General features: G+C 39.7%; 2 protein-coding genes across 3 annotated transcripts in view; one reads left to right on the top strand and one right to left on the bottom strand.

The window, feature by feature from the left end:
* The window catches only part of SRPX (sushi repeat containing protein X-linked), a 20,720-nt gene extending 13,891 nt beyond the window's left edge, over window positions 1–6,829 (top strand). For both annotated transcript variants that reach the window (XM_079326793.1, XM_079326794.1), the window contains 5 exons: window positions 773–894; window positions 1,553–1,732; window positions 2,147–2,280; window positions 3,581–3,702; window positions 5,783–6,829. In XM_079326793.1, coding sequence (XP_079182919.1) covers window positions 773–894; window positions 1,553–1,732; window positions 2,147–2,280; window positions 3,581–3,702; window positions 5,783–5,963 — 739 coding nt within the window. In that variant the 3' untranslated portion in view covers window positions 5,964–6,829. The remainder of the gene's footprint in view (window positions 1–772; window positions 895–1,552; window positions 1,733–2,146; window positions 2,281–3,580; window positions 3,703–5,782) is intronic.
* Window positions 6,830–14,307: 7,478 nt separating this feature from the next.
* SYTL5 (synaptotagmin like 5) lies at window positions 14,308–70,031 on the bottom strand. Its single transcript, XM_079327809.1, has 18 exons — window positions 69,922–70,031; window positions 64,344–64,842; window positions 55,112–55,327; window positions 45,048–45,160; window positions 43,778–43,910; window positions 41,838–41,957; window positions 38,989–39,127; window positions 37,211–37,340; window positions 35,481–35,587; window positions 31,554–31,646; window positions 27,556–27,621; window positions 26,367–26,545; window positions 25,501–25,603; window positions 23,256–23,417; window positions 20,146–20,254; window positions 18,580–18,715; window positions 17,514–17,722; window positions 14,308–16,912 (listed from the first exon to the last, which is right to left on the bottom strand). Exons 2-18 carry the CDS (start codon window positions 64,460–64,462, stop codon window positions 16,770–16,772), a joined length of 2,277 nt encoding a protein of 758 aa, XP_079183935.1. The 5' UTR covers window positions 64,463–64,842; window positions 69,922–70,031; the 3' UTR covers window positions 14,308–16,769.
* Between the last annotated feature and the right edge of the window lie 2,058 nt (window positions 70,032–72,089).

The following is a 72,089-nucleotide window of genomic DNA, read 5'->3' as shown; positions in this document are numbered from 1 at the left end:
ATAAGTGTTGTCAGCTCAAAAGAGCCAAGCTCTTGACTCAGTGGAAGCTTTTCCATAAATTACATCTCTGTTTTTATAAAATATTGCTAAGCTGTGCTGTTTTATAGAGTGTGCTTTTCTTAAATGTATAGTCCTTCAGTTTCAGGAGTACAAAAGCTTTTCCATTACATGAAAGCCTCTTTGCTTAGATGCTCTCTGCTTCAATACTGAGATTGTGTTTTATTCTTCTGAATTCTCTCACCTTGTTTGCAGGACAGGGGCAAATTCCAAGTGAAAATGCTGCTGTGGATCACTACACTCTTCTGCTGTGACACTGAATCTCACTTTCTGTTCCATTTCTGTACATATTAGCAGTCACAAATGACAATCATAGGAGCAGTTCAGAGCAGCCAGATGGGAATACATCCCCACTGTAAGAGGCTGGAAGTTTTTATTCTTAATGTTGATTTTTTTCTTATGTAAGTAGAAGGAAGTTGAGTTCCTCTGGGGATGATGGGCTTGGCTACACTATGAATTGTTTCATAGGAAGGGAGCAGACTCTGCCCACTCTAACCCCCTTGTCTCAGCAGGGTGGTCTATAGGCAGCAAATTTAAATACTCTGGTTGCTGCTGCCCAGCTTCTTTCTTTGCTTATTCTCAAGTCTTCAGTCCTGCAGGCAGCCAGACAATCCTGGCATGCCACAAACATCCCTCTTCAGGCTTTTACAGCATTGTGAGTAAATAAATACTGGTGAATTTATGAATGTCTGTCCTGTTTTATCTCTTGGTTTAGTGTTATTTTGAAAGGCCTGCCACCAGGGTCACATTTTCCAGAAGGCGACCACAAAATCCAATATACTGTGTACGACAGAGCTGAAAACAAAGGCACTTGCAAATTTCTTGTTAAAGTCAGAGGTAAGGATGATGTTTTACCCTGGTAGTACAGACACTGATTTGCACCTGGCTTAGTAGGCAATTTGAAAATGTCCTCATTTCTGTATTTATCTGTATATGTCTGTGTATATAAATTCCTGTGGTGATTGTGGAAGGGAGAACATAGTCTTGCTGAGGATCCTGGGGGCCAAGTCTGCAGCTTTCCTGCACATCCAGGAGAAGCTGCTTTGTTCAGCCCTGCCTCCAGCTCCACACCCCTTCCCTCTTGCTAGCTTCTCCATGATGCATAGCCTGTGAGCTGCTGAAACAAGGAGGTGAAGGCATTTTTTTCAGCTGAGGCTCACATCTCTCAAGCAGGGCTGCCTTTCCACAGGACCAGGTGTTAACCTCTGGAGTTGAATATACAGAAGTGACCTATTGTTTTCAGCTTCAGGCCTTTGTGCTCCATGACCTTTTGTCACAGGCATACACCTACACATCTGTTTCATTTTATGTAAGAGTGAGGGGTGGGGGAGTTCAGGTTGGTTGTTTGGGGTTTTTAAGTGCATGACTAATAATACAGAAAGCAAACAGAAAAATGTCTTTGGTGCTGGTATTCAACTGACCTGTGCTACCTTAGTAACCAGTGGTGATTCATGTTGAGCCTTTCATTTTGTTTTTTTTTTTCTCTTGCTCAAAGTCAGGCGCTGTGTGAAGCTAAATGCCCCTGATAATGGCTACATCAAGTGCTCAGGTGATGGAAATAACTATGGGGCCACCTGTGAGTTCTCCTGCATTGGTGGCTATGAGCTGCAGGGAAGCCCAGCTCGAGTCTGCCAGTACAATTTGGGGTGGTCAGGAGTGGAGCCAACCTGTGCACGTACGTGAGTATTTCACCACTCTGCCAGGAGGAATCCAGCAAAATGGTTCTTAGGGCAGGGAGAATTTGGGAAGGGGGTGTGGGGTGGAATACAGCTGTAGTGTCCCAGAGACAGGAAATTTAACATCATCTTTGTCTCCCCTGCCAGTTTGCACTTATGACTGAAGCCTTTGCCACCTTTGACTGCTCTTTTCTAGAGTTTGTTTTAGCTCAAAGCTTTCCACAAAATGTCACATTCTGGAGTCACCCCATTTTGCAGGCTAGTACAGTCTACAGTAAAATTGTTGGCTTCAGTGAGGCCAGCATTTCACCCATGTCTTCTTCATTATTTTTTGTTTTTGTGTTTCTGCTAACTCTGCCTCTAGAAATCTGTTTTCAGTATGCTCCATAATTTTTGCTTTCATTTTATTCCAGCCATGAATATTAATGTGAATGTGAGGACTGCAGCTGCACTTCTGGATCAGTTTTATGAGAAGCGGAGACTGCTAATTATTTCAACTCCTACTGCAGCTAACTTCTTCTACAGGATGCAGCTGGGGATGCTGCAGGTAAAACATGTTTAAGGGGGATGTGCAACTTTTTTTTTTCTTTAAACAAAGACACAAGAGAACATGCTCCACTGTGTTATATAAATCCACAAACTTAAGTTGTTAAGTTGTAGCCACTGGAAGATCTGGCTCAAGTAGTCATGATTCTAGATTAATCCTTTTCACAGAGGTTTGGGTTGAAATATCCCCCCAATTTCTAACTCATCACCATTCTGGATTGTGCTGCCTGTTACTGAATCCCAGGCAATTCTGGCCCTTCCATCCTTCCCAAATTAGTTTGACTCGTGCTCAATACTAATTCCCTATCTCAGCTGCTAAAGAAGTTTAAAAAAAACCCAAACCCAACCCTCCAGCTCTTAAGCAGCTAATGCAGACCAGGTTTACAGAATTTGCAACTACAAAGCAACGAAGTGAGAATAACTTCAGAAATAAAAAGTGCACCAGAACCACAAAAGACAGAAATCGTCACAGCATAGAAATCATCCAGAGTGCTGGAGATAACACTGGGGTGATTTGTTCCAAAAACCTCAAAACTTGGTAATTTTTCTTCTTATGTGTTGCAGGTATGATGCCCATGTTGGCTTTTTGCTAGACTTAGGGATAGATCTCCAAAATGTATCTGTGTCCTCTGGGAAAGGAAGTAAAGAAACCACTCTTGTATTCTTTGGCAGCTACAAGTGTTTCTACTTTTTTTTTTCTTCTCACAAGTTGTAACAAAATGCAGTGCAAATAATCACTGAAATATGAATGTTACAATGTTTCTTAACTGCTGGCTTAAATTACAGTTGTATTTAAGAAAAAAGAACAAAACCAGCTCCTTTTCCCTATTAGATAAACTTGGCAAGAAAATGCAATATATTGATCAAACTGAATGTAATGGCTATAGTACATTTTCCACCTCTTGACAGTGGGCAAATGAGTTGGCATGAAAGAAAACTTTCTGCAGTCAACTTCCATGTCACATAATTTGCTTTGATTTCCAAATTAGATTGTTGGTACAATGCTTAATACCCTGGCATCTTTTCATATAACTGCAGACACAGGTTGGTATTTCTCCTAGGTGGTCCCTGTGTGTTGGTTTTCATAGAGTATCTGAGAATCTGTTACTTAACCTCCCCTTGAGTGAAGCTCCAATTCTTTGCCATGAGAATCTGAGTGTTTGCAAAATACGCTCTCAAATCAGTTTAAAACATCCAGCTAAGAAGAGGGGACTCTGTGAGCACCTGCTGCACCCTCCAAACATCCCCTGTCCTCTCAGGGATGTAACCAGCACCCCTGTTTCTGCTCTGAACCCTGGCAGCCGGCACAGTGCGGGTTGGACCTGCGACACGTCACCGTGGTGGAGCTGGTTGGTGTCTTCCCAGCACAGATAGGAAGGATTGGAGTGAAGCTGCTGCCCCCATCACTTGCCCTGCAGCTCAGGTAAAGGAAGCTCTCACTGCTGTTGTGTTTGCACCTTATCCTGCAAGATGCATTGCTTTTGATCCCTGCATCTTACTGTCCAAATGAATGTATTCTACTCTAATGTACACAGCTAGACGCTGGAAAGTAGCTATTGGAGAGCACACTTTAGGGTTAATTTGCTCTCTGTGTAATAGAGGTTTTAAATTAATGTTAATACAATTAAAATACAATCATTTATTAATAATGTATTTAATATGTCTATGTTCGTATTTTTGGGTGCTGCCACTGAAAACACTTCAGAGTCTGTCTGTGTTTGTATTGGACTTGCTCCTTTGCAAGGACAGCCCCAAGTGGCAGAGACAGCCAATCTTCTGCACCAGGGCTGGTCCTGGTTGTGGCCAGGCCTAAAGGGGAAGCAGTGAAAGGGGAAACTCTTTGTAGTCCCACATGTGGGAAAGAGATGGGCAGTATTTTAAAGAGGAAATCATCTCAGCCCCCCCAGCCTGACTGCAGCATCAGCAGTTTTACTGAGGTGCCTAAACTGTTTTGACTTGGGTTTAGACTGGCAGAGGTTTGGTTTCCACTTGAAAGGGAGACTTCAAGTGCCAGCATTCCCTAGGGACTGGAAGTGAAAAAAAGCTAAAAGTGAAGGCCTCGTTGGCAGGAAAATAAAGAGCTGTTTAGAAAAAAGTCAAGGAGCATTTTAGGCAACATAATCTGTGATATGCCTGAGGAAAGGGAGAAGTTTTAATTGTAGGCAATATATTGCTGACACAGCAGAGAGGGGATTTTTTAAAAAATTATTTTGAAAAACCTATTCTCAGTAAAAGAAAACGGAAAACACAAAACCGTTTTTTTTTTGTTTGTTTTTTTTTTAATAAAGACACTTTTATTAAAGTTGAAATGGTTTTCTCACAGCTCTGTAGAAAATAAGTTTTCTTAACACCTCATTCCCTGATCTCCTACAACCTTTAATGAAGCTACATTTCAGAAATTGGTATAGTATGACCTGCCCTGCACTCAGTGAAAGTTAGTTTTCCATTGATTTTTTCTTTTTTGTTGCTTAGTGTGTGAATTACAGCTTTCCAGTTCTGCAAGGTGCTCAGATCAATAGGAAATGCACTTGTAAGAATCAAAGTGTTGTCCTGAATTTCAGTAAGCTAATGAGCACAGGTACCCCAGTTAAAACTTTGGAAAGCACTTAAGTTTAGCATTTGGATTTTTAGAAGCACTTTTTCTTAGGTGATATATGGCACAAGCTAAATGTAGTTTTCTATTATTGTTGCTTAGCCTTAATCTTTATTTTAGTTTGAATTGAATGGCCAGGCTCCCTAATTGTGACAAAACTATGCCTAGAGCATGCAGACTTGTTAGGAGGCTGAGGAAAGCCAATTTTGGTGCTTCACACCTTTCCAAAATCCCCCCCAGACTGTTCTTCATGGCAGCTTTCTCTCATTGTCTCATGGCTGCCTGAATTTATTTACTCCACACTAATGATGTTGACTGCATATGTAAAGATCTTTTAGTACATTCCTTCTTCAAGCAAAAGATGAAAAGAGCACCACAGATAAATTTTTGTTGTATATGTAGCTTTTGCTGCTTGAGGAGCTTAAATGACCACTTCCACCATTTTGGAAGAAGGACTCCTCCATGATTAGGAGTGGCTTTTATTCCTCTAAAATTAGTCACAGATGATTGTTGTTATTAGGTAGCAGTGAAAGCAGATTCCAATAATTTTGTCCTGCTTTTTCTTACTGTGATTTTTATACCAAGGAAAGCCAGGAAAGGGAATCGTCTTACTTATAACTCAAGCATCATCAGAAGGGTTTTCTTTAGGCAATGTTCGTACTACCATTTTTGTCTAACCTTGTTTCACTCTTGTGACAGCAGTGGGTAATGTCAGAGAACAGAGCTGTGTGCAGTCACCTTCACACTCCCCTAATGCAGAGGCAGAGCCTGCAGCTCGTGCAGGGACCTGCTCTTTCTCTGGCACCTTGTTAATGCTGAAACACAGCCCCTGTGGCCATCCCCACCTTTCTCTGCTCAGGCTCAAGAGGCTGGTGGTGCCCTTTAACAAAACCAGTTCCTTACTTTGCAGGCTGCTGCTGAGGATCCCCCATTACAATTTCAACATCGTGGTGATGGACAAGCACGGCATGGACAAGGAGCGCTACCCTTTCCCTGCAACACCAGCTGAGCTCTTTGCCCTTATTGACAAATTCCCCTTGAGAAAAGATGAGATGAAATTGCAAGCAGAAATTGGTCAGTCATGTCCCTAATTCAGCATTTCAGGGCCTGCAGTTGTCGGTGAATTTTTTTTTAACCAACATAATTCTCCCCTTGGTGCTACACAAAGCATGGCATTTTTAATCACTGATGTGATTTTGTGTGTATTGGTAAATCTGTCCAGCCATGTAGCTGCTCTGCATAGAAGGGTGCACGATACTCTTTTGTACTTTCAGTCATCTTTAGATTGTAGAATGGCCTGGGTTGGAAGTGACTTTAAATGTCATCAAGTTCTGACCCTGCTGCTGTGGGCAGGGATATCTTGCACTATTCCAGGTTCCTCAGAGCCCCATCCAGTCTGGCCTTGAACACAGCCAGGGATGGGGCATCCACAGCTTCTCTGGGCAGCTTGTACCAGTCCAGTGCCTTAACCCTGCACAGTGAAGAATTTTTCCTTAATATCTAATCTGAACCTGTTCTCTTACAAGTTGAAGCCATTCCCCCTTGTCTGTTACTCCTGACTCTTGTAAAAAATCCCTCTCCAACTTTTCTGTAGGCTCTGTTCAGGGACTGGAAGCCTGCAATTAGGTCACCCCTAAGCCTTTTCTTTTCCAGGCTGAACAATCCCCATTCTCTCAGCTTTTCCTCACAGGAGAGGTGCTCTGTCCCTCTGACCACCTCAGTGGCCTTCTCTGGACTTGCTCTGACAGGTTCATGTCCTTCCTCCTGCTGGGCACCCCATAGCTGGATGAATGTGGATGTAGGATTTACTACCTAATGGAATTTCTTGTACAGAGAGTGAAGAACAGAGGCATGTTTCTGGGAGTTTATTTTGGATTTTTCATTCAGTGTAAAACTGGGGTTTCTTTCTTACTGTTTATAATTCTTTTTATTAATAAAATATTGTTTTGCAAACAGATAGTTGTCTAAAATTCCTCTTGTGGGTTAAAGTTGGTTGACTGATACAGAAGTTGGTTCAAAATATATTTCTGTGAACCAAAGTGTACAAGGAACCCACTGCTACCTTTTAGTTCCACTAAAAATGTGTCAATGACAGACAAAAAGCATAAGCCAAAGGCAACACAAGCATGGATTTTCAGCAGCAGCAAGGGGAAAATTGGTGATAGCAGGAGCAGGGAAGTCCTTGCCACAGGGAATATGATGAGGGATCAGTGATCAGTGTGGAAGACAGGCAGTAATTACTAAAGTCCATGTCCTGCAGTTCTTCTTAGGAATGTATACTCTTACCTGCTACACTTCCCCTTCTGGCTTTTAATGTCCAACAGTCTTGGAGTAGCAACTTTTTTCACCTTGGAGATAGACCAGGCTGTGGCTTGATGGCAGAGAAACATTACTCCAGGGAAATGAATGTCATCAAGGATTTGTCACTTCCAGAGCTGTGAAAATACTTGTTTGAAAGTCATCACTTTGAAATTAACAAAAAAAGTTCCCTATTTAACAAAAAAATACCAGGAGGCAATCAAAACAGGAAAAAATTTTCCTATTTCAGCCCACAGTCATGACAATCCACTGCAAAGAATACACATCATGCATGAATAATACAAGTGTCAGAGGAGGGAAACTGTGAGTTAGTTTGGATGCCTGTTCACAGGGTGTGATGCATGATTTGACTGTCTGAACTAGCACTCCAGCATCTGTGCTGTTCATTCTTGCCCCTCATTTTTTCAGCCAAATGCTTGTTTGACTTTGACCATAAGGTAGAGTTTTAAATTTTACAATGATGTCAGCAGAACAGTTTTACCAGCATCTCTAAAGCAATCCTTACCAGAATTTGGTTTCTCACATCCTCTGAAATGACACCAAAAAAAAAAAAAAAAAAAAAAAAAGGGAAATAAAAAAACTCTTTAAAAAAGATTGGTTCTGCAAGTGAATTAAGAAAGAGTGGATATGAAAAGAGGTAAGTCAGCTGAACACCCAAGAGCAGCTATGACAGCCTGGCATGGCCCTGCAGTGCTGGTGCCAAAGGCCAAGAAGATCAGGATGCACCCTGAGCTCTGCAGGTGGTGGTGCCAAGTTTGCCAGGATGAGCAGCTGAGGGGAAAGGAAGCCCTTGGCTTTCCAAGTGTTGCTGTTAGATAAAAGGGGTAAGGGTGGCAAAAATCAGAGAAATACCATTTCTCTTCCAGACCTGACCAGACAAACAATAAGGTAAATTCTGAACCCGCTTTAAAGGAGCAAGGAGGGTAAGAGCCCGTGGGGTGGTGGACACAGCTGTAGCCCAGGCTTCCTTCTCTCTGCTGCCTAACAGCAATCAGTGGTTAAGGAAATCAGAGCTGGGCACACCAAGGGCATGGAGCTGTGCAAGGAGACCAGAGAAAAGCCACTGAGGTGGCCCCAGGGCTGGAGCACCTCTCCTATGGAGACAGGCTGAGAGCACTGGGGCTGCTCAGCCTGGGGAAAAGAAGGCTCCAGGGAGATCTTAGAGCAGCCTAAAGGGCTACAAGAGAGCTGAACAGTGATTTTTAGAAGGGCATGCAGTAATAGAAAAGACCTTAAGCTAAAGGAGGACAGGCTTAGTTAGGAAGAAATTCTGAGGGTGATGGAGGCCAGGAATCTGGAGGTGTTCAGGGCCAGGTTGGATGGGGCTCTCTGCAGCAAGGAGATTGGAACAAGATGATCTCAAAGGTCCCTTCCAACTCAAACCATTGTGTGGTTCTGTGCCTGTGGAACAGAAGCAGTCCCAGGACACATCCATACACAGACTGCTGTGACCCCAGTTCTCTGCTCAGGTTCTCCACATGCTTAGAACATGAATCACAGGTGGACAGTTTGAAGGCTTTTTTCACCCTCACTTTCCTCACTAAAAAAGGAGAGCAACTGATTTATAATGATTTAAATCATATTACAAAAATAAAAATCTCAAATGGGTCTGATTTTTGTCCTGTATTGCTGCAATTCCAAAATGCTGCTGCTCCATTTGGATTTAGATACAGAGTCAGTGCATCCAGTCATCCTTCACAACTGGATGAACAGGAGCAGGGCTGTACAATTGCTACAATCAGGGAAGTGATTGCAATCACTAGGCTGTTAGAGGAAATTGAATTAAGTAGAGCAGAGTCCATGAGTGATTGGATTACTAGTTATATTCTGCACAGAACATCTGTTAAAATCCTGTGATAAAGAAAAGCTGTTCTTGATTAGTAATACAAGGTTTCTGGCATTTTCTGTTGTACATTTTTGTGAGGAGCAGTGAAAAATACCATGTGCCATCTCCGTTTTGGAGAATCAGCCTGCATGTATGGTATGCAGGGATTTAGTAGAAATGGCCTTTTGGGAGTGTTTGAACAAGGGATTTAGCATTTCTGGCTTTAGCCCAGCATTTATATATGCAAATACATTCCAGTAAACTCATCCTGTACACTTCTAGTCCCAGAAAAACAACACTGCACAAGCAAGGTTCAGTATCTACACAGTGCACTTTTTTTATTGAAGGTTTCACAGAAAATTCTGCTCTCTCAAAGTTACTGGCTGGAGTCTCTTTAGTACTACCAACACAGCTCCTCTTGCCATAGCTCTAATCCTACCACTGCTGTCAAAATGCAAATCTGATTGAAAACATGAATATTAGACCTGCCATAAGTCTTATCCTTTCCATCCCACCTCCAGGCTCTTCATTGCAGGAGATGTGACACATCACTGTGTGTGGATACAGTCATGGGCTGGAGGTTCTGAGTATGAACCAGAAGATTTCAGTTATTTCAGATGAGAAAAGAATTATTGTTTCTGACAGGCATCTTTTGCAAAAAAAAAAAAAAAAAAAAAAAAAAAAAAAAAAAAAAAAAAAAAGGCAACAAACTTACTGAGATCAATTGTGGGAGGCAGCGGTTTCTCAGCAAAAAAAAATTTTGTAAACAGCCCTATTTTGCCCAGATTCTACCCAATAATCCACCCAATTAGATGAGAACAGCCCTTGCTGTCACACCCCTCCTCTGCAGCTTCAAAAGAGAGACAAAATTTGAAGTTGCCTGTCCCTATTCTTGAAGTGCAGAGCCCTCTGGGACAGAAAGTGCTGTGTTTAAATGAAAACACCAGTGATCTTTTATAGCTCTGCACTAAACAACCACAACATGGGACTTCATTACAGCTCAGTACTTACATAAGAGCATGAGTCAGACTGCATCACATAATTAATGAAAATGCAGAGGCTAAAGAGTAACCTGGAGTATATTTGAATACTCTTATGATCACAACCCACTTTTTAAATCGAGGTGGGGGAATAATAGAGCTCAGGCTGTGCAGTCTCAGTACTTGATCACTTGCAGCCACTCACCAGAGCCTCTGTTCCTGCTGTGCATCCCCAGGAAGCAAAAAGGGAGAGAGTGCTTCACACTGTCAGGAGTGGCACAGCTCCTCTTGGCCAGTAGCTGCTGCCCATTTCTCTCTCTCCATTTTTGGCTGGAGGATATTTTTATGGCAACTTGGTGAAGGGAAGAGTGGGAAAGCACCTGCAGATGCTGGAAGGCAGAGAGCAGAGAGCTGCCTGGGCTAGAGGAGCCAGTGAGGACATGGGGCAGCTGAGGAGAGCACATGTATTTTTTCCTCTGGCCTCTTTGAAGCAGTGAGCAGCTGCTGCATGCTCTGTGAACACAGAGGGAGCAAATGGGAATGCCAGTGTCCATGCACAATGTGCTAGTGCAAATGTAGTTAGCAAAATGTCTCCCATTGCCACTCACACAGCCAGAAAGTAACCAAAATCTGAATTTCAATAATTAGGATGGCACATACTTCAGAATTTACAAGGATAATTTGTGATCTGTCACCTCAAAGAGAAGGGGAGGAGGAACTATATTTGTACAGGAGTGAGGTGTCTTCCAGACCCTCAAGCAGTCCTTGAGTACAGTCCTGAGCAAAGGTGCAGACAGCACAGAAATGGCAGGAGGGCTTTTCCCCTACCTGCAGCTGCCTTCCAGTTTTTGGGTGTCTGACCTGCCCATAAAGGTCAGAACCAGCACAGGGAGGAGACAAGAGTGGTGTGAGGGCAGAAGAGACCAAACCACACCAAGAGACCAGCAAGCCCTGCTGAACTGGTCTTAACCTGGGCAGGGGAACTGAGCCAGGCTTTCAGACTGCCCCAGAGTGAGCAGAGGCAGCACGAGCCCAGAGCCCAAGCACAGGGTTTGTCTCCTTTCTCACTGGGAAGGCAAGACACAAAAGCCCAGGGAACTGGAGAACCACAAGAAGAAGTAAGAGAACCCCAAGAAGAAGTAAAAGAACCCTCAGCTCTGAGGTAAGTTGAAGTGAACATGACTCTGCTGGAAGTGTAAATTGAGGGGTTGAATGCTTGTTGATTTTTTCTTATAATGGTAATTAAAAAAAAGAAAACAGGACCAGAAATCACAAAAAAGATGCATTTTGAACATACCTGGATTTTCAGGTGGGCAGGACCTTCAACTAGGGAAGAGGCAGGAGATTCAGAGATGGAGGGGAGGACCTGGTGAACAGGCAGAGTTAATATACATGTAGAATAATTTCATAGCATGGAGGAAGAGAACACTATATTTCCCTTTTCTTAGAATTCCATATTTAAAAGAAATCAGATTAAATGCTTATGAAATAAAAAAAGCTTAATTTCTACATTTTAAGTGCTTTTAAGACAAAAAAAAATTAAAAAAAAAAAAAAAAAAAGGGAGAGACAGAGATAACATCAATGGAGTCCCACCTCTGAAGACATGCCAGGCCCCTTGAATTCGTAATCACATTTAAATTATGTCTTTATCAGTGAGATAATATGGGATATTCCTGGGGGACATAGTTTCCTATCATTCATTTTAGGAGAGACAAAGACACAGCAACATTTCAGTGTTTTAATTTAAAAGACATAACAGGAATCTTGACAACAGCTGCAAATGTCTTACCAGCCATCTTTGTCCACAAAACAATGTACAATGCACAGTACAAAAATGTTCTCAGAAGAAAGCATTGCTTTGTCTCAATTTGGGCAGAGCTTAACATACTGCAGTGCCATTTACTGCTAGTACTAGAATAATTAAACAAATTGGTAGCAACAGATTTTAAGCAGAGCAAAGGCAGCACGAGGGATATGTGACATTCTCTAATTGCTGCAACTAATGACTATGCTTGGCTTTAGACAAACCTCAACAATTAGAATTATTCTCAAAAATACACAGAGAGCTGTCAGGAGCAGTAGCACACAGCCATGTAAACATTACTGCCACAAAGTAGAATTGTTGAAATAAATAATCTAAATAAAAGGTCAAGATGTAGCCAGGATGAGTTTCAACAACAACTTAAAAAGTCACCTAAAAAGCAAGCTGAGATTCAGTTCCCAGTGTCAATATACACAGTATAACTAACACTGTATTATTATCACTTATTAAACAGCATTTGCAGACATGAAATCATCAGGGAGGAAATTCATGGGCACAGTGGCAAGGTGCTGTTTGTGTGCTTCTCAGCACCTCCTGCTGAGCTATGGTAAAGAGCATCACTGCAAATAAAAGTCTGCATCCTCTTCTGGAATTCACCATCATTTCTCTAGGGTTCTCAAATTTCTGGGGGTAGAAAAAACAACAACTAATTAGTTTTTTTAAAAGTTTATAAAGTGCATGGGTCAGCTCTCAGAAGATACTTGTTTCTGTCATGGTGGTGAAGTGCTGAAAATCAATACTGTGTGTTAACAAAGGAAAATTTCTTCTGTCCTCATAGAGAAGAAAATAAGTGGAGCTCTCCCATCACTCTGCATGCTGCCTCCTCCAAACTACTGGGGATCAGTGTCCAGGGAAACCTTCTGCTGAACCAAAGGGAGAGGTGAAGGGAAAGAGACCCTTGCAGAGATTCAGGAACAACTCTTATTATCTTGTGTGAGCCCACAAACCAGACAGCTGTAAAAACAGGACTCTGATCTCTTCTCCAAAGGTGTAAGACACCCAAGCAATTTTCTCTTCATTGCTCTACTGAGCAAACTGTGAATTTTCCATTCCTGAAACTGGGCAATGTGCAGAGCCATCAAGAAGTCAAAATTACTCCTGACTAAAATGCAACCCTGCTGTTAGTTCTCCTTATCAATTAGGACCAATGGATGCCTGAAAGGCTGCTCTGCTGTTATAGTTGAGTTGATATTTTCCAGAATGCAACTTATAATAATTGCATTTAGCAGGGCTTAACCAGTCAGGAAAAAAAAAAATAAATAAAAAATCATGATGTAAAAATGCTTCATTCATGCTGCCTCAGCATATCTGCTTTGGAAGAGGCACAGAAGAAAAAGCTTCCAGTCTAATGTACCATGATCAAGACATGCTCACCATAGAGAAAGCTACCAGAGAGTAGGGCCTGGAAGGCCCTGGGCATCAGCTCATTTTGATAGTTATTGGTGCTGTTTATACATGTGTTTACTGGCCCAACTTCACCTTTTACGGCAAAAGTTGCACTTTCATTCTTCTTTAATGGGTTGAACCCTCAAATTTAATCACAAACCTTGCTAGAAAAATATGTAGCAGAGTAAAATGTGTTTTATAACATGTTTTCTACACCCACCACAGAGCAAGTTTCTTCACTGTTGCAGCTTCAATTATTCAGGTCCATGTAGAAAAAGCCTTCAGAAAAGTCAGCTCTGCTGTATCTGTTTACTCAGACCAGGAGTTTATGAATCAGTGTTAAAATTGTGGCTATTTCCTCCTAAAAATTAGCTTTGAATAAACCATTCATGCACCTTCAATACCAATAAACACAGATAGAAAAGAAAAGCTTTGGTCTAATTCCTGGCTTTCTGTCTTTTTTGTTCAGCCTGGTAACACACAGTACATGATGACACACAATTATGGGCAATTAATTCAAATATCCGGGAAACAAGAAATCACATCTGCAGTTAATCATCTTGTGCTTTTTCCAAACCATAAACCATCCTTACAGGAGAAGAGAACAAAGAGATGAGAGACATAATTAAATGTGACATTTTCTATAAATCAGATGATTCCTACAAATGAGCTGATAACATCTGAGAACGGAAAACTTTCCAATTTGCTCCAGTGTTTATCTGATGCTCATCATCTCTCCGAGGCTCTGGTGAGTGTGACACCTTTTATCCTGACACTGTGCTGCAGAGGGGTGATTTCACTGTTCTGCCCCAAACCCACCAACAGCAAACATCACCCCCTTGGCCAGAATTCCTTCCAGGTGAAACTGCTCCTTCCAGAGACTGAACTCAGGCTGTTCATAGTCCAGCCTGTAATTCCAGGTGTGGGCTCAGAGTGACATTTTGGCCCTTTGGAAGGAAAAGGCAGAGCTTAAAGCCTATGTGTGTGCAGGGTGACACTTCCCAGATGAGAGCATTCATCACAAACTCTGCCTTTGGACCAAAATGGGCAGCAGTTGAAGCAGTAAAATACAATTTTTTTTTTTTTTTTTTTTTTCTGTTTCAAAGCAATATGTGGTTTTGCTAAAATCTTCTTGCTTAGGAGGTTAGGAAGTACCATTCAAAAATTAGGCGAACACTTATGCTCCATGCAAAAGTAAATTCAATTTAAAATTATTTAAAGTATTTTCAGTTTGGCAAATGAAAGCTTGCCCATTCCAAGGTGCAACTTGGAGGAGTTTTTTGTTATTATTTTTTGCCATTTTCACCATCAAAATTAATCAAAACAAACCATTCAACAGACCAGTGTTCCTCTACAACTTGAGCTGTAATTTTACCTTGAAAAACCATTTTCTTTAGGTTCAACAAGTTCAGATGTTTGAAACAACTTCTAGCAAAAGGGAAAAAAACCAAATTTTGTGCCTACACATCAGTGTAATATTATTCCCAAAATAAGTTCAGGATTCTAGTACAAACAACCAAGACAACTCAAAGCAATTCTGTTAGAGAGGTAGTTTAGGTGCCAAAAGCTAGGTTTGGTTTCACTTTGCAAGATACTGATAAAAAAGTAAACTAATACTTAAGGATAGACTATTGTGATAAGAACAAGATCATAAAATTTTGTGTGCTTGATATTTGTGCTCTAATTTATCAGCTCACAGCATCTGCAGCACAGAATTGTAGAATGATGGAATAATTTTGGCTGGAAAAATTCCCTCACTGCACAATTTGACTTGAACTTCAGAAGGAAATGAAGAAAAGATAAAGAAGGAAAATTAAGTCAGTTTTCTTGAGTAAACACTGATGTTTGATTCCCAATCTGAGATTTTGTAGGAGAATTTTTATTTTCAAAGATGACTCAGTAATTTCTGAAAATGGTGAGTCTCCAACTGGGCAAGCAGTACCTCCAGTGACTTTTGAAAGTCATATCAGAATTCATATCAGAATTTTGAAATAACTTATGCATAAGGAAGCAATTTTATTAAAACCACTGTTTTCAACACAAATAAATACTTTTTTATCCAATAATATTATGATTTTAGAAGACTGACTGTAAACTTCCCTGCAGTTTACAGCCACTCCAACAAAAAACAGCATAAAACACCTTAAAAATAAAGGAATTAATGTTACATTTTAAGGTTTTCAATTCAGCTCTAAATACATGCAGGTAATTTTCCACTAGGACAACAACAGATGTCAAAATCTCCAGCCATAGTTGCTTGGCCATCAGCTCATATTCTGTTATTCAATCTAGACTTCTGGCAATAAACTTCGGGGTAAAAATCAAAATGTAGGAATTTACCAGTATTATGTATTTACCAGTGCAAATAGAAAGCTGTGTTCTAATTGTGGAAAATTCAGGATAAATGTTGTTCACTCAGTGTCCTGATCTTCCTTGGTCTTATATGTTGAGGAATCACAAAATTACCGTGGAACAATTGTCACAGTTAATAAGAATAATGATTGTATTGGCCAAGACCCACTCATCACTGAATCCACTGGGGGATGTTCAGGAGAAATGTCCTCCTTGGATTATAAATAATGTGCATGGGCCTGAATGGGACCCCATTCAGAGAAGATTTTACAGTGATGCAAATCATTTTGGCATGTGCTTTAATCCCATTCTATTCTATACAATCTGTTGAATCAAGTTTTAGCTAACTCTGTCCATGTGTCTCATATCAGTGACACATCAGATGGGGACTGGCATGTGGACATTTTCCCTCTGTTCAATGACATCAGGTCTTGGCTAGAGCTGTCAACTCAATGAAAAGCACAGTAGCATCATGTAGTTCTGGAAACTGAGGATTTGCTATGATTAATTTTCATTAGAGGCTCTTTGGTTACATTGAACCAAGTCTGCCTTTTATACACGTGCATTAAAATACCCAGAGGAGGCCAGGACACCAGCACTGCCCACCAGCTCACTGCTGCCTGTTTCTGGGGTGGAACACACTGCACTGGCCCTGCTTGGTTGGGTTTTGGTCCCAAGCCCCTTGTGCTGCACCTCTGCACAGCCCAACAAGCAAACACAATAAAGAAACACTGTTTGTTGTCATCACAACATTATGGCTTCTTAACTTACACACACCAAAGCACAGACTCACTCTGAATCTGCTTGTGCTGTGCCACTGCTGCCTTCTGGCCCATCTCTGAGCCAGAAGAGTTTCATCAACCTGGCATTACTCAAGAAAAGTCCAGCAGGAGAATTTGCTCACTCTGAGCAGTGCTCAGGCAGAATGTTCGTCAGCTGCATTCAGCCACCAGGAGGGACAGAGGAAGCCAGTCTGATCTCTGTAACAGGTCCAGTTCCACTGGCTTCAGGAGAAACCATTCACACAAGAAGCCTGGGTAAAGAATGTGCATGAAAGTGCAGAATGCATTAAAATCTCACTCAGAGCCTTAATATCCAAGGCAAAGGGTATACAACCCTTCTGATGCTGAAATGCCAAATGGGCAAAGTGACAAGAGCCTGGACACCACTGGAGCCAGGAGTACCTGTGGCACTCCCAGTAGTTAAAGTCTTTCAGAGCCTGCGTTTCCCCATGCTGGATCTCAGCATTAACACTCCTTCCACTGCAACTCCCGGGCTCTCAATCATCTTCTGCCAGAGGTGCTGCTCTTCCCCCTGAGAGTCCATCCAGTCAACCTCCTTGCCATTGCTCACACCTGGAAATTGTAAAAACAGGAGGGAATTTGCCATTTTAGGAAGCAGTTGGATAACATTGCTGCTCATTTACTGCAACAGTGTACAAGAGAATGACAAGCACTTTACACTTCGACCTGTACAGGGAGTTGTACTGAAAGCAGGCAGCTCCTGGAGAGCACCAGTTTGTCACTGAACTCCTTCAGGCACACAGGTTCATCCACCTCCCCACACTGCACCAAATACTTTTTCCCAATATAGGAAGAATGGATTCACACCTCTTCCAGCTCACACCATCAGCAGCAGAAAGGCTGCTGCTGGGCAGAACTAGTAGATTCCTCACTGGGATACTAAGGAATGCTTTCTAAGGTATTCACAGTTCTTTTAGACTGTGCAGAAATACAAATGGGCATATGATTTTTGTGTCTCATTCAGTGGAGGAGAGAATTAAATAATCTACAGATTATCTACGTGTTGCCTTTTCTCCATTTCCAAATTCCACAACTTCCCGTATATTTTCAAAACGCTCTGTAACATTTGTGTCCTTCATACACATGAATCACATGGGGTAGGGAAACAGCAGAGCAGAATAAGAAAAGCAACAAGAATCAGATGGGGCCTTACCATTCCCAGTGCTCAAACGGACACCTCCCAGAAAAATGTTACTGGAGAGTGACTCCTTGTCCCACACGGTCAGTTCCAGGCAGACATTCCGAATGTCCCTGGAATTCAAGCCACTGAAGGCAAAGGTGTGATTCCACTGGGGGTTCACACTCTTTTTGACTATGGGAGTTTTGTGTTTTGTAGCTTTGCTGTCATCTGGGAGCAGGTATCTGGGAGATAATGAAAAGGAAAATGAACATGGAAATGGATTTTCACTAGTGTTCATAATATATAACAATCATGTAGAGGCTCAAATGGGATCAGGACCCCATGTCCCCACTGTTATTAAGTTAAGCATCAACCAGAAGTGCTTATTTTCTATTTGTGCTCCATTTGTTCTCATACCTACAATATCAGTTGTAGCAGAAACTGGAATTAGGTCCCCTTGCCCCAAATCTTAACCACAGACTTTTTGTTTCAGTGAGGCTAAAAACAGAAATAATCATAAAAACACTGGCTAGAATGTCATCTTGTCCAGTGTTCCTCTCAAGGCACAACAAGAGATTGTCGAGAAAGAAATGAAAATTACTTTTTCTACTTGAAATGCATGTGCTGAGTGATAATTTTAAGCACACCAGAAGATCATGATAAATTGTAAGCTGCATCATGGAATTAAACACAGGATGCTTTCTGCAGACCCCATTTATCAACAACACTCAACTCATTACTATGAATTGGAATATATCTAAAAATCAGCAGGCCTGAAAAATAGCATTCAGAGCAAAAACTGGCAAAGAAAAATATTTTAAGATATCTATTATTTCCTAAATGTAACTTTTATAATGCATAGCCTATATTTATGAGAAATCCCTTATAATGAGAAATGCAGGATTAATTTTTTCAAACACAAGCATTCTGTGTAGTTTGAATTTTGAGTATCCAACACAAAATGCTGCATATCTAAAAAAATACACATCATATCATGTAAATTTTTTGTGTACTCACATGCTTAGAGGCATGTGACACAAATCTTAAATTAGATCCAGTGCAGTCATTACAAAAAGGAGAGGAAAAAAACCCCACAAACCCTTTCACAAAAGTATCAGATGTGCCTCCTGATTTCACTGCTGTTAAATTCTTTGCTTCTTTGATAAGTACTTCTAATATGCCTCCAGATGGCAGATGAGAATCTCCTTTTTTTCCTTTTTTGAAGCCTCTCTTTCCTAAGCATAGAACAAAGTTGTAAAGTTACAATCAGAAACTATATTTACACTGTAAGACTGATTTGGATCTGTAAATTGTCTTGGCTAGATTTTAAAAAGTAATTTATTGCAATGGGATTAAAGCATTCCTTATTAAGGCAGAAAATTCCTCCATATTTGATAAAGAACTTGACCAAGCACTTACTAGCTGGTCCTTGCAGGACACACCAACATGCTCTATCTGAAGTCCTGTCCCAATATAACTATTTGTGGATTGCTATGATGAACACAAAAAATTGCATGCCATATATTAAAGCAGCCCTGGACCACAAAGGAAGCTATAAAACCTCTGTCCCAAATGCTAAAGTCCAGAAATAAGCCAGGTGCATCCTTGTGTGGGATGCACTGCTCCTCAGAGCCCAGGGTGCTCCCAACACTGCCAGCACCAGGACACAGGCACCTGCAGCAAGGGCAGAGATTGTGCACACTGATTCAGGCTGAAAACAGCAGGGAAAGGAAATCAGGAGTGGTGCTAAAATGCACTGATTTTTAAAAATGCAGACTGATAACAATCAGTTTTTGAGAGAGAAAACCTTGAGTAAACCTTACTGCTACAGAGGGAATATCATCTGTCATAAAAGAGGAAAGGAAAAGAAGGAAATCAAAGCTATCAAATGCAAATTTCTACAAGCAATACTGTCACCAGGGCAGTGATTTACCTGCATCTGGCATATCCACGTGCACTCAGGTGCTACCCAGGGAAGCATACTCACTTCAAAGCATTGCTGTTCTTCATGCTAATACAATGTAAAGAGATTGTAACTCTATTCCCTTGTTCATTGCAAGTGAAAATAATGGCTCACCCTAAAGAACTCAGATAAGATTTTACAGGACTACATTGCTGCAGTAATACAGTAAGACTGAGCAGAGGGAAAGTGAGGAAAAAAAGGCTGGAAATGAGGTGGCAGATTAAGGTGAATGGAGCATGAAGAACTAAGTGAAGTCTATTACTTGATCAGCTAAACACTGTACATAACTAGCTGAAAAAAGAACTCTCAGACTACAATGCAGACAATTTATTTTCTCTGTGGCTTCCCTTGATTATATTACCTAATGTCCAGATTCTTTTTCTAAATTTAGTCAGAGCCATGCATCAACATTGAGTGCATATTCCTCTTCCTTTCTTTTCCTTCCTTAAGTTCAGTGTAAGAGAAAAAGATGAAGGAAAAAAAACCATTCACATGGCTCAGGATTTCCACACATAACTATTGAAACCACATTGGATCAAGGGGCTGGGACTTGATGGTCTTTCAGGTCCATTCCAACCCATTAACATTCTGTGATTCTACGAATGAGCATATTAAAGTATGATTTCAATCTTCGTCTTAAGTGAGGATTTTTAATGCATCATCATCACATGATTTTTAAAATCACTATTATTTATGTTTTACCTTGAAACTGCCCCAGAGGAAGCATTAGGTTTCTGTCTGGGGGAATATAGCGTAAAACCACTGTCAGTTCTCCTTTGTATTGAAGCCCAAAATCTGTCACAACCTCCACCTGAAGAGAAAATAAACAACCAAATCCAGCCAAGGTTACTCATTCACCCTCTTCTTTTGATTTTAATTCTGTCAAAATGGAGTAATATATCCATATAGTGGTTTAAACAGTTAAACACATCAAGATATACCAGACCACTTTCAGAGAATTAGACATTCCAAATTGGAGGCAGTCACATTTTAGAAAACTTTGAGCTAGGGAATTCAATCTCTCAGAAAAATAAACTCATGTAGCATTAGACACTGTTCAGTGAGCACATGGAGGAGTTATCTAGCATGAGTAAATGATAAAAACCAGCAGCAAAAAAACCCTCAAACTTATTTCTGAGTATATAAACTGCAACTGCTTTCAGCTGATGGACAGCCCTTATTTCCACCAGTCAGGGTTTAAAATGTAATTAGTTTCATTTTAGAGCAGTCACTCCTGAGTCACTCTTTGAATAGATGTGTGGAGAACAAAGGTGAAGGACAACAGAGTGCAACTTCTATGCACAAAAACTTCTTTAAAAGTGTTATTCCCAGTGCCCTTTTCTTTTTTTACACTGCTACTATTTCTGCATTTCTACATCTTTCTTTAGAAATGCTTAAATCTTACCCAGAAGAATGCAAGCAATGCTCTTCAGCCCATCCTTCTTAAAATAGCATTAGGCCTTCACAGGCAGGGCACTGAATTTCATGTTGTCAGAAGTTGGAAATTACATTTTGGAAATATTGGATGACCCTTCAAACCCAAACCATCCTGTGACTCTGTGATGTGATTCCTGTGCAAGCTGCAGTGCTTAGGTTTGGGTACAAATGAGCAAATCTTCTGATTTTTTTAGAGGGACAAAGGGCATGGATAGAGCACTGCTGGAGGCACCACAGAAGCCTTTAAAGAACTGCTTAGAGAGGAATGTCTGACCTGGGAATGTATTTCTATGAGATGTATTCTGCTTGTTTCCTGGCACCCCACAAAGGTCAAGATTCTATTACCAAGAGAAAACAAGCAAATAAACCCCACCAGGAATCCATTTGGTGGATGCAGGGAGTCAGCATTGCCTTCACTCCAGGCTGAGGCACTGGCCACGTTCACTGGGGCCAAGACTGACCCAAGGATGGGACAGAGAACAAAACAATTTTAGTCGTAGCAGCAGGGCCCTTTTGTGACTTTGAGGCATTTTTAGAGCAACACAGGCAGTGCTGCTGCAGAGGAAAACAGTCCAGTCTCACAGCAGTGTCCAGTGCCAGCTGCTACAACAAAGGACTAAAGAGAACCTGTAGAAAACAGCTGTGGAATAATTTGCACATCTACATTTTGCCAGTCAGGCAGCTCATTTATGGCCTAAACTAAGCAAGTTTCAGATCAAGTTTCCCATAAGGGTATCAAAGGTTATTTTTAATTTAGTTCTATTAGTGGACAAGCAATGGTGTAAGTCCTAATGTCTGAAAAATTTTGTCAGCCTCTCTCCCAAACCCACATCAAACATGACTCTATACTCTGTCCCCTCTTTAGCCACAGAAATCTACTTTTTTTCCTCCACTTTTTCTGACTTAACCACACTCCTCTGAAAAACAGATCTCTCAATGCTCATAGAAGAAACAAGCCTTCAAGTCTCCAACCTTTTCACCAAAGCAGCTAAATGATTCATGATAAAACAAACAAAGCTCTGTCATAAATCCCAGAAAATGTTTGGTTTCCATTTCTTCACTCCTGTCTCTATCAGACAGTTCATAGAGGAGAGCTGTGTGTATTTTGTGTGGATATTGACCAGTGCCTCATTTTTTGTTAATTCAAAAAGCAATAATTGATTTTTAAAATATCATACTTGCTGATCAAAACTTTTAGCAGTGTTTTAAATTTAGAAACATTATTGGCAACAACTTAGGAGGCAGACGAGACCAGTTCTGTGTTTGCTTTCTTTGACAGTAAAAGAAGAAATTTTAAAATCATTTTAATGTGTTTGGAAATAATCAGATACCAGCTTCCAGCTGGACTGGCTGAAATGCTTAGTGCCTCATTGCTTATTTTCTAGGAGAACTTCATTACTTTTTTGGTTATTTTCCCACTAGGATTAAAAGAAATTACCTAGAAATTAATTACAGAGCAAAGAGATTCATCTCCCACCTGACAGAAAGGCAAAAAATTAAACACACTCTCCTGAAACCCAAAAGACACTATTTCCTTAAATGTAATGAACATAGAAAAACCAAAACATCCAGATTTCTTGACAGTATTACATGCACATTTAATATTTTTTTTTTGTAATTAGAAAAGTAAACTTTTTAAATGCCAGTCTAAACCCCTGGGATTCCTGGGGATTATGGCTGCTGCAGGAGCAAGCAAGGCAGAAACCTCTGATCCTCCAGTTTACAACAGCTCTTTGAATTTCTTCAAAAATAAACCCCTTTGCCAAAGCAGGGGAGCCCTGGGCACAGGAATCACCCTGTCCTTCACTAAGTCCAGGGCAGGCTCTGTTTCACAGCCCAGTTAATTTGCTGGCTGAGATTTGTGCCTTATCTTGTGCCTTTCTAGTTAAAGTGAATGAGAGATTAAGAAGTTGTTTTGACACATCTGAAAGCTGTAAAGCACTTTGAACTGAAAAAAAATAAAGCTTTTTTCTTTAATAACCTATTAAAAGTTGGGAATGGTAGGAAAGTTTTTTGGTTTATTTTATTTTATTTGGTTTGGTGCTATTTTAAATATTAATGTATTTAGTATGTAATTTTTTTAATTGAAATTTATTACAAGATGAACTTGAGGTTTGTTTAAAAGCTTTTTCTTTGTTATTGTTTTTAAGTCATCATATGTGGATATTTTTTGTGAATTTCACAATCATATGTGAAATTTTCATGTAGACTTTTAAACCAGTAATCTTTTACTGAATTATGAATAATTAATTTTTTTTAATGTCATAACAGACACTTATAAAGTCCTGCTTTTTAAACAAGTTCCAAAGGATAAAAACAACTAACTCTTGCTAAATTTTCTTCCCAGTACTTTCACCAGTCCTGGAAATCCTTACCTTGGGCTGGAGCACAAACCACTCATCGCCCTGATTTTCAAAGTTCCAGGAGTCAAAGGGAATTTCCACTTCCCCAAGGAAGCTGTTGTGCCCAAACCTGTCATAGTGCCAGACAGAAAGCTGTAGGGTCCTGGTTTCCAGCTGTGAGTGGCTGATGACATACTACCAACAGAAAAAGAGAAAAAGAAACTCCCAGAATAAGCAGAAATAACATTTTCCACTGAGCCTTTTATGGCTCGAGCTCAGTTTTCCCCAAGCCCACAGCAGTTAACAAATGGAGCATGAAAGAGATTTGTTTTCCTTGCAAACAAGATTGATCTAGCCAGAAAGCTCAGAATGTTAATGTGAAATCTTTCTTTGATGTATTCATCCAGTGATAATTTATGTTACTATCACTATTGTAGCTTTTTTTTTTTTCATTATTTACTGGGTATGTATGACTATGAAGTAAATTTTGATGCTTAAAAATATGATCCTGTAAATTCCCTACAAGTTTATGTAAAAGAAGCAGATCAACCTCTAGCTTGACAAAAAGAAGAAACCCAACTGCTTCTTTCATCCCTAAAGAGAGTCTGCTGGACACTGTTTTCCAGATTTCCTCATTTCCAATTTTTAATTTGTAGCTTACAAAAATTTGTTCTGAAAACATGTACAGCAGCATCTGCAAGGCATGCACAGTCTATCAGAAACCATTGTTGGATTTCAAAGCTAAAAAACCTCATTTCTAGCTATTAATATATCAAAACTATTAAAAAACTCATATCATAGTGTAACAAATGCACAGAAAATTATAAACATCTGGAATTCTGGCTATTCACATTCTACTTTTAGCAAAATGCCCATTATTTCCCTGCCATTCACCCTTTTAGTGTTAGCTGAACACACCCAGATGTCTTATTTTTGCATCAGGAACAATATTTAATGTGAACAAATACTCTCCAAAAGCTGAAACAGTCAGGTCAGTTGGGTAGTCATGTACACATATACCTACAGTGCCTGAGCCTGGATGCCAACTGTGAGAAACCTCATATTCTGCAACAATGGAGGAAAAGTCAAAGAGAGAAGAAACAAGACAGATTTAATTCTTTCTGTTTTCATTTTTTTTTTTTTTAAACAGGATTTCCAGTTGGGATGAACACCTCTTCCTTACCTGTGCACACTTCAAGTAACCCCCTTTTGGTTTTTGAGAAACTTCTATATCCTGTCTTCACCCAGCAAATATGTTTAGTGCTATATTACTCAATAAATAAAGTCTAATACTTTACTTTTTTCCCAGTTCAACCTTAGATTTACTCTGTGCCATTTAAAAATGAGGCTGTAAAAAGGCTCTCCCTGGCAAGCAGCATGGCCAGACTGAGTGTGTGCCTGCAAAATGGTTTTGTAGCCAGGCTAAGCCAAGCACACCAGCAGGGAACATTATTTTCTTCTATTATAGGAAACTTATTTAAAACTTAACTAATATATATATATATATATTTCAGGAGAAGCTAAAAAGGGTTTCTGGTTCCATGACCTGCTGGATAACTTGTCAATTGGTAGGGAAGGGAGTCAGCAGGAGCCTTGGGGTGAAGATGCCAGAGAGGCAGGGATGGGGCAGGAACCCCAGCATTGCCACCTGCCCCACAGGCCAGGGAGGGGAACTGTGAACTCAGAAGAGTTCAGCCTCTCTGGTAGGGGAGGGTACAGGGCAAGGAAGGAGAGAGCTGTGGGCACTGAGACCTCAGCACATCAACTCCATTGCAACAGAAAATGAACTTCACCAGAGGTTTTTAAAAAGACAAATAGTGAAGCAGTTGCTGGCATTGTCTTATCATAGTTCTGCTTTAGAAATAAGTTAAAGCTTCCAAAAGGACTCAGATCTTACTGCAAAATGTTATTTCTCTTCAAAATCAGTTAGACAGGAAGTTCTAATCCAGCTTTATTTCAGCATCAGGCATATAAAATCTTAAAGGTGCTCCTATTAACTCTAAACTCAGCTAGATGGAAACATCAAGAGTTTTGAAACAGATCTATGGAAACTAATAAAATTTTTAACTGGAAAGGGGGAAACCAAACAAAACTTTAACCTTCCTTAATGCTGAAAGCCAGAAATTGCAACTCGGGTTTACTAGATGCTTTTCCTTAAACACCTTCCCTTTTGAGGCAGCTCTTCCAAGTTCTAATCCCTGTGCTGGAACCCATCTAGAAAACACCCGTGAGCATAAGTGAAACATTCATCAGAGCCTGAGAGGGAGCCTGTTCTCACCTTCAGTGTCTCATTAAATTCTGGGTTGGTGCTGTTACTTTTAATTTTGGTCTTGCGCTTGCTTTGGCGGGATTTATCAGGCAGGAGGTAAGCTTTGACATACCTGCAGGGCAAGGAGCAAAGTATCAGCAAGGAAAAGAAAATGACCAGTTTGAGCAAAAACCTGGCACTGCTGCATCAGTAACATAGGAGGAAATTAATTTTGCAGTGTAAAGAATATAAACACATAATAGAGAATATGCAAACATGGAGAGGTGTGGCCTTTATCTAAACACAGTGGTGTTAATCAGGTAAGATCAGAATTTAAAAAGGCAGAGTTAAATTAATTTATGCTCAGAAATGCAACAAGCTTTCCTAACAATTTCCATTTTACCATATGATTACCAACTGGTCATACGTGACAAACTACACACTGCAAATACAAGATAATTAAAAACTTCATCGTTTATATACCAAAGATTAATCATGATTAGAGACACTAATTTTTACTTTCTGATGAGGCAATTTATATGTTATACTGAAAACTAGAATGAGAAATTCAGAAAACATGGTGCTTGCAAAGCACATCTATGGGCACAGGAAAGCAAAGTTATTTCCATTAATCCTTGTTCCCTTGATAAGAACATCACTCATCTCATATACTTCAGTTTTGATAATAGAAGTAAAAAGAAATTCAATGCTGCTTGCCTATTCCTTCCATTTTTTTTTTTTTTTTCTTAATATCAAACAGGACACAGGAAATGCCCTTCCCACAGGGAACCCAAACCCAGGCAGCACCAAAATGCTGCTGTAGCAGCTGGTTCCTGTGAATTCCACCTGGATCCCAGCCCCTGGTTCCAGAGCTGGAGGGAATTCTCTGTGCTTACGGGTCAGTCCTTTGCTTCCTCTCGTCTGCAATGGCCAGGTTCCTGCAGCTCCTCACCAGGATGTTGAGGGCACCAGTTTTGTAGATGTAGCTGATGCTGAGGAGGATTTCTCCACTGACCTTCACGCTGCCATAGTCACCAGTTTCACTGTACACACTCATCATGCTGGTAATGCTCGTCTGGAGGGGAGCACAAAAAGGGCTCAGGGGCTGAAACACTTTCCTCTTCTCCAAATAGCCTTTTTTTTTTTTTTTTTTTTTTTTTTTTTTTTTTTTTGTTTGTTTGGTTTTTTTTGTTTGTTTCATAAAGCTGCAGCCTTGCAATATTGTCACACTTTTTAGGACTTGCTATGGAAACAGATACATCATAGAGTAGAATTGCCATGATTTGATGTAAAGGGAATAAAAACCATAGTTAATAGTAGTTTAAATGTCTAGACAGATGTTTTTCCATGCAAGACTCAAACCTATTTATAAACATGACTAAATCTAAATTGCCACCTTTTAATTAATGTAAGAACTGAAGAGCAGACAGGCTACATAAATTTTAAGCTCATTTAAGTTCCAAGCAGGGAAAAAAAAAAAAAAAAAATTCTCTGGCTCAGCTGGTCACCTCATTTTTACTTCGTCTCATAAGTCAACTGCTGACAGAGCCCTCAGGAAAAGTTACAAGGATGCTTCCCATAATGGATATAGTATGAAAATATATTTATTTAAAGTGGCACCTGTCTCTTATTAACAATTCTAAAAGAAGGAGCAAAATTCAACCCTCACCCCATTGCTGCCAATTTTGTAAAGTCAAACAATTTTATCAATATTACCACAATTTTTTTCCTCTACAGCATAATATATCATCCCTCAATCCCTCTTCCTTCACACTCATAAAATGCAGAATATTGCCATGAGGATTCCCTCTTCCTAAAATTTACAATTAGGAAAAAACTGAATATTTTTAAAAGAAAACTGGAGAAATGCACACACTGCCAGAACCAAAAGCATTTGAGAAATCTGGAGCACATTTTCTTTTGACTCATTGAACAGGATTGCTCCAAAACCAAAATATATGTAACCACCTAAATTCTGACACATAGGAACCTTGCAAGACACACAGGTACAGTCTTCAACAAATAGGGAGAAAGCAGAAAGAAACCTTAAAAGTAAGCTAGAGCAGAGGATTCAGGAGAACTCACAGTATCACCATCTGCTTCAGGAACATTTAAATATGTCCATTTTCTGTCAGAGCCTTCTGGGGAGTTCTTTAAGGAAAACAGTGCAAAAGATCAAGAGATAAGAGCATTAGACTGCTGCAATAAGAAAGAATAAGTGCAGTGAGAAATCTTTATCCATATGGAAAGATAAAGGAAGTTTGTATTGCAAAGCCATAGTGAGAAAGAAAGAAAAAAGTATCACCAAATCAGAGAAATGCTGTGTTTTCCATACACTTCAAGTATTGGAGGATTCATGGTTCAAAGTAATTACATAGAAATGAGGTAACCTCTGTATCAAAATTAAAAAAAATATAATTTAGAACAGTAGCTCAGCAGGTTTGGATTCATATTGGATTACATCTGGATTTATTTTCATTTACATGTCCATGTGCATGTCAGTCCTCCCTGAAGCCAGTCAAAGTCTAAGCATTCCTGTATTTGCAGCATCAGTGCCTTTGTAAGAAAGGGCAGTTTCCCTGTGGAGCTCATAAGAATAGATGACAATTTCACTAAAATGTTGAAACATGTCACTCCCTGGGAAAAAAAACACCACATCAATTCATTATTGGGGGACACATTTTCCCTCCTCTCCTTGCTGGAGCAGGATCTCACCAACTGTGTCCTGATCCATCTCCTTCCCTGCCAGCTGCAGGGAAGAGCTCAGTCCAGGGAAAGGGCACAGAAAGAATTGGTTTGTGACAAAACTCAACTCTCCAAGGGCCCTGCAGCACAGGAGGCTCAAGGGATAAACAGCTCTGTGTCAATGTGGCAAACTACAGCAGATAGGAAAAGTGTTATTTATACAAGCAATTGTTACCCATGAATTTAATTTTATAACCAATGCAGGAAAAATAAACAGTAAAAAAAAAGTGCTTTTGATGTATTTCTGCTGGCTGGCTTTATCCTTAATTAAGAGAAAAAAAAGGAAAGAAAAATAAATGGTTATCCTTTTAATCCTTTTTATAATTGTCTGAAATTCCATTAACTTTACTGGTTAAAATTACTGGAGAATTATAAACACATAACAACTAATGTGACATATTTCCCCCAATTTCTAACATGCCTTGAGGTAAATTCCAGCCTTTACCATTTATATATTTCCACCTCTAAAATAAATGAAAATATCCTTTAACACTTAAGAACTTAGGAGCTCATATAGAACTTAACCAGTCCAGCATATGCTAGAAAATGCCCAAATTATCCCTGCAATGGTTTGTATGCCCACTTCAGAAAAAAACCCAAAAACCCTCAATGTTATACCAATACCAGGAGGTGGATGAGTTGTTTTCTGCTCCAAACACTTCTCTCTCTCTAATCTAAATATTTTTTTCCTCAATCTTTATGTAAGAAGGCAGCACGGGATAAATGGCTGGGGGAAAAAAAACATGACAGAAGGTCTGAAACAAATAGATGGTCCCTGACCCTTGAATTTATGCAAACACGATTTCTGAACTGCTTGCAAACCACAAAGAAAATTAAATAAATGTTGTAGAATTTGATATAATTCACTTTTTGCCCCCCACACCCAGACTCTGTTCTGTAGCATTTACAGTGGACATTGCATACACTAAATGTAAAATCTTAAAGACAAATACTCCTATTCCTGTTTAGAAAGTAGTAAAAAAATATATGAGGGATGCATCTCACTTTGATAATCTCACTTTGATAATCTCACTCAAATTATATTTGTTTTGCACCATATCTTAGTGCTGCAGTAAAGCCCTGGAATATTTTAGTCTCACTGATGTGGTGGATCTTGACAGCACCACATAAATATGTGGAGGATGAAGGATGAAGAGGAAACTAAACTCACAATTCATGCAATAACACTGGGAAAACACAAAATAAAAGACTAACACTGAGATACAATTTCTCTTCAATGTCACTTTCCACTTCCATTTTTGCTCATTCATGTTGCAGACAGATTTCAAGTGTTTTTATCCTTTGTGATATTTCTTTCTTTTTATATTAATTGTTAGATGAGCCATACTTATTTGAAATTCAATAAAGAAAAAAAATGGAAAAGGAAAAAGGAAAAAGGGAAAGGGGAAGGGCAAGGGCAAGGGCAAGGGAAAAGGGAAAAAGGAAAAGGAAAAAGGAAAAGGAAAAAGGAAATGGAAAGAGAAAAGGAAACAGAAAAGGAAACAGAAAAGGAAAAAGAAAAGGAAAATGAAAAGGAAAATGAAAAAGGAGTAATGAGTCTACTGTTCATTAACAATATTGTTTCAATATGACTTAAGAGTTAACAGTCATTTGACATTACAGGATAAAAGAACATACTGGGCAAGAAGGCTCAAAGGCTTAAAACAATCCAAATGAAGGTAAAATAAGATGGGAAAATGTCAGTAAGACACTTAAAGGGAATAATGAAATGAACCTGTAAAATTTCCCTGCTCTTGCAGGGAGAAGCAGCTGGCCATTCACAAATTTGCCATAACATTGCATGCAGTGACATTAAAAATCATGTCATGGTGAATAAGGAGAAATGGGAGCATTGAGATGTGAGATTATCTCAAACCTACAGCACTGGAAAAGCTGCACTTTGCTTAAAAGAAAGGTCAGAGGGAAACCTACAGCAAAGGACAAAAGCCAACACATGCCTGAAGCACAGAGGGAAGGATCCCTAAATGCAGATCATTAATTAGTGACCTGGCAGAGAAAACACTTAAAAAAACAGAGAAAACCCTGCAACCCTCCTATCAATATCCAGAGGAAATGAAAATTATTCTGTCTATAAAATCCCTGGGACCAGCAAGCACTGGAGGCTGTGGTGGAATTAGCCCAGGGTCCACAGGCTACACTGCTGGAGTCTGATGGGGGTGAAGGGCTGCACTCTCTGCTGAGTCTGAGCTACAAAAAACACAGGGGAAAATGGTCTGACATGGCCAGATCTAAGACACCAAAATGCTCTGTGATGTTAATATTCTGAGCCCTGTCTCCTCCCTGTGTAAGCCAAGCTTGAATTCAGCCAGCTCCATTGGGATCAAGGATTTCACTGGGGATTCCTTGGCCTTGCTTGCACAGACACTGATGGGGGTGCAACCTAGAAGGGACAGTTCTTTGGTTATTGTCATAGACCTTAATTTCTCCTCCCTTTTAGTATTAAGACATCTTTCTTCATCCTCTTCAGCACTCACACACTCTACATGGAGTTTGTTGCAGCTTTGTGCAGAGCTATTCTTAGACACAGCCATAAAGAAGAGTGGCCAGAGAGCATCTCTGAAGATATTAGCAGTTGACCACAGATCCCAAAAATGAGGAACACAGCAGATAGTAATAAACTGGACATGTTAAAGGCTGCTTTTATTATCAATTTTCTTTCCCAGTGAATAACAGGCTGCATAATGAACAACAGAAGGCTTTTTAAACCAGTTTTGTTGCTACCATCAGGTGCAGCTATCCCTTTATTGTCACCAGCCTAATCCCCAAGCACCTCTAAAGGAAAATGCTTTCCAGATATGGGTGGCATAGCAATCATGCCATAAAGAATGAGAAGCTGAGCTGGGGGTGAACGATGATTCCATTGAAGTGGAATGTATTCAAACACACAGACAAATGTTTGTGTCCCAAGAACCTAAAAAATCAGAAAGCAGTTTGAGAAGGAAAATCACCCCCACAGTCTTTTTCTCTTTGTCTCAATTTGATAAAGATCAAGTGCTCCTTTGCAAAGCTGAGCAGTCACACACTGCAAACACCTCTGCTTTGCCTTCTCCATGTGTAAAGTTGATAATAACCCAAGTATATGAGGAAGTCTGCTAATGAGTATGCAAAATATAGTTTTCTCTTTCCATGCCCTGCAGAGAACAGCATTTTTAGCTTTGAACAGCATTAATAATATAATAGAAAGTCTAGCTGAAGATGTTTAAAAGATGTTTCTCAAGTGTAGAATGAAAGATGAATGTGATATGAAATAAATTCCCTTCTAGAGGAAATACGGCCTTTGTGGATGGACAATGGATATTTTCTACTCAAGAGCTTACTGTTGATAATCCACTTGTCATATGTTCATGTTTTCTTGGATAGCAAGAGGCCACTATGTCATCAATATCTTCTTCTGTTTCATCCAGATAGCCCTAAATGACAAACAGGCATTTTAGTTGTTGTGTTCTGCACTGTATTTGGTCAGCCTCTGTCACTTAATTTGGGTTCACAAGTTTTCACTTTAGGAAGATGGTGCTGAATGCATTCACTTTCTGTTCTGTAGAGGAATTTTGTTCAGATTTTCCACATCTCTGCACAAACACAGAATGTAAGGGGAAGAGACAGCTGTGCTTTCAGGAACCTTTACACATATACTTCATGGTATCATTTAAATGCTTACACTATCAAGGTAAACATTTAAAAAATAATTAAATTTCTGTATTGCATTAATAATAAAAAGGTGTAAAATGAGTAATTGCACAGCTTCATGTAGGTGCTTGAGTTTTAATAACCAAGACTGAAGTTTAGCATCTTTAATCTATATACAGAAAAAAACCCTCATCGTTTAAACACAGCAGTGAAGTAAAATCTAAACCAAATCTTTAGATGTGATTGATGGTCCTAATGGGACTCTTAACTCTTACTTAAAATAACAGGAAAAAGGCCAGAATACAATTATAATCCTATTAGGCATATCTTGGAAATCTCAGTGTTTCCCTAAACCTTATGATAATGTATTTTGAAAGACTTTGTTTTTAATTTTAATGGAAGTCATATTTTCAACTTCCTTATATCTGCTTTGCAGCTATAAAAACCTAGCCTTTTGACCTACCTCATTCTCTATTGCTTAGTTGCTCTCACTCTTTGAGACTAAACAGAGAAATACTATATTCAAATTCAGGAGTCTCAAAGACTTCAGTGCTAATCAGCAAAAACAGAGCAGGGAGAAATGCTGCTGGAGAGTTGAATTCACAGTTAACAGAAAAAAAATTGCAGCACATTTGCCATACTTTACAAAAAACTGACTGTTACATGCCCTCTCCTTTGCTCCACTGACTGAACTGATATAAAGCACCTAAAAGTGATTTTCTATTACTGCTTTCCAATTGTCACTGCATATGTAATATTGAGCAGAGGGAAATCAGAACAAGCTATCACCAGAATTTACATACTGAGGAGAACCTTTAGTTTCATGTACCATGAGTTTGCTCTGCTGGTCTCTTATTTTTCTAATCTGTTGAAGGTGCTGTTAGCACCCCATAGGGGAGAGGAGAAAAAAAAAAAAAAAAAAAAGTAATATATACCTTCTACTAAATGAAAGAAAAATCCTTGAAGACTTAGGCACAACAGAGTAAACTATTTCAGGGAGACAGACAGCTGAATGACTCAAAAGTAACACCTCCCCAAAACCTGAAATAAAACAAAAACCAAAAAAAATCCCCACCACTCCACCTGTAATTTCTCTTCCCCATTGAGATCAGATGTCAGGTGATGCAGTCTAGTTTTAAATTTGGAACAAGAATACAGTTTTCTTACTTGCCCATGGAACTGAAAGAAGCAATTCTATACATTAAAAACTCTTTGCTTTAGACTGTTGTATGCATACCAGTGAGCTTGAAAATAAGCAGTGCTACATTTTTACTGCAAAATAATTAAACACAGGGGAAAAAAATAAGGCAACATCTTCAGATTGGGGTGCTTCAGACACTCAAACACAAACATTGCTTCACAGAGTCCTAACAACTGCTGAATACCAATTTCTGTCTGCAAGCAGCAATCTAAAACTTAAAAAAAAGTTTAAAATTTAACTTGCACTCTTAATTCATTTTGCACCACAACGATTTTTAGTTCTCAGGAGGTGTTACAGAATTGCAACTATGTAATTGGTTGGTGTTATTAGCTCATTAAAGTCAGAGCTAGTAGGACATTAATCTCATGCTCTCCAGTGGGGGCTATAAAAGGCACATCATCCAATTGCTCCTAAGAAAGCAGCTGAGCATGCAATGAGCACTGCTTGGCCAGGAATTCATCACAGCTCTCTGGAAAAGGTGCTCACACTGGAACACAGCACTGAGTTTAGCTGGTACATGCTGCTTGGTACATCTGTACACCATGTGGGGTTTGGGGCTTGTCCCTTTTCATTTTCAAAAATAATACTAAGTTAGAGAAGAAAATATCCACTCAATTTTCCAGCTGATTTCTCTGTATGTACCCATGGGTTTCCCTGATAAAAGTGGGAGCAAAGAAGCTAAAAGCCTTTTCCATCCTTTCAGCTGATAAATTCCAGCAATCTGCATATCCTATTGACAAGTGGCATCTCCCCCACCACTCCCATCACCCAGGAACAAGAGACTGAAGGACCTCATGGAAGAAAAGCAAATGTAACTCCAGCCTTGCTGAGGCTGCAGGAGCTGCTGTTACCATCATCAGATACCTTTCTTTTTGTCTCTTACATGCAAGCATCAAATAAACTAAATTCCAGCAGGGATACAGCTTTTATCTCAAATCACTGCATCCATAATGAACCTCAAGGACTCCTATGAGACAAACTACCCTAAATGAATATGGTAACATAAAAGCTGATAATGCAATCAGTTTATTTCATAAGGCAGAGAAAGTGAGGATATGGGTAAAATCAGAGATCTGTGACTCCTGTTATGAATGAATTTTAAAGGGGAATTAGCACCAAACCCCAGAACAGCTAAATCAAGGTTATGCCAAAAGAGAGGTCTCCTGTGCTAGCAAAAGAGCTACAGAGTTGCAGAGATGCAATCTGAAATTTCATTCAGTCAGCAAGAAAGAAATATAAACCAAAATCTCTGATTCAGAAGAAAGAAATCAAAGAACAGAGAACCTCTCTGGATTTGTCATCTCTGGCAGCTGCCTCAGAGAAATATCTAAATTGTAACTGCCAATTAGAACAGAGAACAGATATGAAGAAATATAGAGTCTGCATTTTTTATTTTGTGCTTTTCTTCTGCATTATTTTCCAGCTTCTTAATAAAGAGCACATCCTTTTCCTTTATTACAATTTAAAAATAAATCACTTATTTTTGAAGTTGTTCTTCCACCAATTCCTGACACACAGGAAAATGTTTTGCTAATTCCTCAAGATTACCAAGCAATGCTGCAGGCACATTCTCTGACTGCTGCTAATCCAAGAAAAGATGGAAATCCCAACACATGGCTTTCCACCAAGACTAAAATTTCAATTCTACAGAAAGGAGACTTCTGTCATGGCCAGTGCCCTTCTGGGAAGAGCAGATGGAAGGGAGAGACTATGACAACAGGAAAAATGCATAAACTACAGGCACACATTTGGAAACTTAAGAGCACACTGAGATTAAAGAAAAAATTGTTTAAATAACTTCCCTCCCATGCATATTTAATAAGCTTGGATGCTCTTTTATAGCATTGGAGCACATCTGCAAATTGCCTGTCTTGGGTGTGCATAGGAGATGGAAGTTGTGAACCACTTCAGGAAAAGCAGTCCACAGGATGCACAAAAAAAGGCCATGGAGATGTGTGGAAGAGTCAGCAGAAAGATGGAGGAAGCAACTTTGCCAGAACAGAAAGTTTGGTCTTCCTGCTAAAAATACAGATAAGTGGAAAACCAAACCAGACAAAGATTCCAACCTTTAAACTATGAACTTTCTCAGCGTCAAAATTAAAACTTACGAAAATATGAATTAATAGATTTTTGGAGCATGTGCAATTTAGTGCCTGGAATTTATTTTCAGGCTAGGTTTCTTTCATCTGTGAACTCAAACACCCAGCAAATTAACAACAAACTGGAACCATGATTATTCATTGAAATTACTCTATAGCAAACATAGTCAGAAGATGACACTATTAAAAAACTCATTAAATATCCCTGCAAGAATGTCTTGCCTTACCCATATTTTATTTAGATACACGTACAGTCCTAATTTCTTTGGTCCAAACAGAATTTCCACCAAGTGAAGATTTACATATTTATAACTCACCAATTCCTGATCTAAGGCACTAGGTACAGATTTGCTTCTTATGCTCAGGGTCTCCTCATTTCCTTCAGAGAAAGATTCACTCAAATCTATCTCAGATCTGCTGCGGTCTGGGAAACAAAAACAATTGCAATTTGTGCTACAGTTTGTACAGAAATATCCCATTTCCTCTCCCATACAAGTACTGTCCCAACCCCAATGTTTTTTTAACAAAAAAAATTAAACCATTATTTTAGTTATCTGCCAAAAATATGGCAATTGAACATCACTATGACAAAATGTGCTTTCTGGTGCTGCTCAGCCTTCTGGGCAATAATTTTACCCCTGTACTATTTATTTATCTTCTGTGATTTTCTTCTGTGGATTATACCACAGATCACCAAGATTTTGACTTTCTCTGGTGAGCCTGCCAGCCTGGAATGTTGCAAAACTCACTCATTGTCCAAGTGTTCACAGTGACTCACATCTACCACCATCACCAAAATCTCCCCAGAATCTGCATCAGAACCAGGCAACTGGGGATACAGATGGATGCAGAAAGTACTTCTGTCATTAGCAGTGTGCAGACATTAGGAGGAAACAAAGTCTCAAGAGCTCCAGCAGTTTTTCTCATCCACTCCATAGCATAAGACATAGAAAAAAAAAAAATAAATCTTTCTCCAAGGCCTCTCAGTCCTCCCCATATAAATCTTTTGTGTGACAGTTTCAATGTATTTAGAAAGAAAAGAGGGGGAAGAGAGTATTTTGGATCCTGCAGGTAGGAATCTGAAAGGTTTTTAACACGAGCTCAGTCCTTATCTACCAGGACACTTTTATTTTGTAAGGTAGCAGGAACAGGGGAATCTTTATTTCCTAAGTAGCCATCTGTAACACCTCTGCCTGGAGCTGAACAACATTCTCGAGGAAACTCTGACACTTGCAAGCTGAAATGTCTGAGGTAAGGAGCATTCCCTCCTTGGATTAACTCTGTGGGATGCATCTCTAGGTTTCTGCTTTGGGCTAAAAGCAGCTGCAATGAAGGGAGCCCTGCTGTGCTCCAGAGAGAAGCCTGCAGACCCAAGCCCTCCACCAGCCCTGCAGGATCCCAGCTGAGTGCCTGGGGAACAGGAGAGTGCAGGATGCTCCTGCCCCCTGTGTCAGACAGGAAAATGAGCATCTCCATCCACTGCTGCAAAGTGGCTGTGGCAGCACCTTGCTGTGCAAGCCCTTGGCACTCCCCAGCCTCCAATGAAAGGAGGTGAATTACAGATGGACTGACTGGCTCAGAGCATCACATACAAAAATGAACACATGAGAAGTCTGTGAGGGGCTTGTTGTCTGACCACTCATGGTTTCCCAAATTTGCTTCTGGGCAAAGTGAGTGTTAAATTTATTGACAGCAGCAGAGTAATTTTTTATACATGTATTGTTCCACACAGGGGGGCACAGAGAGTGATTGAACAACAAGCAGCTGGGAATGAAATCTTGTAACAACTCTAAGAGCATGTGACTAACCTAACAATAACTTTGTACCAATGTTTCTGGGGTAAGGATTACCATTCTTTAGTGCAAATCTTGTGAAGGGGTGTGAACTTGATTAGTGAAAGGGAAGTGATTTAAGAATGAATGAATATATGGAATTTACATTTGGTCTTTCAACGTGTTTTAAGAACAAAGGGAGCAGAGCCACAAGAATGGGCATAATCCTCTGATAATAAAGGTTGTCAGAAAGAAGAAAAAGGCTTAACACTTGCCTGATGACAAAGATACCCTAGAAACTGCAATGGAAGGTGTTCCAGATGGTTTCCTGCAGTGCTTCTTTACTAAATCTTCAGGTACACTTTCACTTGCTGGGATAATCATGCCATTTTCCAAGCCAATGTCCTGCCCAAGAGGAAAAATGCACATGCCATAAATACAAAACCCAAGATAATTAATATCAGTTTATAAAAGCATAATCTCTATTAGATTTAGAACTCCAAAGCTCCTTTAACATCCAGTCTATTACTGAATATATTTAGATTCCAGTCTAATCTGCTTTGCTTAGCATTGATGATGCATAAAATTTGCACAAAGATGCAATTCTTGCTTACATTCTGAGTTTACAGCTGAAGAATCAGAGTAAAGTATCAGGGAAAAAGAAACACTTTAATCTATTAGAAGCTCACTCAGCTCAGAAATCAGAAAAAAAAAAAAAAAAGACAAAAAAAAAAAAAAAAAAAGACAAAACCTATGGGTTTTTTTACTAGCATAATGATTTCAGCCAGGCAAAACCAAATGCACTTGGACTAATTAAATTATGCCAGTACACCCCCTTAAATAAAGCAAATATCCTTGATAACATTGTGATTTTCTGCCTGCCTGTAAAAGTTAATAACACAACTCCATCTAAATTAAACGGATTTTTCAAAACAATCTAATGCATTTGAAAAAAGTCAGTCTATGTACCAACAAGAATATAAATAAAACAACCATTTATTTACAACTCCCAAAACTTCTCTTCATATACACTAACATTTTTATTAGGAAAGACAACATGTTAGACCAAGTATCTGGAAGTTAGAAAAAAAATTGATGCATTCAACAGAGCTCTGATCTGAACACTCATCTACCTTTTTTCCAAATATTAATGGTAATAAGTATCTCCCAGGATGCCTAAGAGCATGTGAGAGGAATTGTCCTGATAACATGCTTATCACACATTTTGTGGTATGGAATAATTTATGCAGAGCCCAGTGTCCAAATTCAGAAAAAACTAAAATCAGTTTGGCCTGATTGTCTGCAAGTGCTGGACTTGCAAAGTTCCCCTTAGGAGTCAGTGGGAGAGTGCTGGACTGTGCATGTTTGAAAGGCATGTCCTTATTTCACAGCACTTACTCGAGGCTCTGAAGTGCCAAGAAATTGCTTATCCCCATCCCTTGTGCCTCCCAGTCCAGAATCTGTAACTCATTATTTAATGCTGGACATCCACAGTGATTTTTAGACAAAAGAGGAACGTGTTCCAAACTAAACCCCCATTGCTGAGAGGAGCTGTGCTCCAGCAGAGATCTCCACAGGCCCCAGCAGAGCTGGGGAGGAAATCAGGTTTTCCTGTCAGGCTGATCCTGGCTGTGCTCCAGGCAGGGCAGAGAGCAGCCCAGTGGCCCTGTGGGTGCCCTGTCCCTGTGTGTGCCCTGTCCCTGTGTGTGCCCTGTCCCTGGAGTGCAGTGTCCCTTATCCCCCTGCCCTGTCCTTTACCCCCCTGCCCTGTCCCTTACCCCCCTGCCCTGTCCCTGGGGTGCAGTGTCCCTTACCCCCCTGCAGTGTCCCTTACCCCCCTGCCCTGTCCCTTACCCCCTGCCCTGTCCCTTACCCCCCTGCAGTGTCCCTTACCCCCCTGCAGTGTCCCTTACCCCCCTGCCCTGTCCCTTACCCCCCTGCCGTGTCCCTTACCCCCCTGCCCTGTCCCTTACCCCCCTGCCCTGTCCCTTACCCCCCTGCCCTGTCCCTTACCCCCCTGCCCTGTCCCTTATCCCCCTACAGTGTCCCTTACCCCGCTGCAGTCCATGGTCACGCTGCGCGCTCCCAGCGCTGGAGAACGTGCCAGGGGAGCCTGGGGAGTGCTGCCTCTGCCCCTGGCAGGTCCTGCTGCTCCCCCTGCACTGCTGCTGCCCAGGGAAAGCGTGCTGCCCCTGCAGGGAGACAGCAGGAGAGGAGGGTTATTGCTCTGAGCAAAGCAAGGCAGCTCCTTTAGCAAACAGCTGCAAGAAAAGTGCTGCGCTAAGTTGATGAGAATATCAGAGCCCTGGTGGGCTGGGGGGATCACCTGGAAAGAAAAAGCACAGGCAAGGATGAATTAAATTGCTTTATACATACAAATCATGCAAGTATTAGTGCTTCAACCAGAGGTGCAGATGGCCTCTTGTCCAGGCTGCAGAAGCTGTGTTTGCCCCTGTTCAATCCACACTGCATTCACACCCAGCAGGAGGAGGGACAGCTCAACCTGCCAGGCTGCTCCATTGTGTAAAGGGACACTACAGGAACATGGCACTTCTGGACACTTTACAGCCAATTTAATGCCAGCACTATCTCCAGAAACTAAAATCCTTGTTTATCTGTCTCCATCCGTCCATCCATCCATCCATCCATCCATCCATCCATCCATCCATCCATCCATCCATCCATCCATCCATCCATCCCCAGAAAAACACCAACTTGCTCACAGTCCTGTTTATGTAGCAGCTATGACTCTATACCCAAACCAGTTGATTCTTTCAACCACTGTAAAAATTTGGAAAGGTTGGACAGGCCTTCTTGAAGGTTTCATGTTAGTAAAAGTGACAAAAAAATCATCTGTGACCAGCAGACTTCACTTGCTGTCTAACATCAAAACAGGTGAAAAATTTTCCATGGAACATTTTCTGTTAGAAGATACTGGTGAACCCATGTGAACACTGAGGGTTAGAAAGGGTAATGTGATGCACTTTTAAACAATGAAAATTATCTTTAAATGTGTTCCTAGTTCCTATTTCAGTCTGCTATTAGAGACAGATTTGACACATTTTAAACATAAAAATGATGTTGTGACTATGCCAGGCTTCTCCTCGAGGTAGACCTGAGTGCAGTGGGGTGGAGTGCCTGTGTAAATGAGCCTGAAATTCCCACACTATTTCTCCTGAAAGGTTCATGACCTGATGCAGCCTCCCAGTTCATTCAGCAGCAAAAATATGTACAGCATTCAGCAGCTAAATATTTTAAATATTTTTGCTGGAGTAGAAATAAACCAGTAAAAGAGATGAATTCACGGCCTGTTCCCAGCTCAGTACACTTTCCCTTAAACATAAATGTTTAAAAATAATAAGAATTCTCTCTTGGCTTCCCTACTGGTAGGCAAAATGCTACCAGTTTTGACAATGCTACTGTGGAATTGGCAGGACACCAATTTCACCATGTAGAATGAAATAACAAGTAGAGAAGAAGTTGTCATAATGACTCAGTACCCCTAATTTAACAAGTCTTGAACTCTGTCTCTGGGAAACAGCTGGAAAATGATGATTTATGTTAAGGTGAAGCAAGGCAATCAAACATAAAAGCTGCCTTTACAGACTGCTTCACTCCAAATTCTGTACAGAGTTTATGAGGTGCTGAATTCCCCACCCAAACAAAATTATTTTGCTTCAATAATGGTTAACTGCATGATAACTTTCTTGTAGTTTGCCACACAAAAAGAGCTGCACAGACCTTTCACAAGCATCCCTTTGTTCTTATGCTGGTAAACTCTCAGAGAAAGCTACTAATATTGCATAACCTCAGTATTAAGCAGCACAGACACCAGATTCCTGAGGTTTTGTCACTTAGATCCTTCAATCATCTCTATTCAATGAAAATGCAAAAAAAAGCAGCAAAAATTCTACTTCTGGTCACATAGAAGTCAGGTATGACTCTGGTGAGATATAGAAGGCCTAATAAACTTAGAGGAAAAAATAGTAAACTTGATGGATTAAAGAAAACAGCTAGCTTGGAAGCTGGATTGGCTGGTAGATGCTGCAGCACTCAGTGGGAAAAAAAAAAAAAATCCAAGTATCAACTGTCAAGAAGATTGCCACCATCAGCTTTAGGCATATTGCAGAACATCTGGAAATTGGGATTTGAAATGCAGGTAATAAAGAGAAGCAAGCTCTTGCTTGAACAAATAGGTTTATGTGCATACTAAACTCCATGATGTTCCTTTTACATGTTATCCTTTGCTCCTGCGTATCTTTTTGGAGTCCCCCAGAAACAATAGTTTAGAGACAGGAAATTTCTATTTATTTAGAACTTACAGCAAATTGTTATTATTTTTTCAATCCAAATTTTATAATTTCTAGGAGTGTGCACCTGAGCAAAGAATGTGTGTCCATATCTAGTGTAGGCTACCCAACTGAACAAGGGGAAAGTGAGAAGTGAGAAGTCTTTTGGCTTCATTTTGAAGGTAAGATGTGACAGGAATGATGCTCTTGGAGTTTTATAATGTCATCAGTGGCACTAGCAGAGATCTCTTAAGCCCAGAAGAATGATAAAATAGCTGGGACAATAATCATGGAAAGAGAAGAGCAAGCAGTCTTTGAGGAAGAAAATGTAAATTATAATCAATTAACATTTCATTAGTAAAGAAAAACAAAGAGCCTGAGTTCTGTAACATGAACACAACCCATCAATTAAAAACCAGAAAACAAAACCAATGTACTGACATCAGTCACCAGCTGAACATGAGGAGACTAAAATAAAATGAGTAGAGATAGCTTTTTTGATGTTTTTAAGCTGTGTGTCTCAGACAGCATTTATGCTGAGCATCCAGAGGGACAGGGCAGCCCAGGGCACTGGCTCACACCCCAGGCTGGACCTGTCCCAGCCTCCTCTCACCTCTCAGAGCATGGAGCTGATTTGCCACCACGCAGATTTTCAGCCTCTGAGCCTCTGCTCCTTTCACCTTCATCTTTTCCATATGGAATTTCTCCTTTGGTGACTGCCCTGATAACCCTCCTGTTGAAAATAGGGAATGAAAGATTTTCAAAGTCGTGATGTGTAAAGTGCCTTAATTTAATCTCTCTAGCCTATGGACAGCTCTGGATATAAAGGTCAACAGAGCACGAAATGTGGTTATGAAACTGGTACCTGGGGGGAAAAACATTGTATTTACTACAAACTGCATTTTAAGACACCAAAACACTGAAACATTCCTTCTATTCAAGCTTAGAACCAGAAATGCCTTTTGTGAAAGGCCATCTCTTTTTTGGGGGAGGGTTTGTAGTTAGCAAAGTATTTTTGACTAAGTATGTGTATTTTCCTCTAGAAAATTACACTATATGTATTTTCTCTTCAGATATTTCTAGAATTATATGCATCAAATGCCCCAAACATGCCATTTCTAAAAAAACATAGCATCACCTCCTTACCCTGCAAAGCATGGCCTACTGGGACAGAAATGAATGAAATGAAATTTTGCAAAGTAATAGCATCCCTCATGACCTTACAAACCACAATAGACTGATAAGTTATTCCATTGCACTGTCAGTACCAGCTGGCCCCTAAAGAGCCTTGCTAAAACAAATCCACTCATGAGATATATTAATGTGAAATGTGAGGTGGGAAGAAGCATGCAAGGAAGAGGAACAATAATGAAATATTTTTTTAAAAGAGGCCAGCAAATATACTAGGAAAAGCCAAATTTTTGTCAGATCAAATTTCTGTTATGGGGAATGTCACCACAGAAAAAGCACCACAGAAATAAATAACAATTATTTAAGAAATGTGTTTCTTCAAAGGAAATATGACTATTTGGTTTACTTGAAGAATTTTAATGGAAGGAGGATTAGAAAAGTAAGTTTTATTGCCCCCTTACTATAGTTACCACTTGGCATGACTCAGAGCAAAATCTAGGTTTGTTGTAGAGGATTCTCTATGCTGGTTCTTTCTTCACTGTAATTTGAGAGGCCAGAGGTGTTTTGATGATCTTTCTCCCTTTATTAAAGAGAGATAAATCACTGGTGGTAATTTCTGGAGTGTCTGGAGCAGGTAATTCCATTCTCATCTCTCCCAGAAGTAAAAAAGCCATGGAAAGCATCCACCTGCCCTATCTTTAGGATCCTGATAAAAATGTGTTCTTCCTTTCAGCAGAAACAAAGTTTTCCAGCTACCATGGAGGCTCCAGCCATGACATGAGCTTCATCCAGGTTTTGTTCCCATGCACTCAGCAGCCTCGAGCCAGGTCCAGACATCACCTGTGCAACCCCACAGTCAATGCACCTGCCTGTGTCCCCTGGGAGTCAGTGCCCCTCCAAGGGCTCAGCAAAACTGAGGTTAAGCCCTGCCAGATGAGCAGCAGCTGCTCTGTCTGTTCATTGTCACACACACACTCTTAGGCTGCACTTGCACAGCTGGAAGCTCAAAGGAAAAATTGTCTTGTGAGCCAAACTGACCAGTATACATAAAAAAACAGGTCCTACAAATACTGATTTTTGCCTTTGTTTCTCTGGCAAGCCTGCCTTTAAGGACACTCTGTTACTTCTGAGTAGAAACAAGAAAAATCCAAAAAGAAAACTGACTTTTTTTCTGCTATCTTTATAGCTGAAGGATAATTACTGCTGCATTTCCTAGGAAACAGCAATCTAATTATAGTAAGTATGCTTTTAAATGAAGGCTGTTTCTAATCCTGGGAAGTTTGAGGCTGATGTGGAAGACTGGGAAAACTCAAAGAAAATCTATCCAGCCTTACACAGCTATTTTTAGATTTATCAGTTTAAAAACAAAAACAAAAAAAAACCCAAAAAAACCAAAAACCATCATCAAAACCAAGTATTTACCCAATCTTTCTAGGTCTGCTGAAGACAGATTTGTGCCCATTTGTGGAGCAGACTGGTACATCTGGCTTTTTTTCTTCATTCTCTTGGGGTTGATCTTTGAATGTTCTTTCGTCATCTGCATTGGAAACTGTGTCTGCAGTGGAGGGAGAAAGAAAATAAAAAGTGAATTTCTGCACAAAAAGCACAGCACATGTCAAACAACCTACAAAAGCCTGAAAAATCCTTGGGGGATCTTTGCAATAAAATAAAACTCTAACTTGAGATATTTTTCATTATCAGCTCTTGTCTTGAAATATGCTTCCAAATTTATCAGTGACAATATTTAATAACCAAAGGACCTGAAATTTAATTTTGAAATTTACAGTATCTTCTGTGTTGAATGTTTTCATAATTAAAATGTTTGTTCAGCTAGAAGCCATGTATGGGGGAAATGGCTTAAATGCATTTTTCAATATATCTATCAAATAGAAAATCATTAAATAACCCATTTGACCATTGACATAATATTGAGAACTTTTGTACTTGCTAGTTTTACAGCTTCTGAAGCACAGTGATAATGGCAAGGTCTGTATTTTCCAAGGAGCAGGTTTGCACCATGCATTTTTTCCAGTGGTAGTAACCCAGTCCTTCTCCTTACAAGCTAGGGATGAAACTGGTCAGAAATGCTCCATCTGAAATAAACTGCCTAACACCTTCTGTGTTCAAACCATCAGCATTCAGGATAAACTCCTGTTTCTTACCCCAGTGGTTTTGTGGTACCCTGCAAGGTACCAGAGCAGCTCACACACACTGGGCTGTGCCTGGCCAAGACAAACAGAATTTGCTGTACCTGAAAGTGCAGGTGCAGCTTGTTTCACATTCACCTTTCTTCTTCAGAGTTGAAAAAGAGAATTTGAGTGATTTTTACACACCACTATCACAAATAAGAAAGTCAAAGGCAAAAAATGACTGGGATGAGATCTGTCCATACAGCCACACTTTCTGGCATGAACTGAGAATGAACTTGCAGAGTCTGGGCTTTGCAGCTGATCAACATTGTCCCACCTGTTTGGACAGTGAGATTTTCAGCAGCTCCACAGAGATACTTTTTTCATGTAGGTCTTACCTTTCCTGAATATTAATTATTCATAAATCACTGATAGGCACAAAAAAATTAAGATTAAAATACTGATTATACTTCAATCAGGATTAAAATACAAGTCAAACACTCAAAGAACAAGGTTTTGAACATATAAAGCACAAGGAAATCTCTCTCTCTCGAGGTCCCTACCTGGGAATTTGTGAAGGATTGACTGTCTGACAACATCAGTTCCAAGATTTGATTGTTTGAAGCGCTTTGCTCTCTCTTCAAAAAACCATTCTCCTGTCACTATCCGTAGCTCTCTGTATGAGGAAAATGAAAAAAGCCAGAGACAAAGGCACATTAACAAACTTGGCCAACCAAAGCTGCTGCAGTTCATCAATCAGCTGCCATGCTCACAAATTCTGGACAACATTTATAGAGTTCAAAATAAAGTGTAAAGAGATTGTAGAGCTTTAGGAATAATAGGACACTTAGCAGAAAAATATCACCTCACTTTGTGAATGGAAAGGAATTTTTAGTAGAAGGAAATTTATTTGGCAAAAAAAATGGTTTCAACCACAAGCTTTCTGTAAAAGACACAGAACATTCTGTCATCCTAGTCTCTTGTGAACTACTCAGTGTCACACTTTTCACTATCTCCAAAATTATAAGAGACATAGAAACAGCAACAGTGAATTGGGGGAGAAAATCCCCCACCAAAGCTCCTGCCAGAGGAGTCAGCAGTTCATGGACTCTAAGTGGTTATAGACAGGTTGCTGTAAGCCCAATATAATTTTCATTTCTGTTTTTATATGCTGACACTATGTGCAGTTTCTTCACAAGGCAGTGCTGCCATGAATTAGCCGGTTCAGAGCAATGAAAATTTGTCTTTGCTGCTGTTCTGGATAATGTTCCTTTTTCAGGCTTCAAATTCTTTTGCCTATACTAACAATTAAGAAAACCTGTACTGACATTGTTGGTTTTTTGCTGGGTATATTTTTATGTTGGCTTTTAGCCTTTTCCTAAATTAGTTTCACAGCATCACCATTTCTACTTCCTCACCACACACAATTGATGGCAAAAAGCTATAAGCATGAATACTCTAACAAAAAGCAAATAAACAAACTAATAACCCCCAAACATTATAAACTGATTTAGCTCCAGACATGTTCCTGCTTACTGTTCAATAAGAAAACTTACTTTCAAACCTCTACTGGAAAAGCAATCATCCAATCTCTTGGGCATGAAAATTACTACAGACAGATTCAGTGCATTGATCAATATCTTCACTATTAAGTTATTTCTGAGTCATGCCTGAATGGAGTCTTACTTGAGAAAGTACTAAAAATTACAGAATAACATCCTGACACTGGTGAAAGAACCTAATATTATCAGCTTGTCCTAACCTGTTAGTGAATCATGCATCTTTGATGACTCACTAAAAAAAAGGTAGAAAAATCAAAATCCCAAAAACATGTCCACAAGCATAGAAATAGATTATTGCCTTATCTTGTTGTTGCAGACTCCTAGTGAAAAAGCTCTCCATAAATCATCATCATGACCACTCAGTCATTATGAAAGGTATTAAATAAAATCTTTATGCTCCAACCAAGAATTTTTAAATTACTTCTGTTGGTTCCAAACACTGAAAAGGATTCACTTCATTAGAAATTAGGCCTGGCCTGGCTGGTGTGAAAAATTGGTTTTTTTCCTCTGAATGTGTATTTTCACAATTCTCTTAAAGCATACACTTCTCTGTTCAGTTATTTTATACCAAGATTTATGTTTAATGTTTTATGTTAAACCATAAACCTTCCAGACCTTTCCCTGTGCCATCAAATTCCATTGCAATGTGAATGACATGCCACATTGCAGTGTGATTATATAGTTCATCCATTTTCTTCCTCAGTTACTACCAAGTTTGACCATAAAACTCCACAAGTGCTGCTTTCCCCTTGGATGGAGATTCCACCATCCTTGATATCTTACCAGAAACACTTAATTTGATCAGGGTCAGACAGAACACTGCCCACATCCTTATCCAGAGAAGCATCTTCCCCCTACTGCAAGCTGTGACAGCTAAAGGAGCTGTGACCTTCACTGAGGGTTCCAGCAGAGCTGGAGGCTGCTGCACACAAAGCTCCAACCTTTTACAACCAATCCTTGCAATAATTATTTCCACACACAGCCCTGATAGTGACACCCTCTGGGTTTCTGAAGTTCATAGAGGGGCAGCTCTTTGCTCCTGGAGAGCCATCCCTTATATTTTCTGGCCAGATGTGAACAGTGGTGAGGGAGAGAAAAGCTCTCTGGTGCCTCCTGCATCTCAGGAGCCCAGGGGCTTTCAGGGTGGCTGAGAGCAGTATCTGCTTGTTTTACTGCCCACTGTTTGTGATCTGATGGGGAGATTTGACCCTGCAATAGCAGGACCAAGAGCTCAGGGAGAGCCCTGGGGCTGGAGAGACTGAAGGAGCTGCAGACCAGGAGAGGATGGCTGGGGCAGCTGTGGAAGGAGATTGGGAAGAAGTGGGTGGAGGGCTCTGGGCTGTGCAAGGACCAGCAGTGGTGCTGCTGTGGAGGCAGGGCTTCCCCAGCATCCATCCCTGGGAGAGAGCCCTCCTCTCCTCCATCCCACTGTGGTGTGGGACCTCAGAGCTCATCACAGAGCTCTCTGTGTCCCCACTCCATCTCAACAAGCTCTGCTGCTTCTCTCTCTGGAAGGAAAGCAGTCTACAAGACAGGAAAGGCTGGCACCAGGCTGGGAGTGAGGAAGGAAAACTCTGCAGAAGGACTTTTCCTTCCTCTTGCCATCCCTGTGTACCTACTGACCCAATAATCATCTTCCTCAAAACATAACCTTTGCAGGGAAGGGATAGATTAGTTTATTTAGGCAACAACTGACTCCTTTATCTTCTGGCAAGGGATAACTAAGCAATCTACTTCTCTTACTAATCTCTCTCTGCTATCTGAAACCTGCCACTATCAAACAGCCCCAAATTATGCAGCTTGTGCCATCCTGCTCCACCAAAAATGTTCTAGGACATTGCTGGCAAACACAAATTGGGCCCCAAGGAAAGAGGATGGTGCAAATCCCTTTTTCAGGGCTGAGCAGGCAGAGTGTGATGGTCCCTGACAGCTGGACTGTGTGTCCATCCAGGTAATGGCAGCAAACTGAACTGCCCCCCTTCTTCATAGACTGATGACATTAAGATCCACCTTTCCAAGGAGGTGCCAGTTCTTGGCAGGGACACTCTGAAGAGGCTCACACACATTCTGCTCTGACTTCACCAGAAGAATGAGGTCTGAGGCAAAACACAGACAGCTCCCTCAACTGAGGCACAAAACATGGCAAAGAGAGGGAGAACTGCCCTGCTTGAGTCAGGTGCTTCACCCTCTGGCCAGCCCTGTTTATCCACAGTGACAGGGAAAAACAACAGGCACTGAAAATCCCCATCTGTGAATTTCTAGTATTGGAAGTATTTTCCATGTTGAACAATTCTCACAAAGATTTGTGTTCATGTTGTCTTTATCACTCATACATGTCAGGAGTATCTATTAAAAGAATTTTTGTTCTGCACATAAATAGAAATTACTTCAAATCAAATGATTGCCTAAGTCTCTGACTTGAAGTTTGAATTTAATAATTGCATTTGACATCCTGAATCAAAAAATTGAAGAGCAAGACCTAAATTGTCTTATAATAATAATGTTATACTCATGAGATTATGACAAGGGGAGTCTCTCTCCTACTGAGACAGAAGAAAGAAGCACTATGTCAGATGCAGGATTTAAATGAACCCTTTCTATCTGAAGAACTGCTACAGGTGAAAAGGAACAAGGGGTTTACTCAATAGCACATTAAATCAGTGCTTGCAGATTTGGCTTTGTTGTTTGCAAAATGGGCCCAAAGTCCATGATCTGACTGCAGACCATGGTATGTGCATCCATTTTCTTTACTTTCTCAGTTAGATGTAGCCCATAATGTAAAGAATAAAAAAAATAAAATAAAAACAGGATTTAGATTGGCCTTCCAACATGTTCAACAGATGTTGAAGTCAGTAGTTTTAAAAATAAGGAAAGTAGTGTTAAAAAATGTAATTATTGTAATAACATGTATGATTTTGCATCATTGCACTTTCCTGCATTCAGGACAGCAAGGAAAATTAGCATTCAAGCAGAGAAGTTGAGTACCAAATACTTTAGGTATCTGCAGAAGTCTTTCTACATTAATTACTGATCCACCTACTCACATTATCAAGTGAGGGGAGCAGGTTATGGTTCTGTGCTTCTTCCCCCTCTGTGATCACCTGCTAAACAAATTAATGATACACTGCTCAGTTTAAAAACAGAGAATAACCTGTGGCCTGCCCCTGTCAAAAACACAGATTTTCCATTCTCATTTTTGCAAAGCACTTCATGGTTAAATGTCCCAGTTAATAATAAAAAAATCCATTTCAGATGGAAAGTCCCAATTGTTACTTTCAATTATTTCTTTAGGGCAAAGTCCCACGCTGGTAAAACAGGTTCATCTCCATTTGATCATCCTTTCTAACTCACATCCACAGCAGAAGCAAGAGATTCAGCCTACCTTCCTTTTCCATCCCCTGTTCCTCAAGTTATTTTACTTCCTCCTGAGGAAGAAAATGTGGGAACAAAGACAAAACCAAAGGCTGGATAAAATGCAGCCTGTGTTTGGACATACCAAAGCCCTTATCATAAACCCTCACATACCCTCATCTTTGAGAGCACTGCCTTTATAAATCAAATGCCTAGGTAGCCCAAGTTATTACAACAGAACAAAGCAGTAATGGAAAATTTATCTTAATCTCTGAAATGATTATGCTCTCTTAACAAATCATGAAAATTAATCAGTATCTTTTAGTAACACTTATTCCCATTAGGAGTTTAAAAATAGAGGCGTTTTTAATGTTTTACTATGCAAATTCTTTTCAAATTTCTTATAATTTTATTTTAGTAACTTTAAGGCAAGTTTTTCTTCTTTTCACAGGGTCAAAAAATTCTGTTTAATAGCCTTACAGCATAATGAAACTTACAGTGGAATTAAATTTATGTTGTAGAAAGTACTCTGTGGAATTGAATACATACAGACACCTAGACACATTTGCAATAAGAAATAGAGACAGCATCAAGGTGTCAAATATGCCTTTCAGAAGACAGCTGGAAGCACTTTATTCCCCTCAATCTACTGATCATTTTCTCTTCCAAATTTAAAACAAAAACTGATCATAATTTAAGAAGATGCAGTAGGGGAAAAAGACTTTAATGCATCTTTTAACACCCATGTTTGAAAGCTCCTGATTACCTCAGTTCCTTGTTTGCATGGAATAGAGCAGGAAAATTCCTCTTTCAAGTGCATCACTACATACAGGCTCGATTTACCTCATTAAATAGTGCAAAACGTGACAGTAAAACACAATCACATGGATAAAGACTGTCTTGTTCTCTGACCTTTGCTAAGAACGAAGAGTTTGGCTGAAGACTGAGCTCTAATCCTTCTTGACCTGCAAATGCTTTGTCTTGAGACTTTATATTTCACCTGGTAATAACACCCATGAGGGGCAAAATCCAGTTTCTCTCTATGGACATTCAAGGGAGATATTCTTTGGCAGTAATTGTAAACTGTGAGACAGCTTACATGTAAATCTGTTGGTTAGGCTTAAAAATACTGATGAACTTCTCTCACTATTCACATTCAAATGTCTTTTCTCAAAATCACTAAATCTCTTTTTTTGAAAGCTTTTCAGAATGTAATTAATATATTGTAACAAGCTTCCCCACCACCATTAAGCTGTTTTTCAGGCAAGTCTGTCCCTGGAGAAATAGCAGATGAAATGCTCTAAATATTATTTTATGGAAGTCAGATTTTCTTGTTGCCAGATGATGTTCTGATTGGCAGATGAGCAAAGAGACTGTATTATTAAATGATCTCACCCCTACAGCCACCATCATGTTACTATGCTGTGCTGGGGGCTTTTTATTTTTTCAGACAATAATAATATGCTTTACCACATACTTATAAAATTAGCCTCTTGAAATTACTGTTCTTCAAATCAAAGTGAATATGCTTGCAATTTGCCACCTTTTTTTTTTTATCCACCATAATTTTAAAGCAAATACAACATTTGATCCCAGGCCATGTGACAAAATGCACTAAAAAACATCCCAAACTCCAGTGTTAGGACCAGACAGGCAGGACACAAAAAGATCATAAGGAAAGAAATGTCAAAATGTATTAAATGAAGCAAAGCAATGGGCAATATTGGCTGATATTCTTTTTATTGACACAACAAGTTATTTGTTTCTGCAAACACTTTGGGTGACCTGTGTAACTCAAGGGAATTCTGCAGTAATTTGTGCAGTAGTTGTCTCTTTGAATGAACACATTCTCCACCCAGTACCAGACCTTCTCTGACCCCAAATGCACTAATTCTGAAAACTTCTGGACACATTCCTGCAGGTGTAATTCATGACTGTGGGAGAGGGCTTGTACAAGCTGCTGCTGTAACCATCACTTTAAACAGCACTTAAAAGATGCTTCTGAGCACAATTTGGGGAGCACAGCCATGAACTAATACAGCACCAAAACTGTTAAAGGTTCACAAGCATCATAAACACTTCTCCCTGACATTTGAGGGTCTCACAGTCTGTATGACAGCAGACATACACACCACAACAGTTTAACCTGCCTCTGCCAGTGGAACACTCAGCAGGGGCTGGAGTCTATACAGACATCAAGAAAGAGGGACAAAGGAGAGGAACAAATATAAAAGTTTTCCAACACTCTTTGGGAAGCATGGTAAAACAGTCCAGTTTGACAGACACAAACACTGTATGCAGGTCAGTGCCACAGAACTAAAACACATTTCCATTCTTCCTGCTTTTTGTTTGCTACTTATAAAGCATAAATGTCTCTTATCACTGGATTATTTTTTTCTCCTTGTCTTCTGCCTTTGCACATTGTCAAAGGCCCTATTAACTTAATCACTTTCTCTATCAACTGCAATTAAAAAGACTAAAAATCCTGATTCCCCCAGCATTTCTGTCTTGATAGAAAAGCAGAACTGAAATAATGTGAACAAGAACTATGCACAATGATGTAACTGAAATACCTTTCCAAACTTCCATCTCCACACTGCCCACACATAAGATAATCTCTGTGTGCTCCCAGCAATGTAAAAGACATTTTACACATCATTAACTGTCATGAAGTCATGTAGAGACACTGCATATGAACAAAAGGAAAGGAGAGAGAGAGTTTCAATTTAATAAAGACACCCAACATGGGCAGAACGTTAGCACTTGCAAAGTTTAGCACTTTGCAAGAAAATTACAACGTGGTTTGTACCAACCCGAGGGCAGACTTCAACCAGAACTAATTGCCAAGGTGATTGCTAGGAGCAGTGCTTGGCACACAGAATGGCAGCAGGGTCAGGAGCAGCAGAGGTCACTGTGTTTTGAGAAGTTCACTCCCTCATCTCTCAGCCCCAGAACAGGACCATCTTTATTGGTGTTATCATCCCAAGAGAGGTCTATCCAACCTGCTGTAAAACAATATTCTGCAACCCTTCCAAGTTATGTCAATGTTCATACCATCTAAATTTCCTTTACTGCAATTTGGGTACCACATTACTTTTCTTACCCAAAGAAGGGTCATAGAACAGCCACTTTCTGTAGATTTAAAACTCAGGTATTTTCAGTCTTCTCTTGCCTAGGCTGAGCACCTGTGATTCCTTCTATTGCCCTGGATATCCTGTGTGCTGAGTTTCATTATTTTCTGTTGAACATTCTCCAGGTAACCAGTATGAATTCTGATACACATAAATGGGCAGGTACTCTACATAAAATGGAATTTTATAATGTATTTGCCATTATTTTTATTTGCCATAATTTGGCTTGTACATCATCGTGTGATGCTCAATTTTTCTGCAGTGGAAAATTCTGTTAATTCCTGTTCAGCTTTTATCCAGTAAAAAACCCAGATCCTTTCCTAAGGAACAGCTGAAGAGGCTGCTTTTATCCTCATTTTATGTTTCTGCAGCTGCATTTTTTCCTAAATGTAGTACTTCCACATGTCCATAGGGAGCCATCACTTGCTTTACCTTCAAACCACTTCTCTAAATTCTAAGCATCTCTTTGAAACCCAATCCTGTGCTTCAGCATGCCTGGAGCACCTCTCAGTTTTATGTCTCCTGCAGGTGTAACTGGCAAACTCATCTGCTGTGTCAAGGTCCTTAACTAAAATATTTAACAGTAATAAGCCAGAATTTATTCTGCTCTATATCACTGGGATTTTTAAGAAGGTTTTTTGATTGTGTGTGTGTGGTGCTTTTGGGGTTTTTTTTTGTTTGTTTGGGGGGTTTTTTGCTTTGTTTTCTTGAATTTTTTTGACAGTGCAATGTCCATAACCATGCTGAGAGCAAAGCTCTACAATTTTCCAGGCAGGGCTGCAATCACACTGGCAAAATTTATTCCAGGGTAAAGCTACCCTAATTTGTCAGCCTATTAGAAAGGAGCAAGAGAGAGTATCAAAAGGTTAACTTCAGCCAAGTTGTAAGACAGCAGCAGATCCTCCTCTGTCACCTATCAAAGGTGGAAATTAAATTGGTTTTGACATTATTTGCTCTTGAGCCAGCTCTTACTCATCATCCTGTCACCTTGTCTCAACACAGCTACCATTTGTTTCAGGTTTTTTAGAGAAATTAGAGGTAGTGCGGCAGGGTAAACAAATCCCTTGTTCTTTTCTTCATTTCTGAAGAGTAGCATTGTGTTTGCTGTTCTCCATGCTGTCACTTCTGAAAGGCACAGCACTGACATTATCTCAGAACTGCCTGAGGCAAAATACAAGGAGCTCAGCCAGGCCCATACCAATTTAAAATCATTTCACAAATCAAACACTTAACCATTTTCCATCTTAAGAGGCGAGACACTGTCCTTTGGATGTGCCCCACTGGATGCAGAGGAGGTTAAGGCATCTACTTAAAAATGGATGCAACCTTCTAAAGCTAAAGTTAGAAGATACAAACTCTAAACTCCATAACTTGCTGTATTTTTTACTCACTGTCTGGGTAGCCAAAGTCTTGAGAGAACCTGTGATTTGGGTTCACTTTCTGAAACAATTTACAGAAAGCCTTCCCTTTCTGATCTCATTAGTTTGAAAGTCTATTGAAAATAAAATCCCTCCAATTCTTCTCTTGTCTCTTACATCTTCCAGTCTTTACATCAGGACACATAACTGAGTTTTGTTGCTCAACATATTTCTCCTTTCCTTCATGGTTATCTTACCAAATCAAACTAAAGAATCCCATATTACCAAGCTAATCAAGTGAATTATTCTTCCATGCCTTTGGAAAACAAGCTAGTTGAAACTGGCCTGGAATTGGGAAAAGAGATAGTGCAGGAAATAAAAACCCCAGATAAGCTTCTTCCCTTGTGTATTCTCTGTGCTTGCTCTTTTGTGCTAAGGGCATGTCTTGGGTTGCAATGTAGGATGTGACCAGAAATGTGTATTCTATCACCATCTCTTGAAGCTGGGTGGGGCAGTGATTCCTTATCTCTGTGGCACATACTATCTGCTAATGGGCCATCTTTAAAATCAGGTGAAGCAATCATCTTTATCTTTTCCACAACCCATCCTCCCTCCAGGAAGATATCATCTGCTGCTGGGCCATTGAGTCCCACTGTATGACTGATAAAATTACACCATCCCACTGGGAGATGCTCCAGCCAGGGGAGGAGCCAAGCCTTTCCTACCTAGATAAAAACTGAGATTTTGAACAAGTTATCCATCTTTCCACTGGATTCCAGAGGAAAGCCAGACCTTTTCATGTCATCTCTGGACATTCAGAGGAAAACTGCACCTTCTACAGGAGCACTGCTCCAGCTGAACCACATCTGCCACTGCAGGAGGATGCAGCCACCATTGAATGGGACTGCTGCCAACACCCTGACTGACTGACGGGGTGTCAGGTTGTATCCTGACTCTATCAGGGTTGGGATTGTTCTTTGTAATACTGTATTTCTATTTTAATTTTCCTAGTAAAGAACTGTTATTCATAACTCCCATATCTTTTCCTGAGAGCCCCTTAATTTCAAAATGATAATAATTTGGAGGGAGGGGGTTTACATTCTCCATTTCAATGAGAAGCTCCTGCCTTTACTGGCAGACATCTGTCTTTCAAACCAGGACATGGCACAAAACCACTGTCAGGGCTGTAACCCCCAAAGGTGGTTATAAAAACTGCCCATCTTACGCAATCTTGGCGCACACTGAGCACTTCCAGTGCCCATCAGCTCCCAGCACACGGCACGAGCTGCAGACCCTCAGCTGGCAGCTCTGGCACAGCTCTCCCCTGTCAAAGATGAAGCCCAGGCTTTTCTGGCAGCGAATGCAGACCCTGCTGTTGTCCTGCTCAGAGTGGCGGTTTCCGCCTTTCCTCCTCACTTCCAGGAGCTCATTTTTCAATTTCCTAGAAGTAAAAAAAAAAAAAAAAATCTTTTAATTTGGAGATTTGACTCAGTGATCTGTAAGAACTTATCAGCAGATTAAGATTTTGTGCTAAAAATGCAAGACATGAGTAAGTGCATTTTTTTTTGTATTTGCTGCATTTTTTGACATACACAACACAGAATAAGTCTATCCTCCAGCTGTCAGACATGCAGTCAAGAGGAAAATCTGATAGATCACTATAAATAACTGCAGATAGCTGAGCAGTTCTGAACAACTGATAAACCATCTTTGCTTGTCCCTCATCAATAATTCAAGTCATGCTGAGCCCAGGTTGACAGCAACTCAGAACTGAGACTACCCAGGCCATGAACAGAAGCAAAACAAGAAAATATTTTCTTCAATTAGCGTGCATTTAATAATATGCCAGTGTAGAGTTAGTTAGAAGTACATATGTAATTTTGCACCAGTTATTCAAAGCCTTAAAAGAGCCCAAACCAAAAGATCTAAATAGGTAGTGATGTTATGCTGTGATGCCACAAAGTAAAAAAGGAGAATGCAAATTTAAATAGTGCCACTTGCAGATCTTACCAGTTCTATCACTGACTCTACAGAATTAAAATATTCCTGTTTAAGACTTAATTTTGAAGTCTGCAGTTTCAGTGGTCAAGAAGTCAGGTCCTTAACAAGAAAACAACAGTGAGGTGTAATTAAGTGGCTGCTAAATTCTTTCAGTTTTACATGCCTGGGTGTTGCTATGTCATCTTTACCCCCCCCCTTTTCCTATGTCCTTCATGCCCATCATCAGACAGGAGTCCCCAAAGTCTATCAGCCATGAAGAACTCCAGCTCACTGAAATTCCTATCTCTGTATCCACACAGATGCTTAAGGGGGTATTTAAAAAACCTGCTGCCACCTAAAGATGAATAAAAATGTGCCAGAAGGAAACCACATGGATGATAAAATAAATAAAATATTTCAGGTTGCAGCCCAGTAAAGGAGGCCAGGAATGTTGCTTGGGCCACCAGGGAGCCAGCTCTGACAGAATTAGGCTATTTGTGGATACATTGCCTTGCTAAAAGTCTGGCCAGCATTTTGCTTCCCAGTGGGAGCCCATCAGCAGCTGCTCTGCAGCCACCTGACCTGTGGATGCTCAGCCTCTGACAGCTTTAGAAAAAGGGCATGTCCAATCCCTCCAGGCAGCAGGGGCAAATCCCAGTCAAGGGTTTTCCTCTGCTGGCCTCTATCCAAAAGTGAGTGCTTCATCCAGCTTTAGACCTTTCTCCCACATCCAATCCAAGCCTTTCTCTAGTGCCTGAGCCTGCAAAAATCTGTCCAGGCTCCACATGCTTTCTTGGTACTTTGCTAAATGTTCCTGCAGTTTATTGATTGCATCTCACACCTCCCCCCTTCCTGCAGAGATGCTTTTGGTTCCAGTCAAGTGTCCATTTCCTTCTGTGAGTCAGCCAGCTCCAAATGCAGGCAGGTGGCTTGTGCTGTGAAAACTGCCAGTGGTGCTGCTGCTGCCACTGTGCAGAGAGAAGGGAGATGACCCCTATTTTTGCCAGCCCCATCCTTGGATCTACCTCCAAACATCAAATGAGAGCTCATCTGCTCCTTGTGGACTGAGAGCTAAAGGCAGCCCACCACCAGAATGCTCTTGATTACACCATTTTCAGGAGACAGACACCACATATAACCACTTGGATAACAAATACACCTTTAAGTGCTTGTGCAGACATCCAATTGCCACCAAGTTTATGGTCACATCTCACTAAACATCAACCAACATTCACAAATGATAATGATTTACTGTCACCCCTCCAGCAATGTGAAGAGCTGTGCTGCATGGCCACTTTGAGTACCAGCTGACCTTGGGGAAATTTGTTAAGATTGATTGTTCTTTCACACAGTGGGAGTACTGCAGCACCTCCCAGGCTCAAATTCACCTTGCTGGACTTTTGCAATGACCTCAGGAGCTGCAATTCCCAAAGACCTGTGTGAGCTGTAAGGACTGAGCCAAGAAGATGCTGCGCACAGTGGCCTTTCCCACATGCTCTGCCACTAGGTCCTCTATTCCACTCAGCAGCAGGTCCCACCTCTCCTTGCCTTCCTTTTGCCTCCTTTTTCTCAATTACAATGCTCCCCTGCTAATCTCACCTAATTTGATTGCCAAACTGGACCACCACTTCTTTACTTGATCATAGAGAGAGAATGACCAATCTCATTTTTTCAAAATGTCTGTCAAAACTCTGACTTTTCATACAGCAGAACCACCAATGAATATTTAACAGTCTTTGATAGAGAGCTATATTTTTAGTTTATATCCAGGTTTGCAAAGACTTGCCAATCACATACCAAAAAACTAGAGGCACAAATAATTCAGTTCCAGTTTCTTTTGGCTCTGAGTCTGTCTGCAAATCAAGCACCTGATCCTTACCCAAGTGTCACAGTAAGTCAGAAGCTGAATTTTGTTAATCCTCAAATCTCAAAAGGGTTAGAATACTACTCACTAGCAAAGGCTTATTTTATTAATAACAGATTTATTTCCAGTGGCTTTTTTTTTTACCGAAAAAAAAAATATAAATTAATCATGACACATTGCATTTCAGAAACTTGACACACAGTTATTGGCAGTTGTTAGTTTTTTTGGCAATAATCACTCTGTCCTGTGCACTGCATCCAGGTGTCTAATGGTGAAACAGAGCCTCCACTGAACCCCTTCTACTCCAACCTTCTCCCTCCCCACTGCAACTTTCAGGCCCTTTTGGGCTTGCTTAGAAGTATTTTGGGGCACAAAAACTGTTTTAAATAGTTCCAATTAAAATTAGGAAATGTCCATAAGAGAAAAACAATAAACAGAACTTATTTTTCAAAAAAATTCCTTAGAGAACAACATGTTGAAAAACTTATCAATGTTCTGGTGACATTAAAAAGACATTATTCCTACTATTCAGTAGTGGTGATTGCAGCAGTGTTTCCCACTGCTGATTTGAAAAACAATCTAAAATTCTTATCAGGTGGTAGCTGATCTGCTAACAGCATAAATTCTAAGAACTGTTTATTTTCTTATTTTTGAATATAAATTACCTTTTATGACTTCCAGGGAACTAAGAGAAAATAAATCAACCCACACTTTCTCCAGTTAATTAAACAAATTAGAAAGAAAAATTAAAAAGCAAGCAAAGAATGCATGGACAGATACATTGGATATAAACTTTCATTTGAGATTCCCTATATAATTTGTTGAGCTGAACTCCTCATTGACTGCAACAAATAAATTCATATCTGAAGAAAATAAAAAATGAGCTGTCTCAAGGGCCAGGAAGAGCAGGAAGAGGTGGGTGAATCATCTGAAAAAATCCATGGCCATAACAGTCCCTGAAGAAGCAGAGCTGAGCTGCTTTGACTGCACTGAAAAGGGATAACAAGAGCAGCTGCACTGACTTACATTTATTTCTCAGGGCAGGAACCAGATGAGTTATAAACACCCAACTTCCTTGTGCCAGTCTAACATCTGCACTCCCCATAATTTTAAAGGAGCATGTTTAAAGATGGAGCTAGATATTTTTAATGACAAATATTAAACAAGAATTAATCTTTATCAATCTTTTCCTAGTAATATGAAAGGGAAAATAAAACTCAGCAAAAGGCAATTTAATAGGCTTCTGGAGAAAAGAATCCTATAATTAATTGAAGTTTCTAAACCTTCTATTACAATGGCTGTTTGATGAAAGATAGCTATTAAAAATAAATTAGATTCTGCTATGTATAACAGAATATGTAGCCATTTTTCTAAATCATGAATTATATTAAGATCCCTCTACTGCCTGAGAAAATATGTTAAGCATGTTGTAGAAGAGCTCTGTTGTTACCAGTATTCCAGGTAACAATGAATGTCTTAACCTGTCCAAATGTGACCTTAAAGGTCCATGTAAAATACAGCAGGAAACAAAACAAAACTAAATAAAATGAATAAATAAACCAACTCCAGAATTGATAGCTCTTGGCACAGTTGCCCACCAGCTGCCAGAGGCTCAGGAATCCCTGAGGAATTCAGGTCCTTCCCTGTGGATGCTGAAAGCAAAGAGGCAAAGGTCCTTGGTCCTTCCCAAATGCAGCCTCAAGGGATGAAATATTCTCAAACCCCTTTAATACTGCAAAGAGGAAGCAAATAGAAGCCTCAACAGATTAAACTTTTTATAAAGTAAGCTTTGCACTAGAGAATATTTATCCCTCAAAGGTAAAATATCTATAGTGCTGCAAGGGGCAAGACATTCTTTGCCCAAACATTCACTTAAATGAATGCCATAATTTCCTTAACTCTGTCAGCATTATCCACTTGTTTTCAGTTAGGTAAATTTTAATTTTAATACCAAATTGACTGGTTTGGATTTATTTTTTCTATTTCAGTAAGATTTTAGAAAACTTTTTATTTTGAATTTTTTTCTACTTCATCCCTTTTCCATTAAAAAAAAATCAAACAAATGAACAAAAATCCCAAACCACCTGTCAAATGTAATAGCATACATAATTCCTGAGTTCAATTTTCAAATGTCTCCTGGATCTTCTTTCTCCCTGTTTCAAAACCCTTTTCCCAGTGAAGGTGCAGAGCAGCATAATCCAAGTACAATTTATTTTATTGTGTCTTTATTTTGACTCTAAATTCTCAGAGTTCAAAGGATCATAAAAAATTGAATTAAAAATGAAAAAGGGCAACCTTCTCCCTCCCTCAGTCAATTATAACTAAAGAGTTTGGCAGGAAAAAAAATTGAATTGCTTTTGTACAAATAAATAGAAACATCCTTGTTCTGAATGTGTGCAACTGCTAACTTAGATTCTAGATAATTTTTCTGTACAGGAACTGGCATCAACATACTTGAGTATGAGGAAGAATGGGAATTTTCTTCCCAGACTGAGTCTCAGTACCTTCTCCAAATTCAGCCAGATTCCCTTCACTGTCTGGCACAGTACGCAGAAAATAACAGTAAATATTATTGAGAGTTCACAAAAAGAACTGGGCTATTGCCAACTTCCATTGAGATTGCCTTGGACTGTAAAATGTGAGTAGCTGAAATATTTTTTATATTTTTCTAATCACAGGTTTTCACATTTTGTTTATGTAGCAGATCATCATGAAAAAAACTGTGTTAAGAACACCCAAGTATGGAGGCACAGTGATGGCAACACAAGGAAACAGGCAAAGAATGAATTTGCAATGAAAAAGATCTGGCATAAAGAATGGCAGAACAGAGCTCAGTGAAAAGAAGGAAAGGAGGCACAGGAACTGAAATTACACTGGGTATCATAATGATGACAAACTTCCATAGGTGAAACTTTTTCTGGGTAACTCGCTCATCCTCTCAAATAAAAATGGATAATAAAATTGAAAAAAAAAAAAAAAAAAGACAAAACAGATGCCCTGTTGGTTTCTTGCTAGTCCTCAATAAAACAGATCACATCCAGTGTATGAAAACTAGTCACCATGGGAAATTGTGGATTGTGGTTCTCAAAGAACACAGGACAGCAAAACAGGCACCTCTACCCTTCGAGTACTGGCAATAGTAGCTACCCTTGGGGGAAAAGTCTCTGATTCAAAAATAACAATTTGTGAGACTGTTCAATGCACCTCACCAATGTCTGAGCTGCCAGACAGGAACTTTGCAGTTTCCAGGTACAGAGGGCCAACGTGCTTTTACACAAGGGCTCTCTCCTCCAAACATTTATAAGCAGTTTTACTGAAACACAGACCTTGCACCATATTACATATGTTATCCTGTGACCATTTTGTGCTTACAAACAAGTCCAAATGAATATTCAGCAGATGAGTCACTTCCCATTCCCAGCCCTCAAACTTCTGCTTCTTAAAGTACTTGCCTGTAGCTACCACATGGTGGTATCCATGCTAACAATTTCTCCTCTATTATGATGAAGATAATACCCTAAATTGTTTCCAAGGGTCTCTTTGGACTCATAAGAAGATGCCACATTAGTCAGATGAAGACAGGAATGCTAATTTCCTTGTCAATACAGATCTGGGGCTGGTGCAATTCTTACACAACTTCTGGCAACCTCAATGCTGAGAGGTTCAAGCAACAACCCATCAAAGCCTTTTTCTTGGACAAAACTGGGAAGTTCCTTCTTTGCTTTCTCAGTACAGCAATTTTTACTCTATCTCCTCTAAAATCATGGCATTTGTAGCTGTGCTCCACAAAGAATGGAAAGGAACTTTGTAGTTTAAACCCTAAGAAAACACTTGAGGTAAGAATTAATGATTTTACTCAACCTTAGCAATTGAAAACAGCATGATGGTAATTCAACTGACAACAAAAGCATCATAAAACAATATTTAGGTTATTTGCATATTAGCTTCAAATCAATATCCAAAAAAACTTCCAGTCATGTAAGATGCAAATTTAGAGTTAAGAATATAAATCATAATCTTTATTAAGAAGGTTGAGTATTTGTATTATTAAAATTAGACTTCAGAAAAGGAACTTGATGACTCCTGTGTTTCTGTGTGGGGGAAATAATTGTGCATCAAACAAAAATACAAGAAGAGCCACCTGCACTACAGAACACGAGCAGAAGCAGTGACAGTGAAAACAACCCTTAACACTTTTATTATTAGAACATCCTCCTGCATTTACCATTGCTTTCATAATGAACAGAAAGGTCTTTCAAGTTACAAGGGCTTTTGAAAACTAATAGGAAGAGAAAGAAACAATTATCAAGATATATTCAGAAAGAGTGGAACAGGAAAACAAGGTATAAGTAAACATCTTCCCAGAGTGGAAAATGCCTTGAAAATAAATACAAAAAGGGACTTGCTCTTCTGCAAAGTACTTCAATAAGGTATATAACAGATTGTACCAAATGGAATTTTAAAGACAACAAATGTTCCTCTGAAGTATGCTTATAAGCCATTATAGATTCTTGCCAAGTTGTACTGAGAAAGAAAAATTAAAAAGTCTCCTAGGAAGCAGTTAACAGTTCATAGCAGTTTATAGTTTTTATATTTCTGGAATCTTTCCATATTCCACTGTTATCAGCCAAATTATGGTCTAGTGACAATAAATATGAAGCCAATTGATTGATACACAGGTGCTAGAAGTATGCACAAGCACCATATTGTAGCATTAGTTATTCTAATTAGCATTACATTTCAGATTAACTTGATTTTGAGTATTTTCCTAGGGTGGTGCTTCCATTTTTGCCAAAATACTGATAACCCAATACCACCTGTGATTCACTGAACTGTGCTGAGCTGTACCCTCCAGGGGTGCTGCAAGTTCCCAGACTCAGCAGATTTGGCAGAGTGAATTCCAGAAAAGCCATAAAAAACAGAAATTTGCCAGGGTTAAGACACCATATTGGAAAAAAAAAAAAAAAGTAAAAAGAAGAAAACAGCAACAAAAGAAATCCCAAACTAACCAAATGAAACAGAAACCCCACAAAAGAATCTCAGAAGTTCCACATTTCCATTTGAGATTGGGAAATGATAATAGCAGGAAAAAGCTGTCAGAGCTTTAGGAATCTGTGATCTGATACACTCCATACTGATGCCTTTGACAGATGATTATTGGCACATCACACATTTCCAAGGCCACCACCTCAAAATAATTTATTTGAAGTTCTTATTTTATTACTAAATAGAATAAACTGGAACAAACAGTGCTCCATCTGTTTTCTTCCTCATCTCACAAACCATTAAGGAGACAAAATGATTAATTTGCCCACACCACCTTAGAGAAACACCTTTCCTTCCAGTTTTCACCCTCTCCTTTTAGATGAGCCTCTGTGTTCCCCCAGGTAAATGGGCTGCACACCAACAGGGGCATTGCACTTAGACTGGCTTCAGGTGAAGGAGAAAAACTTTCAAAACCTGTGGCTAACTCTGCACAGATGTCCAAATAATGATTTTACACGGCAGAAGGTTCACCAGGTGCTGATCTCTGTGATGCCTAAAATGTCTTTGCACAATGCTTAAAATGTTTTTTTAAAAAATCAAAGGGAATAACAATGCAGCCTGGCCTTGGGATTCATGTTCAGAAACCAGCAAAGGCTGGAATTTTCCCTCTGTCCTTTGTTATAGTCAGCAGCCTTCCAACACCAAGTGCTGCATCCATCCACACTCAGCCTCCTCCTCAGAACCAACACTGCATGAAACCTCAAAGGGCAGTGGGGGAAGTGAAATGAGGCAGCAAAACCATCCTTGAAAAGCACAGGGACCTTTCCAGAATTGATACTTAGCTGAACTAACTCAAACTGAGCCTTCTAAAACTGCTGACTCAGCCTGCCTCTCACATTGTTCTCTGAACCTTGGTTTTTACTTTTCTGAGTAGAAAAAGAACACTCAAACTCTATTAATACCCTGAGACTCTAATTCTCCCAAAAGTGAGATAAATACTTGAGATTTTAAATCTTATTTGTTAGTAAATCAAAGTAATTTGAAAAATGAAGTGTCCCTCCTCTCTATTCTATAAGCACCACAACAGAAAGGGCACCATTGTGCATTTGCCCCATGCTGTAGGAAGTCCTGAACAGAGGCAGATGCCAACTTTCTGTCCCTCTGACACCTTCCAGACTTCTCTCCCTCAGTCAGCTCTGAAGGCAGATTCTGTGTGCAGCTCCTCTCAGAGGAAGAGTTCAAGAGCCTTACTAAAAATTTCCATTTACGGGGGAAATTCAGCCAAACTGGACTAAATCTACAGAATCTGAAATTTGTTAAGTATTTTTGCACTTGTTATCTTTCTTATACTTTTGTCTTGAACCAATGGACATGATTTTTGTTTACTGAGAACCATACTACCAAGCAATTTTCTTTTTAGCACACTTTATTTGAATTTACAGTTAACTGTGTCATCTCACAGCACTCACCCTTGTGTGAGGCTACATCCATACTAGTTCCTTCCCTTCCTTAAAAAAAAAAAAAAAAAAAAGAACACAAACCACATTGGAATATAGAAAACTTCCACTGGGCACCACAAAAATATCTGCCAACCATATATTTAAAAGCAGTAACAATAAAGGGTTACCTTATTCTTTTATCTTCAACTTTTTTCAAGTATTCATCTCTCTTCAATACTCCCAATATTGTTTCCCTTTCATGTTCCAACAAAAATGACAAATTGATGATCTCTGAGTGCTTTGTCATGATCCTCCAAGAGTCACTCTATCAATGTCCACTTTGCCCAATCAATACTTTAATGATTTATTTGCACAGGTCCAAAGGCACGTTGGTGTCAGAGTTACAAGATCCACACAGCCAAGAGGTATTTTGAAAAATGCTCCTTTAAATTAACTGGCTGGCAAGATTGTATTGCTTTTCCTTCCAGCTACACAAGAAATAAAGGTTTCTCCTTTGCTTGTTCCTTGGGAAAGGCAGGCATTTTCCTGGTTATTGGAGGTCCTTGGGTCCTGGCTGGTGCTCACTGCAGGTTTTCAGATTGCATTCACTGCAGCTGCAGAATCAACTTCCTGAATAATTGGAGTTTGGAGCCACAAAAATCACTGGGTGTATTTATATCAAACTACCTGAAAATCAAAGCAAACATGTATGGGTGATTTTTGAAATTATCATCACAGTCTGGTTTGACAAAAGCTAAAGTTAGTAATGGTTTGGAAACCACTGAAGAATGACCTATAAACGTACCAGGTTATCTCAGGGGCCACTTATGCACAACTGGCATAAAAGTTTGGTATTTTTCCCCTAAGAAAAGAGTGAAACATCTCATGTTTCTGCAATACAGGCCCAAATATCAGGTCACTTTCATCAAGTAAGAAAATGGGATATGAAGGTGATACAAAACTGAAGCACACAACAAGTCAATGCAAGGCAGAAATAAAAGTCAGAAGTGCCTGTTAAGAGCTTCCTGTCACTGAAAATTGGGAAACAGGCAAACAAACCATATACAACTATTTTTGGTTAGATTGCTGTCTTAGACATACAACAGCTAAGTAACAAAAACCCACATGGAAAAAATAATGTAATATTATTCTCTGCATTTATTTTAATAGGAAAAAATAACACAAACATCCCCCCCCCAAAAAAAAAAAAAAAAACTCCAAAACAACCAAGTATCAAATCATTAAGTTTGTTCTTCAACTCTTGAAAAAGGTGTTTCTATTCATACCATAAGACCAAGTTACTTGTAAGCAAAAGGAAGAAATCCAACATGTGAACTGTTCTTTGTTATTATTGAGAAGGTCAGGTTATTCCTTGAACTGCCTAGAAAAATGCCTGGTGAAAGTCCTTTTAACCCAACCAGATCCTAACATCAGCAGACTGGAGAGCTTGAGGCATCAGCACAAATCTCAGTCATTGCTTGTATGGTCAAGGTGCTCTGAAATTCTGTTTGCTGATTTTCCTTGCAGGGGTAGCATGGGTGACATGAAGCATTATTCTCATAGGCATTTATTATTTTGAACTGGGGAAAAAAGGACCAGGTTTTATTGGAAGTGGAAAGCCAAGAGGTAAAAGAGAAGAACTGAGTCAAACAATTAGAAATTTGGGACTGCAAAACTGTTGTTTTGGTTTTTTTTTTTTTTTTTTTTTAACATTTAACATTTTAACAAGCACCATTACTGGGTTGATGATGTGCTACAGGTAACCAGGGGTTCTTGCAGAACCCCAGTGCAGTGGTAAGGCTGGCAAGAACACCCTACCCTGAGAGATATTCTGGCACTGGGAATTCAGGGAAGATGAAAAACTGCTTGATAAGGCTATCTTGACATCTGGTAATTTCTTCTCAGCTTTCCTTTAACCATAAAGAGATTAGTACTCTAGTACAGACCATAAAAAAGCCTCAAATATTCCCTTTGACTAAGTGTGTTGCTGATCCTTGCATGTTCTGGGAGATTTTTCTCTCAAAGCAGGAGGGCACATATGACATCCAAAATTTCCAAAGCCATAATTGGGAATCCAGTTATTTCATTTGCCACCTGGAGGGTCAAATACACAAAGCTCAGAGCAGAACTAAGCACTTATAAGAGTGATGAGAACACAAATTATCAGATAAGTCAGACAAAATTTCAGAGTGCTACACACTCCTGTGCCAGACATAAATCAGCTGAAAGATCATTCCATTCAGTTTCTTACAGGGAAGAAATCCTAAACCACAGTGGTCTATTCAACAAAATTCTGGTATCTCATGCTGACAACTGAATTATGGGGAACTATGTGAATTTTGACTAGAAACCATTGCAGCCTTGCTTGTGAAGACAACAGAAACTATATCTGAGTTTGAAACACAGAGAATAATGCAGAGCATTATGAAGTTTACCAGATGGAGAGACAGACATAAATTACATTCCTGTTACCCACAGTAACAGCAATATGTTTGCAGATTTTATTCTAGTAGAATAACTAAAATCAACTGAAGTTGAATTTTATCCACAATGGTTTGTGTGGCTTTCTTTATATTTTTTTACTGAACATTGTTCGGAATTTGACAAAAATCTTGTATGTTTTAGTTGTCCTTGACACCTAATTTGGCAGCTATCAGAAAATACAATTTTACCTGCTTATATGTTCAATCTGTTTTATGAAAACTAAAATACATTTTCAACTAGCAACAGAGTCCACCTACAGAACCAGGGTGGCTGCCTGTTTAATGATCTCATACTCAGTATTTGCAAATGTAAACCTCACCAATGAGAGTCTTAAAAAGCAGCATCCTCCAATTATCTTATTGCTTTTGTGGGGGAACAGCTCCAGCACACTGAGCTCACCAGCAATGCAGGTTTTGTGTTCGAGCTGCAGTAACAGACCTGATGCTGAAACAGCCCAATTTCCTGCCCAACATATGTGCACCTACCAGATAATGGACACTAAGATTCAGACTCACCTCACCTTCCAGATTTTCTTCTGCACTATGAAATTGCCACTCAAAATTACAATTTCCTAACAGATACTCCCTCCCTGATGAAGCTTCAGCAAATACCTCAAGAGAAGCTCCTCTTTGCTCAGACAGGCTCATTCTCAAGTTACACTCATGATCTCTGCCCAGGTGATATTTTGTACCCCAGGCTAGCTGAGGTAGTGGTAGAAGTTGACTTTGTCTAAAGCAGGTTTTCCCAATGCTTTGACAATGTTACCCTTGTCAGGCTAACTTTCAGGACTGAAGATACTGCAGATATCTTTAACCCTCAGGAAGCAGATCTAGTAATGAGAAAAAATCCTTGGTCTTGCATCCTGCATCACTCCTGCCTAATTAGACAAATTCTGTGTTGAAACTCCAAAGACTGCTGCTTGTTCTGCCTTGTGCTGGTACAAGATGTGCCAAAACATCCCTCACCTCACAGAAGGACACCTGGTTTGGTCCTTTTGTGGTGAGTGCTGGGCACTCCTGGCTGTTAGACAGGAGAAGAGTGACAGCACAACCTGCAGGGACATTTGCTCTATAGGAAAGGAGAAAATGAGTAAAGTGATACTGCTGTTGTTAATCTACTACTTAAGAGTCCCCTGCTTTAGACAACACATTATTAGAGACCAGGACTGTATTTCCAATTAAGACTTAATAGGAAAATTTGCTCTTCTCCTATCCTGCACTACTTTTGCTCTCTTTCTAAATGGTCCAGAATAAATTGGCTGACAAACGCTGAATCATGAATCAGCCTAGGGTTTAAAAACAAAACCAGTCAGCCAGCCTTTAAAAGGTGACAATGCTCCTTTTAACAGGTTTCTGATGTTTTATTAAGCAGCCCTGAGGCTGATTAGGAAATGTAGTTGTTTTCATCCTAAAGTGAATGAAGATTTCACACAACAGAGCATTTGAGGAGCAATAAAATGTGAATTAGGACACTGGGAAAAATGTAAACCTCCCCTAAAAGGATGGGCTTTGTTCTAATCTACTTTCAGTATGTAGCCAGAACATCAATTTCTTAAGGCAGAGTAAAGCAATGATCTGATGTCAGACTTGCAGAGGAAAGAGACATTTTTCATTCATTCCTGCTCCACTGTGACATAATCCCAAGGCTGGATGTAAATAAGCTTCTCAACTAGGTGGTTGTTTTCCCTTGCCTCATGGGAACAGTAGAAAAAAATGCTCAGTGAAACTATCCCCCATGCTTCTGCCACTTCTATTACCCTCATAGAAATATATCCCTAGAATAGAGTTCTAGTCTTTGAAGCTGTTGTGGGAAGATTCATTAGAAATTACATGCACTTATTAGCATAAGACAACAAAATTAGACAAAAATTAATAAAAAGGTGCAGTTTATCCTGCATATAACTGTAATCACTGCCCACAGGTACCATGTCTACCCAGAGAGCATTTATTCACCCTCCCAAGACAAAAAAATTAAGGATTGCCTAAAAAATAAACAACAAAACAAAAAAGCAAGGGAAAAAAAAAAAAAAAAAAAGCATTCCAGTGTGGAAGAACACACCATTTATTTTTGCTAACTCTAGCCACACAGATTCTTGTGGCAATTACAGCACCCCCAAAACTGAACCTCCCTAAGGGGCATCAGTTCAGAAATTATGGTGAATAAATTATGGTAAAGCAGGAATTATGGTGAATCCACTGCAATCAGTAATGTTTGCAGCTATCTCAGGCACAGTGGCCATCAATGTTCCTGCCATGGGCATCCTCCTGAGCCCAGCAGGACAACACTCATCTGCACTGCACAACACTTCTGCTTCCTCTCTCCCTTATCTTCCTGGGAAGGAGGAGAAGCATCCTGCTCCCTAGAGACAAAGCTGAAAGGAAGCAAGATGAAGGGAGAGGAATTATCCTCTTTTCTTCAATGGCTCTGTCATCAAATTGCCTGATGCAAGAAATTGCTCCCACGGCTGAGCCATTATGTTTACTTAGCTGGAAGCCAGGACATGCAGCAATTTAGTGACTCAGCAACAGAGGCAACATTTTCCACATGCTCTGACTGCAGTGGTACAGGAACCACAGCATTTCCTCACACTGCTTGAGTGATAGAACCTCCACCTACTGCTGGCAGGAAATTCTTTGCCAGCAGAGAAATGTTTGCATTACATATATTTACTACCATGGGTGTATTTAGGATAGGCATAAACTGTTTTTTCATACTGGTAAGGAAATTCCTAACAAGACTAACCAAATGCAGCATGGTGTGGTGGCTGTAATTGATTTTTGCCACTTAGGAAGCTGAGAGAGATCATCTCCTGAAAAGGCACCAATCCCTGCTTGAACCAAAGCTGCATGAGGTATGACAGCCTAGCTGGAAACTCTGCAGGAACAGGATTAATGGCATTGCTGACTCTTCCCCAGGCTTCAGGAAGCCACAGGTTCCACCTCCCAGATCATGCTGGCACTGTAGGTCACAGCATGGTGAATCTAAATCCAGTGCACAAAGCTTCAACACTCAGATGAAATGTGGCACATTACATATATGTGCTGCTTAAAACACACAAATCCTCTGTACACTGAGTTCATTCACATGGGAATCTGAAATAAAATTCAAAACTAAGATGCTATCAGTAGATAGCCATCAAAGCATGTTCACATCCACAACTATTTTTCTATTTTCTGAGGCCCACAGCCATATGAAAGCCAATGATGGAGGGGGGAGGAGAAGGACTGCCCACATTCAAATGAAATGGCAGAAGACATAACAATGCACAAATGTAAAGCTTACCATGCTGAAACTGTAGTGGCCAGCTTGGTTTCTCTCCTGCTCTCACTGAAGCATGCTGCTTGCAGAATGCCATGAACAGGAGCGAGAAAAACCAGCTTCACTTCCCAGCAAATGTTTGCAGAGGGCACACGCCCAGGTGAGCAAACCAAGTGTCAGCAGGTCCTGAAGGACCAGGAAATGCTTGATGCACAAAATCAACAAATTTGTAAGGTGAGAAAGAGCCAGTCAAGACACCAAAGCCAAGTGGCAAGAAAGGAAAAGCAAATCACACTTAGTGAGTGTGATCTCTGTTAATTGACAGGGATTAGCCCATGAGAGCTCTGGTCAGAATTACAGTGTAAATAGTAAGTAGATTCTTTGGGTAAGAGCAATCTTCAAAGACCTTTAGAGGTAAGATTCTGGAAGACTCTGAACTGGGAAGTCATGTATTGCAATAAAGGAAGGATCATGTCTGAGTGGCAGCAACAGTGTTTGAAGAGTCATTTAAAGCACAAATTGGTATGAGTGCACTGGAATGAATGCAGGCTGAGACAGAGGCTGAAAATACAATTCCTTATGTCTACTTCATTCTAACCAGTGTAGTGTGAGTGTGTTTGACTTCAGAGTAATTAGAAAAACTCAGATTTATTAATCAAACAAACCCAAAGGATCCAGAAGCAGTTCATTTTTAGGCTGGGCACAATTCCAGCTGCCTGGAAATGTCTTGGCAGAGCTGTCGTGCACCTTCCTACAGGACTGCAGATCTCTCCCACCACAGCCAATGCCTGCAAGCTATATCTAATTTCTACAATTACTGTAATAATATTTCAAAACAAAAATCATGAGTGTTTAAAGGCTGAAGCAATAATGTTAAAGCTCATTAAGTCTACGAAGCAGACCTTGCTGTGTGAGGAAGCAGTAAATTAACTTGCCTGACTGTACAAATAAGAGAGCTAGGACTAAGCTCAGCACTGACAGCCTGAGCATTCATTAGACATTGCTCCTTCTACAGGTCTCCCCCTGCTTGTTTTTTCAGCCCTGATATAAAGTATTAAGTAACACACACACAAAAAAAAAAAAAAAGAAAAAAAAAGAAAAAAAAAGAAATTACATTTTCTATTTTCCTGCTGTAGAAATTTAGGCTCATGCCACTATCAGGTTAAAACCCTCAGGGAGCAGCACTGCCCAGAGAAAGCTCACTGCAGAGACACTGCCACCCCAACAAGCTTGGCTTATTTTTCAAACTGGGAAAAATGCAGCAACCATTCAGGCAGGGGATCAAGAACAAGCCAGAGGTAGTGAGAGAACCAGACAGCTCATTTGTGAGCATAAGCCCATGCTCCATAGAGATCCTACAAAACAATGAAAGAATTTAACTCCTTCAGAGCTTTGGAATAAGAAAATATCTAAGAATCTTTTCTATATTAAGAGAAGATTCAAGGGAACCTGTCATGTTTAAGATAAATAAATTATTTTAAAGGAGGCAAAGAGTGGGAAGAATGACACAATAGGGTGGCAACCTTTTTCTTTTGTTTTACTCATCATTGGGTAAATATGGTTTACCTTTGTGGCTGGGTATTTAACCAGAAAAGAAGATACTTCCCAGGGCAAGAATGGAAAGAAAATTCAATGCATCAGTTTGCCAAATCAAAGAACAGATTTGAATCAAAGAATGAATGAAGAAAAAAATATTTCTGCTATTGTGAAGCAAATAGCATCTGTGCAATGTTAAATCAGCCATGAAAATATGAGTTAGGGTTTGAGTCATCTCAGTCTTATTCTTAGTCACAGTGTGTGTGAAGGCAGTAATTCATTCAGCAGTGAATTTTACCTTAATACATTTCATTTAATCCCTGTGTCTTTATACTTTCTGTGATGAAATGGAAAAAGAAGCAGTAAACTGAGGTCTAGAATAGAATGGATTTACACATAGTTGTAAAACAAGTTCTAATATTGACCTTAATGTATAAATTATTAATTTAACCAAGACTCATCATTATGAAATTTAACTAAGGCAAGTTTAAAAAAAGTTATCAATTCTTTACTTCTAAAAATCTGTAGTATCCTTTCCCCACATTAAAATACACATGGCATTTTGGGAGCAGGAAAAATCTTCTTGGCATTGAATTCTTGTAGAAATTGAAAGCAAGTACAATGCCAGCAAGATTCCAAATTCTTCTTCCTAACTA

The sequence above is a fragment of the Erithacus rubecula genome (genome assembly GCF_903797595.1).
Source record: "Erithacus rubecula genome assembly, chromosome: 1".
In the NCBI taxonomy this organism is placed as follows: domain Eukaryota; kingdom Metazoa; phylum Chordata; class Aves; order Passeriformes; family Muscicapidae; genus Erithacus; species Erithacus rubecula.
Note: the sequence above shows the minus strand (reverse complement) of the source record. Positions and strands in the feature narration are given on the sequence as shown.

Excerpts from the sequence above, each read along its gene's own strand:
- SYTL5 (XM_079327809.1), bottom strand. The coding sequence starts at position 64,462 with ATGACAAAGCACTCAGAGATCATCAATTTGTCATTTTTGTTGGAACAT. Across the intron at positions 41,958-43,777 it reads AGCAGACCTAGAAAGATTGG|GAGGGTTATCAGGGCAGTCA; the intron begins GTAAATACTTGG and ends TATTTTCAACAG. Across the intron at positions 16,913-17,513 it reads CCGTTTGAGCACTGGGAATG|GTGTGAGCAATGGCAAGGAG; the intron begins GTAAGGCCCCAT and ends TACAATTTCCAG.